The following is a 72,089-nucleotide window of genomic DNA, read 5'->3' as shown; positions in this document are numbered from 1 at the left end:
TGATTGATTTAGTGTCCCTCACACTCCTTTAGAAAGCAGTTACCAGGCAAAGAGGAGTGGGGTTTGGTGTAAGCAGGTCCCACCTCCACTAGGGGCGCTGCACTGACCCCTGAAGGCCCACCGTGCTGGTGAGCGGCCAGTCTCACCTTCCTGGATCTGGTGTCTCAAACCACACAGCTCAGGCAGCCCTCACAGAGTAGCGCAGGCCTCGGCTTGTCCTGCTCCACAGTCCCCCGTGCCTCTTAGGTGCTTGGCTGGGATTCAGTACCTGATGCCTTAAAGGATCCCTCACCTCGAGGACCTGCTTCTGGGGTAGTGCCACTCCGCTTGCAGGTATGGCTGGCACCGACAGGCTTTTGTCCTTGGCAGGGCAATATACCCACTTCCCACAGTGATCAAGGGAGTGGATTGTTGTCGCCCAGTGCATCCTGACATCAGTATCACGCCCCAGGACTGGCTTTCCCGTCAGTTAACCCCCTGCCCTACACATACACGCCACGGCAGCTTAGGTTGGGAGAAAGTCATGCGCTTCTAAAAACTCCGATCTTCAGCTCCTTAGATCTTCTTTCTAAAGTAGAGACTGGCACTCTCCATATTTCTCATTCTCCAGTCTGTGATCCAGAGAGATTTTTCTCCTGTCCTAACACAACACCGTACTTCCAAAGCCTCTCTTTCTCTCCGTTTTGTCCCTCCCCTCTGTGCCCAATTCTCATACCTGCACCTCTGTCCCGCCAAGCTGTCTCTGTCTATTGTGGAGATTTTCCTGTCACTCTGAACACTGATTTCCTAGGCGTTCCAAGTTTTTTGACCTCAGTATAGATGTGTTTGAGGGAGGAGGGAAATTCTGGTCCCCCTATTTCTCCATCATCTTAACTCCTCCCTGTCACCTCCTAAATTCTGAGGGAAGATGTGGTCCAACATTTTTTATATATATATATGTGACCCAATACATTGAGCATGCTTAGTGACTTTTGATAATGGCAACAACCTCATAAGTGGAAGGCACCTATGTTTTATGCATTCTTTGTCATTCTTATAATATTTTATGGCTCAAATAATCTCCAATTAGATTAAAAATAAATCTTCCTTGTTTGATTGAAAGAGCATTAAGTCTTTATTTTTTTCAGCGACTGTGCCTATTAGTGTATTTGAAGTGAAATAAATCTGTGTATTCCTTCCTTTGATATTGTAAAACGTAATCAGATTATTTGCTAAGATATTACCTTTCAGAATTAACTCTCTTCATGGTTATACTTTTTTCCTTTGGCAAGACTTCCCCGATTTAATGCACTTCCAATGCCTTTGGTAACCATATAAGCATGTCATGGCGGGATGAGTCAGTATCACAGGAAAACTGGAAATTATGGGAACAGATATCTGATTTTCTGAAAGTTGAAATTCCAGGAAAATCTTCCTCTTAAATTTTTTTCCTTATTCATATAATGTTACACTTCTGTCATGTGAAGGGGAGTGTCTTTCTGTTAGTTTTCTAAACTGCAAGTAACATGTCATGTGTATGGGGCTGTGACAGAGTAATAGTGGTATATTTTTAGTAAAGATGTATCAGGGAAGCTTGTGTGCTGGGCCTGCCCTGCCTTTGCTGCCACTTGTCCTGGGAAACTGACTAAGCAATATAAAGTTATCCTTACAAACCCCTCAAATTTATATAGATTGTGTGTGTGTGTGTGCATAGCCATTAAAACAAATTACCACTGTGTCTTCCACATGAAGCCTTCTCAACCTGACCACCTTTTGTCCCTCTTTGTCTCCCAAACATATCAAGTCCCTTGAAGAAGCAAAGTGTCATAAATATGAAAGAAAAAGAGTCCCTTTATGTTCCTAAAAAAAACATGTGCTATCCATTTCCGGATACAGTAGCCAAGATGAACCCAGAGCCTACACAACATACCCCAGTTTTGAGATGTTGGTGGAAGTGTGTGGATTGTCCTTGAGAAGCTGATGTTGCAGAAGAGTGTCCAGGAATGAAAATAAATGTAAACTTGGCTTCAGTAGTACAAACCTTATAAAGCTGATAAATGCAAGGGTCTCCTCCTCAGAGCTGGCATCAGTCCTAAAATTAGGATCCACTAATGTCTTCTGTGGATTAACAACTTGCTTTCCAGGGAGACCTGACTATAAAAATATAGGTAGCTTCTTGTACACATTTTTGTCCTGTGCCCATTTCACTCTTTAACTCTTCAAAATAATTCAAAATAAATTATGCTAGCATGTGAGAGATTTTGTGGGTTTGGGTGAGAGTAAGAAGTAAATCTTAGTGTTATTTACCTTCTCACTTTGATACTTTTTTTGACTGCCAAGCAAAGGTGTGGGTGACATTTGAAGTATGGTTAACTGATTTAGAAGAAGAGGTGTTTTTTTTTTTTTTTTTACATAATTCTAGAGGCTTTTAAAAGTATGAGTGGGATTTGCACAGCAGGTGGTGAATGGCAGCTGTTTGGGCAGAATCCGAACAAGAATATCAGACACCTCCACATTATAAAAGTCTCGAAAACAAAATATGCTGGGTCTGATGTTTGACAATGCATATGAAATTACCTATTAATTTTTTCCCTTTTAAAAGAAAGTTCTAGCTATATTTTTTCAGTGGTTTTAATTTAATACAAGACTGAAAGTATTTTATATAAAATTAATTTGAATTTAAAACTCCAAATAAGACCTTTCACCAATGATATAATTATAACTTTAAATGTTTCAATCTTTGTACTTCTTATTTATTGTTTTGATTAGGAAAGTCATAGGGAGGGAAATTGTAATTGGATTTGAGTTGAGATCTGATTTCTAATCCCATTTTAACCACTATCATCTTAAAGCAGTTAAAACAGGGGTGGATATTTAGAAGTTTTTAGTGTAAAGTCTTTAAAAAGTTTGTTTCTGCTTTAAGCCCAGACATTCATTCATTCACTGAAATTTTTTTCAATTTCTACTCTATATGAGACCCTGTATAGAAAACAAAGATGAATAAACCATAAATTAAATTTATATATATGGGGAGGATGAGAAGATGTAATACAAATAACCCTAAATATGGGGCCCCTGAGTGTCTCAGTCAGTTGAGTGTCAGACTTCAGCTCAGGTCATGATCTCTCATTCTTGGGTTCAAGTCCCACATCATGCTATGTGCTGACATTTCAGAGCCTGGAGCCTGCTTCAGATTCTGTGCTGCCCCTCCCCTGCTTGCACTCTCTCTCTCTCTCTCTGTCTCTCAAAAAAATAAAATTAAACATTAAAAAAAGAAATAACCATAAATATGTAGAGAAGATGTTGTATCAGAATGTTGATATAAGACTAGAAAGAATATGAAGCTTCTACCAGTACATGGCAAAAAACAAAATCAAGAGACATTGAGTAGACCATATATATATGTATGATAAACTAAAAAAGCTTCCTTATACTAAGTAAGTAATATGAACCATGAACATAGTGGATATTTAGAAAGTATTAATTGGATAAATACATTATCTCATTCAGCTCTCCAAACAATGAAGGAGGAATAATTATTTTCATTTTATAGATGAGAAAACTTATGAGTAAAAAGCCATTAGCAGCTTGGGCAAATCTATACAACAATTAAGTTTTAGAACAGAGATTTAAAGTCAGCTTCATTATATTACAGTTTCTGCACTTCTTTTTTTTTTTAATATTTTTTATTTTTTTCTAAGAGAGAGAGAGACAGAGTGAGCAGGGGAGGAGAGAGAGAGACAGCGTGAGCAGGGGAGGGTCAGAGACAGACTGAAACAGGTTCCAGGCTCTGAGCTGGCAGTCAGCACAGAGCCTGACGCGGGGCTTGAACCCACAAACCGTGAGATCATGACCTAAGCGAAAGTCGGACGCTTAACCGACTAAGCCACCCAGGAGCCCTTACAGTTTCTGCACTTCTAACCAGTATACATTCCTGTGTACCCTGGGAAGGTAATTCAAATACTATAATACTTATAGGTTCAAAGCTATTCTTGTCACTAAACAACTAGAGTGTAAAGTAGAGAAATCATTTGAGGCCAATGATGTACCAAAGTCATTTTCAGATCTACCACAAGAATGATTTAATGTGGGGTTGGTAATTCACTGACTTGAGGTTGTATTCCACTTGACATTTATAGTTAAGCTCTGGGCTGGGATAGTAAACTGGATAGGTAATTAGAACAGCCAAAATTACTTTTTTTTACCTTAGGTTTTTATTTTATTTTCATTATAGTTAATATAAAGTGTTCTATTAGTTTCAGATGTACAAGATAGTGATACAATAATTCTATACATTACTCATTGCTCATCATGATAAGTGTACTCTTAATTCCCTTCACCTATTTTACCCATCTCACCACCTATCTCCCCTCTGGTAGCTGTCAGTTTGTTCTCTATAGTTAAGAGTCTGGTTTCTCTCTCTCTCTCTTTCTCTCTCCTCCCCTTTGTTCATTTGTTTTTTTTTTCTTAAATTTTATGTGTGAGTGAAATCATATAGTGTTTGTCATTCCTTGGCTATTTCACTTTGCATTATACTATGAAGCCACATTCATGTTGTTGCAAGTGGAAAGATTTCATTATTTTTTATGGCTTAATAATATCTATCATCTATCTATCTAATCTATCTATCTATCTATCATCATCTATCATCTGTCATCTATCTACCATGTCTTCTTTATCCATTTGTCTATTGATGGACCCTTAGGTTGCTTCCATAATCTGGTTACTGTAAATAATGCCACAACAGCCAAAATTGTTATCCAAAAGTTCACAGTATCTTCATTAACTGAGTTAATTTGCATAAAAATAAACATTTGAGTCATTATTCTGTAAAGAGCTCTCCTTGCCTGGTCTGTTCAATCTACCCTTAAATGATGTGTTAGAATCCATCTACTAGGTATAAATCTATTAATTTATCCTGACTCATGTTTCAAAAGACAGTATAAATTTTATTTCACATTTTAAATTTAAAAAACCCTAGATACTGCATGAAATGGTTAAATACATATAAACACATAAATATATACCATACATAAAAGTCATACAAATTATATAAATATTTCCATGAACAAATGTACAGGTATCTCAATATATGCATTCCAAGATACCTCTTATCATCTGGAAATGGTTCATTTTAACTCAGTTACCAATAACTCAGAACAACACGTACATAGTGCGAAGATCTAGTTCAAATATACCATAAGTTAAATAGAAGTATGCATATTTTGTGTTAAATAGGCTACTCAATGACCTGTGTGACTGGAAAAATCTACTTTGAGTTCTAAAAACTCAGCTTACTGTAATCTTTATCAAAATAACACCAGCATTCTTCGCAGAGTTAGAACAAACAATCCTAAAATTTGTATGGATCCAGAAAAGACCCCAAATAGCTAAAGCAATCTTGAAAAAGGAAACTAAAGCTGGAAGCATCAGAATCCCGAACTTCAAGCTGTATTACAAAGCTGTAATTATCAAGACAGTATGATACTGGCACAAAAACAGACTCTCAGATCAATGGAAAAGAACAGAGAACACAGAAATGGACCCACAAACGTATATACAAGAAAATATTACTCAGCGATCAAAAAGAATGAAATCTTGCCATTTGCAACTACATGGATGGAACTGCAGGGTATTATGCTAAGTGAAATTAGTCAGAGAAAGACAAATATCATATGACTTCACTCATATGAGTAATTTAAGATACTAAACAGGTTATCATTAGGGAAGGAAAGCAAAAATAATATAAAAACAGGGAAGGGGACAAAACATACTCTTAAATATACAGAATAAACAGAGGGTTGTTGGAGGGGTTGTGGGAGGGGGCATGGGCTAAACTGGTGATGGGTAAGGGGCATTAGGGAATCTACTCCTGAAATCATTGTCGCACTATATGCTGACTAACTTGGGTGTAAATTAAACAATAAATAAACTAATTTTAAAAATTAAAACATTAAAAAATAAATTTTAAAAAATTAGAAGGGAGGGTCGCCTGGATGGCTCAGTCAATAGAGCGTATGACTTCAGCTCAGGTCACGATCTCATGGTTTGTGGTTTCAGGTCCCTATCGGGCTCTGTGCTGACAGCTTGGAGCCTGGAACCTCCTTCAGATTCTGTGTCTCTGTTTCTCTCTGCCCCTCCCCCATGCTCTCTCTCTCAAAAATAAATAAATATTTTAAAAATAAAAATAAATAAATGAAAATTAAAGGGAAGTACTGTGGCCAGCTTGATGTGATGAATTTGAAAATCCAAATAAAATGCCCAAATTTTTGGGTAAAACCATTGAGATTATTTTCTCAAAGGATAGAAAAATTAGAATGACTAACAAAAAAGCAGATTTGACAACCAGGGTCAAGATCTAACAGGCTCAGAAAGTCCTTTAGGCTGGTTCCAGAGACTTTTCAAGTAGCAGATAAGCCCAGCATTGTTTTATTTATAAAAAAATTGTTTTTAAATGTTTATTTTTTTATTTAAAAATTTTTTTACATTTTTTATTTACTTCTGAGAGAGAAAGATAGAGACAATGTGAGCAGGGCAGGGCCAGAGAGGGAGATACAGAATCTGAAACTGGCTCCATGCTCTGAGCTAGCTGTCAGCACAGAACCCAATGCAGGGATTGAACCCAGGAGCCGTGAGATCATGACCTGAGCTGAAGTCGGACATGTAACCAACTGAGCCACCCAGACGCCCTTAAATGTTTATTTTTTCATTAAAAAATTTATGTTTTTTAGTTAAACATAATTAATTAAATTATTATGAGCATGAGAATGGGGGCAGAGAGAGAGGGAGACAGAAAATTTGAAGCAGACTCCACGCTGACAGTAGAGAACCTGATGTGGGACTCAAACTCACAAACCTTGAAATTATGACCTGAGCCAAAGTCAGACACTCGAATGACTGAGCACCCAGGAGCCCCCCAGCATTGTTTCAAACTCCTGCAGACAATTGTGCATAACTTCGGAAACAAATCACTCTTACAAGGCTAACTTCTCTCTGGCACCAAAATCAGAGCAATACAGTTCCAATATGAAAACTCATTTATAAATAAGAATACAAAAATTGGAACAAATGTCAGCACGTGGTATGTAGCTACTGCCCAGGAGTAAAAAAATAAATTAATAAAAACTGAGCTTACTAAAGAAACACTGAATTACAAAGCACCATATCTTGTTTTGACGCCCCCTCACCCTGCCACCCACATGAGAAAAAACCAACAGTAATTCAGCAAATATTTTTAATTTATAAATAAACACATTCTATGTATTCATTTTTGCAATAAATATTTATTTTTGGTCGGTATCAGTATGAGTCAAGTGCTGTGATAGGTTTTTCATATATATTATATCATTTAATTGTCACCCATTTTAAAATTATAAATTATAAAATTGAAATCTCAGTGTCTCTAAACCACTTGTGACCGTGAAACACAGTTCTGGTCCATCTGGTGAGGTAGAGACCCTTTGGGAGGGGTTCCTTTCTTCACCTTTCTCTTCTCGTTTTTGGACAAGCCGATCTCAGGTCTACAGTTGCTGCAGCATGCTGTGATCATGAGAACAAAAGGCATTAAAAATAATAAAGCAATGAGAGCAATGTAGCTCACGGATGTTGTATTGAGGCAAAAGAGCAGTCCTGGACTTGCTTATTATGTGAGAAAAATGAGGCTGTTATTTTTTTTTAAGCTACTTCTAGTTTCTGACTAATAAAATCACACAGGTGGAAAGTGGAAAGGCTAGGATGAAACATGGGCCTGAACAACTCCAACACCAGTATGTTTTTCTATTTGCCAAACTGTGTTGATATCTTTAAGGAATTTCTAGATTTCATGGGAACACAGGCAAGTTAAAGGTTAGAGTCATTATGGCCCAGATATTACTGTTCTATTATAAGCAGAGTTTCATAAACGCTTTCCCCCCCCCATATAAGATCCTTTTTGACAGCCTCCTGGATCTTGGAGAACTAACCTCAGAATAATTTAGTTGCTCTCCTGTAATCTGTGTAATGTGTGTCCCAGGGAGCGAGATAAAAATTGGTCACAATAGTAAGAGAGAAAATGCTCAGAAAGGGTATAAAAAAACATAGGCCCTTGGGGTGCCTGGGTGGCTCAGTTGGTTTAGTGTCCAACTTCAGCTCAGGTCATGATCACGGTTCGTGGGTTTGAGCTCTGCATCGGGCTCTGTGCTGACAGCTCAGAGCCCGGAGCCTGCTTCAGATTCTGTGTCTACTTCTCTCTCTGCCCCTCCCCTGCTCTAGCTCTGTCTCTGCCTCTCAAAAGTAACTAAATGCAAAAAACAAAACAAAACAAAACAAAACAAAACATAGGCCCTCACATGAAACATAATTAGTTCCTAAATTCATGCTTGGGTTTTTTTTGTAGATTTATTTTCAGAGGTCATAAAATTATTTTAAATGTTAGTAGTTTTTATGAACATTAAAGCATTGTTCAGAAGTTCAATATATAGCATCATGCAAGGTGTTTACAAAATAGTTTTTACTATGTGTCAATCTCCAAACCACAAGTACAATAGATGTTTCAGAAATGTCCACTGCTTTCAGGTTTAGATTCACTCCATGACACCAAGAGTAACTTCTAATTGACATTTTACTATTCTGCTACAATCTAAAGACAGATAAGTATGTACATATGTGGTATGAAATTCAAGCATTTTTGTACCAATTTTTTTTTCAAATTAAATCATAGGTTTCATTGGACTTTTTGAAAAAAAATGCTTGTCTGATTTTCCATAGTGCTCCTTTTTTCCATCTCTTGTTGCAACATGACTGAAACCTTTTGCTTCCTACAGTCTGTAAGTATGGCAGCAGACAACTGAATATTACAATTGTCTCTTTTGGAGGCTGACAGGGATTGGTGCTAAAACAATAATAAAGTGATAGGTTAGACAATATTCTAGTCTGACATTCATCTCACAAATTTTAAATGTGAACACTAATGCTAGGATTAAATATAGGTTGTATTTTAATTTACTATGTGAAAATTAAATTTACTATGTGAAATTATGAAGCCATAATCAACACAGTTCCTGTGGAAATTAAAGTTAAAATTATGCTTATAAAAAAGTAATTTAATATTCATTTCTAGCACTAATCATTGCTTAACATTTTAAAAGATGGAGGAAGACAGGGCACCTGGGTGGCTCAATTGGTTGAGAGTCTGACATTGACTCAGGTCATGATCTCACGGTTGTGAGTTTGAGCCCCATATTGGGCTTGCTGTTGTCAGATCTTCTGTCCCCTCTCTCTGCCTCTCCCCTGCTTGCACTCTCTCCCCCAAAACATAATAGATTTTTTTTAAAGATGGAAGCTATTTGACCTGATGCAATAACCAAAATTTAACTTTGTTCTTAAATAAATAGGACATGATATATCCAAAGTATTTAGATAAGTGTGTCTCTATATGTAAGATCATTAAAATGGCTTTTTTAACAATCATCTTTTGCATTTGCAAAGTTTGCTTCCTTCCAAAGTCTGAAAGTGTATTTTAAATTTCTTCGTACTGCTTCACAGTAACTCTGAGAAAAATGAAACAGATCTCTTTAAAAAATGTCGGTAAAAAGAATTTTCTCTATGGGAATAAATGACCTAACATTGAATAAATAGCCCCTGAAAATCTATTGCTACCTTTGTCTGCCTCAAAGTGTACAGTCAGATCAATGGTCCCACTGAACTTTGCATTGGTCTGAAGTAATCTGATGTATTTGATCAATTTTAGGTCCAATGTTTTAAAAAGGAGTAATTGATACTGTCTAATTTATCAGTGCATGTATCCTAAGCGTCTCTTATATGTTTATGATCTAAAATAGTTGTTCAATAAAACTCAATACCTTCATTCATATCAGATGACTCTGTAAGTGCCATAAAGGGCTTGGAAGTCTAAAGAAATGTATTAGTGTATTTACTGTTGCAGGACAAACTACCACAAACTTAGCCATGGGTGAGGACTCTGGGTAAGGTTCAGCCAGGTATTCTACTTAGGGTCTTACCACACTGAAACCAAGGAATTGGCCAGGATTATGTAACTACGGGAGTGGCTGTCCCATCATAGTTTGCTATGTAATATAAATTAATGAAGGAAGTGTCTGTGACACCATATGCACAGGCTACATCCACATTCAAGTGTAGATGATTATACAAGGTCTATATGCCAGGAAGTGAGAATCTTGAGACTTTTAGGAGCCATCTTAGAATTCTGCCTACCCCAATAAATAAGCATGTTTGCACATACACACATGCACACACACACACACACACACACACACACACACACAGAGGCAAAATCAAAGAGAAACCTCATTTAAATATTGTTGTTATTTCTTCACTGTTATCTCCTTTTATGAATAGAGAGGAGGATAAAAAGACTGGTGTTTTTTTCTACTTGTAATTCAGCTATTTGAAAATTCACTTGTTTCATAGAATAATAGCTACCATGTATTGAGTGCTAATTATGTGCCAGACACATACATTAGCTCATTAGCTCATTTAATCCTCAAGAAATTCTGTAAGAGAGATTACATTATTACCCATCATTTTTTTATAATAGAAAAACAGGCACAAATATATTGTTTGTCAGTCAAAACACTGGTAAGTGGCAATGATAGGTTACTGTTTAACACATAATATATATTCAACAAATGTAGCTATCAACTAGATTAATTTTTAAGGATTTTTAGGAAAGAAAACAGTACAGAAAAACTGAAAGGACACGAATACATACATTAACTTAACTAGTGCTACTGCTGCTTTACGTTAGGACCACTCCAGGATAGGACCTATTCAAAAGGAGTATAAAGTCAGATTGGGAAAGAACTTCTACTTTAGAGTAATTTCTATTTGTCAGTGATTGTTGCAATCCTGCCTAACTTTTCAGTATATCGACCAAGGAAACACAGTGAAAAAAAAGATAAAAGCTTAAAATGACCATAAAAACTAAAAAGAAGCAACCCACCCTCGGGTAGGATCTGCACTAGTTTTAAGAAAAAAGATAGTGAATGAAAAACATTGAATCCAGGTTCCATTTAGTGGCAGAACCTAACTTGAATTTATGGTAAAGAAGCTAACGAAAGTCATGAAAGAAGATGATTTGTTTCTCTCAAAGCTTGATTTTGGCTGTTCCAACAGAAATCCAGGCAATGACCTAACCAGTTCCCCATGGTTGATTGTAGGTAACAACAGTACTGTGTCTTTTCCTCATCTCTTATTACCGTTTACGCTGCCCTCAATGCTTTTTTTCCCCATCTAGGCACAGACTACAAAGCCCAACAAGCAACTAGGAATCAGACTCTATGTCACAGTTGCTCTAGCAGGTGGAGGTGGCTGTGGAAGGAGAAAGGAAATCGTAGGATGCACAGAGGCATTATGAAAAGTTTAATACCCAAGAGCAAAAGGCTACAGGAAGAAACATAGGCACAAGATATGTCATGCAATGTGCTTTTTAAGGCATTAGGTTCAGTCTGATCAACAGAAACACAGGGTCATGTTACTGAATTAATATTTTCAGGACCCTTTATATAATTTCAGGAAAGTCTTTTGCATGCTCAGTAAGGTTCATGAAAATCAGACTTCTTTATCAAGAAATGTAGGGAATTATTAGTTATTCTGATTGAAAGGGAACAGGATAGGAATCAGTTGAGTGGCCCAAAGAAAGACTGTAATTCTATGATACCTTTATTAAAATAATTTGATTTTCAGATAAAGAAGCGACAGATCAACAGACATCTGCCACACTTCTGTGAATAAGAATGCAATTTTAATCTTATTCAAATCGATAAACATGGGACATAGTCAATAAAGACGTGTGTGTTGGTTGCCATAGTCGAAAAAATACTAATATAAGTTTGATGAGAGACAAAGACAGAATCAGCATAAATGTAAAATTGACATAGAATTCTTTGATTAGTAGAATTGCATAGAGAATTATGTTAGTGGTTGACAAAAAGCATTGATAAACATTTTCTGAGGCCTATGAACATATGAAAGACACAATAACAGCAATGGCTAATTCTCAGACTTTGTTTTTATCCTATAGCATTGCCTCTTCGTGTCTCTCAGAATGAAAGTAAGCTAGTTGACATCATCACAAAAAGTTTGTTGTAATTGTTGAGCCATTTCCTATAATAATTGCTTTTTTTAGCCCTGAGGTTGGTTTTTAAAGCTTGAATTATGAATATTTCATATCATATTATTTTCATATTCCATGTGCATACCTCATGCAAATTAACTTTCTTATAGCCTCACACTGACCTTTACCTCATTGAAGGAAATTAAATTGTAAAGTGAATATGCTTAGGAAAATCTTTTTCACAAAAATGTCTCTTGCTCTACATTGTTGAGGTTTAACAGAAGCCTTTAGCCTTCCAAGTCATCAATCCTATTAATATAATGAAATGAATATCTAGATAATTGATAAAAAATTAAAATACTTCACTTTTCTCAAGATGAAAATGAAATAACAATGTTTAAAATACTGGAATTTAGTAGAAAAGAAAAAAAGTAACTGCAACAATTAGCTTTTAATATTTTCAGGATTTGAAGGTGCTTTTCAAACCATATACTGGCATATCTGACACTTTCCTCAAGCTGCTTGAAACGAATACTGAAACAAAGGCATTCAATTCTGGAAATATTGGAAAATCCTCAGTTTATACTTCCAATAATATGTTCATATATTAAGAAATAAAAAATACCTTAAATATCTAGAAACAAGAAAAGATACATTATTTTCTGTAGCGAACGAAATGACACAAAGACAGGACACACACAAAGGACAGACACAGACACAACTCCGGCCGGAGGAACAATTCTACGCAAGCCCCTCTTGCGGTTTATTTTATACCCCGGTAACTGGATACAAACTGAAGTCTACAAGATGCATTCCTTTACCAATTAAGGGCAAGTAGCCAAACACATTTCAAGGACGGGGGGAGCAAAGGGAGGAAGCGACCACAACATGTTTACTAAGAGGCCTGCCCACAACTCCAGCCTTCTTACTTCTAAGGAGGGCATGTTCCCTCGTTTGCGAGCGGACCATTAAACTTGGATATTGTGTGCAGGCCTCCTGGCAGAGCATCCTGTTTGCAGGCATGCTTTGCCCAGGCAGGGAGCCCCGTGTGCAGGCACATCCCCGCGTCCCTAACCACGCTTTCTTGTGGTCACTGCCGGGCTCCCACATCTTTCCATGTTACTACAAATAATAAACTGTTTTCCGTTTTATCTGAGAGTTCTTTCAGGACAGTTTATAATCTCGGGTGATTTCTGAGGAAAATAAAACTACAAGTTGTGTATTTTCTATGCACAAAGTCTCAGCTTCCTCATAGAAGTTGCAAATGTAACCTCATGAGGCCTGGTGGCACTGATATCTTGTATACTAAAGAAGGAGCAAAGCTTTGGGCTTCCTACGCACTATTTATTTTAAATTCACATTGCATCTTGTTTTCAACACTCTGAAATCATATTACATGGACTTTACTTCCTTTATCTAAACATCCTGATTCAATTTTCATATTAAAGTGTTTTTTAATGTAACATCATGCATGGAATCAAAAATAGAAGCGTTGGTGTTTATTTTTGTATTCAGAAAGTTTTGTTTGTAAGCCAGGTTTAGTGGAAACTCACCTATAAAAACAGAGTTTATAAATTTTAGAATAATCACAGTTTTGACTTAGTTTAGGAAGATGAAGCCTGAGAGATAAAATAACCAAATCTAAGAAATCAAGAGACCCAATTTATTTCTCAGGAATTTTAGTTTTAAAAGAAGTAGAAGAAAGAATAGCAACATATGAAGTAGTGAAATTGTCAAGGTTGTTGACTTTAGAGGTTGGGAAGAAAAAATATATATAAATAGATTCTATAATTGTTTAATAATTTCTATGATTCACTTACATATATCAAAACACGTACAAAATTCTTTCCCAGTTGAGAACTTTTTCATAGAGATTAATTCTGTTTCTCCTAGAACTTCCCTTCTCCTCCCTGTCCAATCCTACGTTTCCTTCTATGTGGTCCATTGCTTTACTATGACTTTGCATGCTCCTTTATGAAGCATATATAGAGGTTTTAAAAAGAATATTTAATCAAAAATTTTCAATTATATAATTGTAATTTTACATTTGGTATCTGAACCCTTTATTTTCCTCATTATATCAAGTCTGGTCCGAATTATCACTTACCCTCTGAAGAGTTGAGCACACAACCCATTTTATGTCTTTGTTGAAGACTTAGCTTTATAATATGGAAGAGAAAAATTAACCTCTACGATCAAAACTTACAATTTAAATGTTCACTTTTCATGTATTAATTTTAACTGACATTACTCATTCTAGCATTTAAGAATATGTAATATATATAAGTATGAAAAAAGCAATGAAATTTTTTATATAACAAATAACAAATCAGCAGAGCTCTAATTAAGTTTTATTAAGATTATTCAACCAAATATTTAAAAATTAAGGTAGTTTCTATTTAAAAGTGGATTTAAGAGATTAACTCATTTAATATATAACACACATCCTCAGTATAAGAGCCAAATACCAAACAGCTTAGTATGTTATAACTGAGTAGTTATATAAATTAAAAATACAATTTTAATGTAAAACATAATAGTATATCAGTGGTTCCAAAGGTCAGGAAGTTGGGAATTGTGCATCTATACCTATCTATCTATATCCATCTATATCTATGTCATCTATATCTATATCTATCTGATTAAAATTGTAATACAGTTATGAATTATGACTAATAAAATCAGGTACTATGCCAATAAATGCACAGACATACCTTATTTTATTGCACTTGACTTTATTATGCTTTGCAGATATTACATTTTTTAGAAATTTAAGGTTTGTGACAACCCTGTGTAGAGCAAGTTATCAGCATCATTGTTCCAAGAGTGCTTGCTTACTTTATCTCTGTGTCACATTTTGATAATTCTTGCAATATTTCAAACTCTTTCATTATATTATTATATTTGTTATGGTAATCCATGATCCATGGTTATGACTTGATAAAGGCTCAGATAATTGTTGGCATTTTTTAGCAGTAAAGTATTTTTTAATTAAGATATGTACATTTTTTGTTTAAAACACTACTTCACACTTAGAATACAGTGGTGTGTTAACATAATATTATATGACTGAGAAACCAAAAAATTCACTTGACTTGCTTTATTGTAATATTCTCTTTCTTGGACTAGTCTGGAACTGTACCAGCAATATATTTGAGGTATGCCTGAAATTAATTTACTTCATTTCTTCCATAAAATAAAATTCTGTGAATTTTCATTGCTTTAAAGATTACCATTCAATTTAATTATGGCCTTATAATTTTATAAATAAAAAACTTGATTTAATATAATATGCATTTCCATAAACAATTATATATGTACATGTGTATATTCACTAACATTTACGTATATATTTGTATACTTATATTTACTTATATATTTATATAAATCAGCAAAAATAAGTTTGAAGGGTAGAATCTAGTTTTATTTTTAATTTTGATTAAGATAAGATAACTTTTTTGAAAAATGGTGTATTTGGTATACTCATCTGATATTATTTTTTATATTGGAAGAAAATCTTGATACTTAGTAGGTACTAAGAAATTATTATTTATGAGGTGAATAAATAAATGATATTGGTTGATATCAGAATCACGTTTTCACACAAATTCTTTATTATTGTTCTAATTGTTCTAAAGATGACTTTACTATCCTGACTTATAAAATTTGAAAGTTAACGGACATAATCTCTAAATCTCCTTTCAGCACTAGTGTTAAGTGTTGGAGTAAAATGTAAGAAATCTGCAAATTGTCGAATGCGGTTTCCCTATAATGAAGTGAATTTCCCTTACCAGAACAATGTCATACTTTGAATAGAAATTTTCAAATGTTGGGGTGCCGGGGTCTAAGTTGGTTAAGCGTCTGACTTCAGCTCAGGTCATGACCTTATGGTTTGTGGGTTCCAGCCCTATGTCAAGCTCTGTGCTGACAGCTTGGAGCCTGAAGCCTGCCTCAGATTCTGTGCCTCCCTCTCTTTCTGCTCCTCCCTTACCTACGCTCTGTTTCTCTGTTTCTCTGTCTCTCATAAATAAACATTAAAAAAAAAGAAAATTTCAAATCTTGCCAATTTTTTCTTATTCAAAACATCCCACAACGCCTTCTTTCTTTTTTAAAGATTTTTTTTTAGAGAAAGAGAGAGAGCAAGAGTGCACACACATAAGTGGAGGAGGAGCCGAGACAGAAGATCTGAAGTGGGGTCCGTGTTGCCAGCAGTGGTCCAATGCGAGGCTTGACCTCAGGAACCGTGAGATCATGACCTGAGCCAAAGTCAGAAACTCAAATCGACTGTGCCATCCATGTGCCCTAAGATTTTTTTTTTTTAAAGTAATCTCTACACCTGACTTGGGGCTCGAACTCACAGCCCCGAGATCAAGAACCACATGCTCCGCTGACTGAGCCAGGCAGGTGCCCCTACAAGTGCATAATTTCTAATAAAATATTGACTTTTAAAAGCCATTATTGTATTCCTCGTGCCTATATTTCTGCTTTTGGAGTTTCCTTACTCCTCCCAATCCCTTATCTTCAATCTTCATACTTCATAATCCAATAATTTCTTTCACATACTGTTTTAAGGATTTACCTCAAGTATATTATCACCTGTCATGTTTGAGATTTAGCTATATTTTATTCGTGGCTTTATTGCTCTAGTTCAAATTGATATTATAAATTATATTTTTAGAATAAAGAGAATTTATTCTTTCCAAACATTAATACTATTTTGAGATATTAATTTTTGCAATCAATAAATATAATTTTCTTAATATTTATGTTTATAATCCATTGTTTGAATGATGACAACACTAAATGGATTTTAGAACAGTTAGAAGGAAACATACACATGCTTATTTCTGAATTGAAAGATTAGAGGTCTCTTTTCTTCAATTTATGCTCTTCATATACTATATTTGTCTTTAAATGATATGTAGAATTAAAAATTATTTCTCTTAGATATGTTTATAGTACTTCTTAAAAACCATGCTGTGATATCAAAGATTGTGATTTAGATTATGATAATTTTCAATTTTCCATAATGATTCTTTTTGTCCAGAATAAGTACATTGCTTTTGTTGCCAATGTGTATGTTCTTAAAATTAAGGTACTTTCCCCCCATGTAGCCTTTACTGATGACTTTAAGATCACTTGGACATGTTTCAAATATTTTCTGGAAAATTAGCTGAAAATTATACTTCTTAGCTGAGAATATGTTTTACGATAATTATGTAATCTTTACTTTAGAGATGAATTTTCTGATTCAGTCATTCAAGAAAATGGAGTCCCCAATCTAAGTTATTCCTAAATTTCTAAAGGATTCATAGATTCTGTATGAAAAATGAAGATTAAATTATATCATTTCCTAGAGTTAGAATAGATTCTAATTCTAATTTTCAATTCAAAAGTCTTTGCAAAGTATAAATATTGTCTTATTATATCACCCCAAACATTTGCCTATATGACTTTCTTCAATGATGAAATTGTAATACTATGTGGCAGAGAGAATACAGTTTTTCCAGTAAACTGAAAAATAATGCTAATTATTATTATTTTTTAAAAGTCACGCTGCTGATATATTTATATATATGTATATAGCATCCTGAAATCTTTCACTTACAAATTCTTGGCAAAATAGCCCTCTGGAGGAAAAAAAACTAACAAGAAAATATACTATAAATGGCTAGCAAATAATGTTAATGGACCAAATAGCAAGGTTATTATTTCCTTCATAAACATGTAATTCTTTTAGAGAATATTTTTATTTTATTCCACAATAAATATGCTTATAAATAATATAAACAAGTTGATATTCATTTACCAGAGTTTCAGTACTCTGCTTGTCACTTTCTATCAAAGGTATACTTCCAAAGCCTCTAAGTTAAGTAATTGTTTGTCAATAAAACCTAAATACTTTTCTGAAAGTTCCTACTTAAAGGTAGCCTGTAATGAATCAAATTATAATGTAATGAAGTCCATTTATCTCTCCCATGAGATCTCAGCATTATAGAGATAAGCATTTTAAAGCAGGTTTCAATGGCAAGATAACAATTCAATACCTCACTTCATACTACAAAATATACTCAAACATATTGTGAAGACACAAAGATGTGACTCTGGTGTTTTGCTACATCACGTGAAAGCGTCTTACAATTTTTTAGAGATAAGGACAGCAAGATAAATGTGAATGCTTATATGTCATATTGAAATGACTAGGGCATTAATCAAGAGGTTTGCCTACATAGGAATATCGTTAGGTGAAATATCCTCAACAATATACTCTACACTAAGTTTTTCATTTTTGATTTCATATCATCCAGTACATTGACTGCAACAAAGGTGAATGTAGCCAATGTTTATTGAACAGCAGGGGTTCTATATGACAAAATAAGGATAAATTAGGTATAGAGTATTCAAACTATAGGTTATTAAATAAATGTATTACAGGTATTGTTAATACTGATTTGACATCATTTGAATTCATATTTAAATATTCTAATTTCTCTACAGGTATAATAGTTCAATGTTCAGAAAATAACTGTTGGGTTTCACATGTTGATGACAGTCTTTCCAAATGTTTTTTATCTCCTTCCTTGCTCTAGAAAGGAAAATCTTGATTTTGATTATTATTTATTTTCTGTGTATTGCTAATGATATAAGAAATGGACTGTAAACAGACTACCTGAAAGTTAATACTGTTGTTCTTACTAAATTCATGAAATATTTCCCTTGGTTATTACTTCTAAAAGTTTCATTTCCACTCTACAAAATTCAATTTGAAGCCAAGGTTCCACAAAAAATATGTGTCTTTTCTATGAAATGGTCATACCCTTTAAAAGCCAAGTTAATAATTTTTCATATGCAATATTTTTCTACTTATATTGTTCACTTTTCTCTATTGTTTCTCAAATGATATGATTTTTTAAAATGTTGCTTAATTTTTTTCTTTTTTACTCTACAAAGGACTTTTGTACAATTGGTTTGGACTTTTGTACAAAAGAGTAAAAACAAATGAAATTAAAAGAAGCTCTCAATCTAAAATAAAATGTATTTATAGATGTGCATATACTTTTAATTCTGCTTTTATTTTATAAAAGATGCACGAAATTTGTACAAGTTAGTGGGGCTACTGTGTTTCTCTTAAACAAATGAAGAAATTAGCTACTTAACTTCTGGCTTCAAAAGATAAATGATATCTGCATCATCAGTCATGGATAGATTTACTATCTGGGATAAATATGAAAGAACATCTTGTGTAAAGCATGGGTTTTATCTGAATATTGTATTATGCAAATTTTATCAGAGAACATACCCTGAAGAAAGTTTCTTTATCTCTCCCTTTCATTCTGCTTAATTCACTTCTGAATGTACAGCAGTTAACAGTACCTATCAAGCACAAAGTGTTTAATAAATATTTGTTCATTCATTCAACATGCTAAAGAAGCTGGGTTTGGCTATGTTATCTTTCATTTTCATTATTGAAAAGATTCCAATTAATGTTTATGAACAAATCTGTGGTTAAATTGGCAAGGATCTTTGTTTTTGTTTTCTCTTTTATAGACAGATAATAATTAAAAAGCAAAGAAATGAAACAGGAGACCAGTCAATGTAACACAGTGAAAATAAAATTAATGTGTTTAAATTTTAACTAAGGTTACTGTTAAATCTGTGAGCACTTTGGGAAGTATATATCTTTAATATGCTTTGTCCTTTTTTTACCTCCTAGAGAAGGACTTCATTGTACATAATTAAGAAGTTAAATTTTTTTTTCAGCTTTGTCTTTAGAAGAATATTTAAAGTTATAATTTCCAATATTTTTTACTTGACTTAAATGTCATTATTTACTTTGCAATTTATGGTAAATTTATAAAAGATTAGGTAAGAGCAAGAGCTGTTCCCTTCCCCCATATTTTACTCAAGAATATCTCATTATTCTCAAAGGACTGATATTTGATTTTAACATAAACATTAGGAAAATTTATATCATCACTAAAATGTGATACATAAATATTGAGAATAATTCCCATATTTTTGTTTACACACTAAGTCAATCAGTCTGTATCTGACAATTTATAAATACTTTAAAATTTAATCATCTTAAGATTGCTGTAAATATTTATTTCAATATTACAAATGAGAAATTGAAGTTCAAAATATTTAGATAACTTCCCCAACATACTACACTTGATGAGTGGCAGAGCCAGGATTCAAATAAAATATGCCACATTCAAATAAAAGTATGTCTTTACTCTTTGCTGAAATGTGAATTTTTTTCATAATTCTTCCTTTTGCTTCCATTTGATGCCATAGTCACGTATCGAGTTTCTGTTATATACATAATATGATACCATAGGTATTGACGTTTGTCTATGAACTTCAAGATACTCTAAATTATCTTATTCAATCCATTTAAAGGCATTGTGTTTTATACATATGACCAGTCAAAAAAAATGTAAGCTACATTTCTTGTGGTTTCTTCCCCTTCATATATTTCTAAGTTTTCTATAAAATTATTCCTTACTATTAGACCAATATCTCATATTAATTTTTATTCTGAAGTTTTCCTTCATTAACTATACATGTTTGCCTCTTTTCCTTCCTTGGGCATTAATCAAGAGGTGCTTTGGAGACTATCAGGTGATGTACTTAGAATCAGTAAATGTAGGGGACATAAAGAAGATTAGAATTAGAAATGCTGAATCCTTTTATTTAAAAAAAATGGGTAAGATAGATGCTTTTAGAAGTTCAATGAATTTCTGAGGCTTACTCATCTGTTTAGGGAGCCCAAGCACTGAAGTTCTCAAGTTCGTAGGCTTATATTATATATCACTACAATTCCTTCAACCAGTGCTCAGCACTGTCACACAATTTTACTTGACTTCTTTCACTTCTTCAATTGCTTTTTTTTTTTTTTTCTGTTTGTGGCCACATTGTCCTTGGTATGGTTTTGAAGGGTCTTACTGAATACTTTAAACAAAATATTGGACACATCTGTGTATTATGTAGTTTACAAATAAAAAACAACATAATATGTATTTGTAATCCTGGGACAATGTTGTTAAAATCAGCCCATGATTTTGTAATGAGATCAGAAAGCTCGTAGGGATGCCTGGGTGGCTCAGTCGATTAAGCAACTGACTCTTGATTTCTGCTCAGGTCATGGTCTCATGGTTCGTGGGATTGACTCCCGTGTCTGGCTCTGCGCTGACAATGCAGAGCCAGCCTAGGATTCTCTTTTTTTCCCTCTGTCTTTCTCCCCACAAAATCCCACATATGTGCTGTTACTCTCTCAAAGTCAATAAATACACATTAAAAAAAGACACCTTGGATCAAGTCTTAACTGTGCATGAGGCAATCAGATAAAAAAGAAAATACAAATCAGCCAAAAAGATTAAAAATCACTTTCTTAGTTGATTTTTGAAATGCATGATACCTTGTTTTCACATCTATAACAATATAAAGAATTGAATTAGCATTTATATCGGTGACAAAATATTTTAATTATTTCTATTCCAATATCATTCTAAAATAAGGAAATATGTAAATGATGACAGAAAGGATAATCAATAATCAGCAAAAACACTTAGTGGTCAAATAAACATTAACTGTACATATGAAGAAATTAAAAATATTTATTACTATAGGTGATACACAGGTTTTATATTTTACATTTCAACTAAAATAACATTTACCAAAGCCATATGTATGACATCTTTAATTATAGGCATTTACATGCAACACACATCGAAAATTAAATATTTCACTAAAGTAGAGACATATATATTTATTAGCATAACCTTATTTTGAATAATATAGAATTCAATTAAATGATTTGATGAGTCTTGAAATAAGAACATGATCAATGGGGAACACTTTATTTATATGAGCCAATGTAGCAGGTGCATGAGTCTCCAAAGCCTTTGACTCCTTGCTTTTTTATGTCCTCTCATTTCTAACTTTCATCCCAATCCTAAAAGTCTAAGCATGAAACCTAACTACTGCTTGGGGTAAACTTCCTCTGGGCATCAACCAAACCATTGACTGTCACTATTTTAGTGATAGTTTATGACAGCAGGTGAGAAGATGCTCCTAATCCCAACCTGGAGCTATGTATGATCTGGCCATGTTTCTGTGACCATCAGAAATGTGCTCCACCAACTGGATAAGCCTGTGTCCACTTAGGAATGAGACCAAATGTGGATCTTAACCTCAGTTATCAATATGGATTATGTTGAACTTGGAAGTTCAATAGATGTGAATGTGTCTTCCCAAAGTTCCTGTTTCTGGTTTATAGCTAGAAGTGATACATTGCTTATTCTTGAACCAGTGTTAGTAACACAAGAACAAATGATTGTTCTCTCCTATTGTAAGAACCAGGTCACTTCTACACTCTCTATGACTGAGAGAGAAAGAAAGAGACTTATCAGTATGGAAAATGTGTTCTGAATATAAATTGTTTACATCTAGAAAAAAAGTCCAAAGTAGATATTGGGTCTAACCATTGACAATTTTGCAAAGGCTTAACTTTAACTCAACTTTACAGTGTCATAAAATATTGTTATTTCTTCTTTACTTCTTTTTAATTAAGTAATAAGTTTTTCTGATTATGAATGGAATGAAGTCAACTGGAAGGCTTTACAGAATATATTGGCAGATATAGTGTCTGTGTTGTTAGAATGTAAGTTTTTATTTACATTTTAAAAATCCTTTGACATGGTGTATTTTATTTTAAAAGATGTAACCATTTGTAAAAAGTAAATATTCTGTATCTTAAAAGCAGATTGTAAGTTTTCCATCAAAACGAAAAAATTAATTTTCTTTATAACCAAATGGCAACATCTGACTTTACATCCTGGAACTCAGCACAGGTGAATGAACGTGATCGTCTTCTAAGATTTGTTGGTCTCTGAGGTCTTCCTTCTATCAATTCTAAATAGATGTCAGATTTCAGAAAACGTGTATAACTGTCTTGTTCCATAAGCTGATACACTCTGCTTTGTGCAGCATCAAAACTGTGTAGGGTGGGTTTGGTGATGCTCTTAGTAATAACTTCTTTGGTGTGAAAATCAAGGTTAACCTGGATGATGATAATAACAAAAAAGTATGATTATGGTCAATCTACTTTTGAAAAACAAACAGTACAGGTCTGATCCAGTGTTGGAGTGGGCATAATGTACTTCAATGCTTGGGTGATTTTCTTTGTTATAGGTCTAGGAATCCAATGATTTACTCTGGGCTGGCATTTCATCAGGGTCTTCTCTTCCTATGCTCCTGATCCTTCTCACTTCTGCTAACTTAAAATAAGGAAACAGTAAATATCATAAAGACCATTAGGTTAATTCATTTTCAAAGTGGAAACTAAGCTTCATAGAAATCAATTTTTTTGAATGAGGACAGTGGAGTTTGGGACATACCTGGGATTTCAATGTGGGTTTTTTTTTAATCATCATGCTCTTTTCATTTTATTATGATGCTATCTTACAAGCATATATGTGCTGAAATGGATATCTTTTAAAGACATAAAATCTTTTAATGATTTTTATCAAATCACTATTGCTATATCTGATTCTGGTAGAGGTGAATTTTCAGGTAGGGATCCTTCCTTTTCCTTTAGAGGTAATACCATAAATCTAGCTGCTTTTAAAAAATTCATGTATAAGGTCAGCCATGGGGAAAACAGAATAATGCACTGAAATGCAGAACCAAGTGAAACATGTTGAAACAAGAAAAAGATTAATTATTCCATGTAAAATGATATCCACATAGACAATGGTACCTCATGGACAATAGTAATTTATGGTAAAATGGAACTCTTAACAGTGATAGGCTACCAGTTCTACGCTTTCAGTGAAGAAGGACTATTTTTTGAACACATAAAAATATAGAAACTCTATTTAAATTACTTTTGAGGATAGTCAGGTAATATTGGCTAGTTTTATAGCTTTATTGCTATAGTTTTAGGAGTTGTATCACACAATTATCTCACACTGAGCTTATGGTCAAAGAAAATCACAACTGTTTTTTCACTTGAACCGTTGCCAAATTAGGTTTCCTTCTGCTATTTATTATGAAATTTTCTTTTAGTCTATCTTAAAATGGAGGAATAATTATTTTGGGTCAATCAAAACTTTGCATTGGTAGATGAGCTCACACTAAAATGGTACATTATACAAACTTCTTAATTTCTCTTGCCTTTCCCACTTACAGAAATCATTAGTTTTAATGAGACATTGCTTATGTTTAGGTTATTAATATGGATAAGTGAATGAATCTAAATGTTGCAAGTAATTGCATTGACTCTTAGTCTAGAATAAAGATAACCCTGAGGAATGATTTAAATTATAATTTTATTTCCATGGCAAAATCTTACAATGAATTTTGTTTGTATGTGAGAATTTATATTAATACCCATTTTTGCTTCAGTGAGATCTTGACTTTTCTGGTAGAATGTACGAGGATATAATTTGATGAAGGCCAATTGTCTCAAAAAATTTTTAAACAGTTTAAAATTTTTACAATCATCTTTACTATACCTCTTGTGGAGCATCATTCTGTATAAATTTCTCATATATTGCTTTTGCTTTAAGGATAATTTGTTGAGGGTCTTCAATTTTTTTGAAATCTTCACAGGCTATCCAAAATTCAATGTTTTCCTCACTGAATTCAGTTTTAAGAAATCTGGTAAAAGTTTCCAGTCCAGCTACCAAGAAAAGAAACGATATATTTTAACCATAAAATATTAATGGAATGCTGAGAAATTATATTACATGATATTATTTTTCCTCCAAATATTTATTTAAATTCCAGTTAGTTTACATGCAGTGTAATATTGGTTTCTGGTGTGGAATTTAGTTATTCATCACTTACATATAATACTTAGTGCTCATCACAAGTGTCCTCCTTAATATCCATCACCTATGGAACTCATCCCCTATCCAACTCCCCTCCAGTAATGTACTACTGGATATTAAAGTCTAACTGCAAATATTAACAGAATAGCTACGTCTTCCCTCTAATCCAGTGAAGTAACACATATCTTGCAGAATATAATGAGGGACATCATGTAAATAAGCTGTAACCTTCACAATTATGAAAGGTAAGTATCATTCTTGTTGAAATGACTCTGGTATCACACTTAGACCTGAGTAAGAGGGATAAACCCCTATTCTGGTCCTTGCCTTGGGTCTCTTTCAGGTTCCTCAGTGCCTCTTTCAGGGATGTGGGGGTGATTCTACAGAGCCAAGAAACCATTCTACTTGGAGCCTATCCCCCCACTTCTAGACTATGCTTTAGTATTCAGGACCATGGAATTCCCTATCTAAAAGCTCTGTTACCAGGGTTTGCATGGTCTTTTTCTCTAAATTCATCCACTAAAGACACACTGACTCAATGGTATGCATATCCTTAGGACAGCACTTGGATCTGCAGGCTGGTGTGTTCAACCAAATGTGCAAAAAACTTCACAGTGTGGAACCAAACCATGAGTGGAGAGAGAAGAAAGGCAGGGTATGTTGATAGAGTAGAACTGTAGAGAGTCTGAGAATTTTAAATTCAAACCTAATGCATACACAACATATTTGTCAAAATAGAAAAATGAAATATATATATATTTAACAGTTTGTTAGCTTGATTTATGGCTCTTAACCATTTAGACATTTAGTATGGGGTCTCCATTTTTACTTTTTTCCTGAGCTCCATCAACGTTAGGCATTGGTATCAAATCTTTTGGAAGCCAGAGTTCAAATTCATGTTCAGCTAATTACTATATGGTCCTGAGTGAAATACTTTTTTTTCTGTGCTTCATTTTCTCAATATTTAAAATTAAGATAATTATGATACTACCTGATAGGGCTCTTTAGATAATTAAAAGCATTGATTTCAGGGGAAGATGGAGTGGGAGGACCCTAAGTTCATTTTGTCCCATAGATAGCACCCACGTCAGTGTAAATAACCAAGAGAATGATCTCAGGACTGGCAGAACAGACACTCCACAGCTAAATGTAGGGTATGTAGAAAAGAGGCAACATTGAAGTGGGTAGGAAGGAAAGAGACATAGAAGCTAAATAGACCCATATGATTGTCTGTAAGAAGGGATGCTGCAGGCCCTAAGAGGGGAAAGAAATGGACCTTCATGTCACACATCTCAGGCTCAGCCACAATAGTATAACACACATAACACACATAGGAGAAAGCCCTAATGCTCCAGGTTCTGCTGAACAGGAAACACTGCACTGCAGGGCACCACAGGACTAATTTATAAGGTCACTACTTTCAAGAGCAGATCTAGCTGGCTTTCCTAACACATAGAAACAGATACAGAGAGCTAGACAAAATGAGGAGACGGGGGCTATGTCCCAAGTGAAACAGCAGAATGAAATAGAAAAGAGACTTGGGGAGTTCAGCAACACCATTTTTTATTATTTGAATTTCAGAAGAAAAAGAGAGAGAAAAGGTGAAGAAATTTTATTTGAAGAAATAATAGCTGAAAAAATCCCACTCTTAGGAAGAAAACAGAAATCCAGATTCAGGAGGGATGGAGAGCCTCCAACAAAATCAACCCAAGGAGGTCCACACCAAGACACATTGAAATTAAAATGGTAAAAATTAGAGATAAAAAGAGAATTTTAAAAGCATCAAGAGAAAGAAAACAGTTACACACAAGGGAAACCACAGAAGTCTATCAGTTGATTTTTCAGCAGAAACTTTGGAGGTCAGAATGGAGTGACATGATATATTCAAAGTGCTAAAAGACAAAAACCTTTAACCAAGAATACTCTATGTAGCAAGGCTATCATTCAGAATAGAAGAAGAGATAAAGAGATTTCCAGACAAACAAAATTTCAAGGAATTCATGACCATTAAACCATCCCTAAAAGAAATGTTAAAAGGAACTCTTTGAATGAAAAAGAAAGACCATAAGTAGAAGTTAGGAAGTAGAAAGCAAAAAAAAAAAACCCAGTAAAATTAAGTACATCTATTTAAAAAAACAGGTCAAAGGATTCACAAAATAAAAGGATGCAAAGTATGACACAAGGTACCCAAAACATGGAGGGGGTAAGGTGGAGGATAGGAGTAAAGATTGGTTTCAAATGTAAGCAACCAGCAACTTAAAATAGACTGTTATAGGCATAAGATATTAGATGAAAACCTAATGGTAACCATAAATCAAAAACCAGTAATAGATATGAAAAAATAAAGAGAAAAGAATCCAAGTATATCACCAAAGTACGTGAGCAAACCATGAGAGAAGAAAGCAAGAGAAGTGAGAATTAAAAGTGTTAAAATGGCAAAGTGCTTAAATCAGTGACAGGCACTCAGTATGTATACTGTATGGGTTTTAGTGATGGTGGTGGTGGTGATGGTGATGTTGATAAGTCTTCATGACTATTATTTATTTAGTTCAGTCAGGTTAAGTTTACATAGCTAGAATGTACCAGACTTAGAATTCATCTCTAAGACAAACTGACTTTAAAACTAGGGCTCATTCAACTTTTTATGATATTCTACTTTTAAAAGACTTTTTTAGGATTGTTTATTTATTTAGTGGTCTGCACCATCAGCAGAGAGCTTGATGTGGGGCTTGAACCCACAAACCGTGAGATCATGACCTGAGCTGTAATCAGGAGTCAGATGCTTAACTGACTGAGCCATCCAGATGTCCCTGATAGTCTACTTTTTTTGGCTTATATACATTTTTAAAAATTAAATTTCCTTATTTTGAGAAAATTATAAATTTACATGTTGTAGGAGAATAGAGATCTCATGCATGCTTTATCAAGTTTCCACCAATGTAATATCTTTCAAAACTATACAGTTGTTGTTGAATAATGCAAAGGTTAGGGATGCCAATACCCCCACTCCATCCAATCAAAAAGCCACTTGTAACTTTTGACTCTTCAAAAACACTACTGCTAATAGTTTACGGCTGACCAGTAGCCTTACAGATAATATAACCTGTTGATTAACACACATTTGTATGTACGTGTGTTACATACTGAATTCTTACTGAATGTATTGAATAAAGTAAGCTAGAGAAAAGAAACTATTATTAAGAAAATCATAAGGAAGAGAAAATACATTTATAGTATTGCACTGTGTTGATCCAAAAAATCCAAGAGTAAGTACACCTGCATTCAAACCCATGTTGTTCGAGTCAAGTGTATACAATATCACAAGTAAGATAATAATATGCCACCATTTGTTTAGCTATTTGCCTATTGAGAAACATAAAGAAGCGGTTGTGTTTTTTTTACTTATAAAAATTATTTTTCACATGGATTATTATAACAACCTTCTAGTTAGTGACCCTGACTCCAGGATTCCCTTATTTCTTCCCACAACTTCTTAGTTTATTATCCACATTCTGGACAGTATGATCTTTCTAGTAAAGACTTCATCATGTTTCTTCACCGTTGAAAATTTTCCAGTAGTGCCCTTCATCTTTTTCCACTATCTTTTTCACATTTTAAGATCCAAGAATGTAGAACATTGTACTACAGTTACTTGCTTGCTTTTGTTTCTCACTCTACTTTATAAGATTTATGAGATGCAGACCCTTGTCTAATTTGCTACCAAATGTCCAACATGAAGAAACTATTCACTACTTGCTGAAAGAAATGATCTACAAATAATTAAATACATGAGAAAAGTTTCATTAAAAATAGAAAATTTTAGAAAATCTTTTGTGTTTTCATAAAACATCAATTCTATAATAATTAGGAGACAAATTGTTAGAGCCAGTAATCATAAAAAGGCAATAAACAAAGAAACAAGACACAAAAAATCTTGTCATATTATAAATATGGATGCACAAGATATTAAATTAACAATATACTCATTTAAAAGTCAAAACTTATCTTAGCCTTATGTTATTAAATATTTAATTAACATTCTAATTTCAAGCTTGACAAGCAAACTTTTTATTATAATTTTACTTCTTCGAGCAAACAGAAAGGGAGAGAAATAGGAACAGGTGAGTTTTATTTCGGCCTCATGAGTTTTGCCAATATAAGCCTTTTACTGAGAACTGAGTTTTTGGTGTGCTAACAAGATGACATTAATATTCAAGAACTTCAAGGTTAGAGTTTGTGGTAAATGCCTTCCTATGTAATTTCAGACAAGTTGACATAATTTGCTAGAGGTACGGTGCTCACTTTTGGATATCACTGTCAGTGATTTAAGTATATTCCTAATTCTATATTGTATTCCTAACTTCAGTCAACTATCTTATTAAATAAGTTTGTTTTCATTCCAAATTCTCCAGTGAGCAACATATTAATTTATTTAAAACCTATTTATTGAGTGCTAATTATATCCCAGACACTGTTCTGGGTACTGAAGAATCCAGCTAAACAAGACAAAGTTCTTGATTTAATCTACAGAGTCCTATGTTAATTAGAAAGACATATTTATTATTTAACTATAATTTATAGTTTATAAGAGGGCCATTACAGAGTAGCAGGAACCAAACTTTCCCTCTGACCATACATACCCGTAAAACTGGACCCAATATCACGGCAGCAGTTTTCAAGCGTAATACAACTGTCAATAGGGACTGGAAACAGTGTGAGAAGAGAAACATAAGAAGTGAGCCCTAGGTTTGGACTGGCTTTTTACCAGCAGGCACATAGAGGAATGATACTCATGGAGATGGAGCCTAAGGAAAATTGAAAAAAAAAAAAATCTTGTTAAGTTGAAGAGTCAGAGAGAAGAGATTGGGAATCATGATATGTTTATAAGAGAAACATGCAGGCGGGCCTGGAAGTCTGTGCAGGTCTGTGTCTCAGAGCCTTGACATGTGCGAGCAAATTATGTGAAGCCCTGAAGAGTAGAGCTGCTGTAGGCTGAGAAGGAAATAATATGAAGCTTTCTAGGTCAGGAAGACTTTGGAGTTGTAGCTCAATAAAGTACACATTTTTGGGCATAAACTTTTCACCTAAGAGCAAGGGACTTATTCTAGTACTGAGACAAATCAGAAAGAGATTGATTTTAAAGGATCAAACTGGTCACAAAAAAATAAAGAGGATTCATGAGTAACATAACTGATTGTCAGAAAAATAATCCAACACTCTTTAAAGGAATACAACATAGTCTAGACTCCCTTATCTTCTTCCATGCCCACATACAATAAAATTTGTAGGCACTCAGAGACATGTCTAATGTGGCCCATTATCAATAACAAAAGCAGTGAATAGAAAATGACCATGAGGGTGAGGGGGATGCTTGGGTGGCTCAGTTGGTTGAGCCTCCGACTCTTTGTTTCAGCTCAGGTCATGATCCCAGGGTTTGTGAGTTTGACAGTATGGACTCTGCTTGGGATTCTGTCTTTCCCTCTCTCTGTGTACTTCCCCCCCACTCTCTCTCTCTGTATCTCTCACAAAATAAATTAAAAAATTAAAAAACAAAGAAACTGACTAGGAAGTATCCAAAATATTAGAAATAGCATCCAAGGACAGTAAAAAAGCTATTATTAATTTGTTGAAGAACAGAACAGTTAAGGCATAATGAGTAAATAAATGCAAAACCTCAGCATAGAAATTGAATATACAGAAGAAATGGAAATTCTGGAGATGAATAGATAAAATATCTGGAGCAAAAAAAAATATTGAATCAACATGACAACAAATTAAAGAATGAAGGGTGAGTAAATTAGAACAGAGTTGAATACAAATTATTTAATCTAAGGAAAAGGAAAGGAGGAAAAGAGTAGTGACTACAAAATATTATGGAGCAACCAGGAAATAAGATGTTAGCTATAGATTCCATCTATATAAATGATGACATTACATTTAAATGGAGTAAACATTCTAATTAAGAGTCAGAAAGTATCAGATTTCATTAAAAATGAAAACTTGACTACATATAGGCTATAATAGACACATGTTAAAAATAAAATACCAGGAAGGCAAAATAAAAAGATGAAAATGTTATAAAAAGTTTTAGCATAAGAAATCTGTATAAAAACAATTTGATGTGGCTCTCTCAAGCAGAGTGGGAGGGAAGGAGAAAACAAACAAACAAACAAATAAAAACAAAAAGCCCCACAACTTGATGTGGCCTGACAAAGTGACTTCAAAATGGAATATTTCCATTTTGTAATTGTAAATTAGTCAACTATTACTTAAGTTATATATATATAATAATATATAATATATAATATATAATATAATATGATATAGTATAATATAAAATAATATATAATAATATATAATTATAATTATAGTTTTAGATTTTAATTGTATTCACTTATACATGTATAGAACACGTAGACAGAATATTGATAAAGTACCGTAAAACTTCACAATATGAACTAAATAGACATAATTGATAATTATAAAATACTCATAAAATACAAGAAAAGATTATCCAAGACAGACCACATGCTAGATAGGACATAAAATAAATCTAAACAAACTTCAAAAGACTGATATCTTACAGAGTATGTCCTTTGCCCACAAAGGTTTTCATAACAAATTAATACTAGTAACATAGTTATAATTGTCTCTACACACTTGAAAATAAAATACACACAAATTCATAGGTCAAATATGGAATCACATGAGAAATTAAGATATATTTACAATTGTATTATAATGAAAGTAGACACATCAGGATTTGTGGGGTAGAGTTTAAACAGTATTTAGAGGAAAATTCATTACATATAAAGCTATGCTAATAAAAAAGTGTAAAAAAATCAAGATTTAAGTTTCTACCTTAAAAGCTTGACAATAAGAACAATTTCAAACCACAGTAAATAGAAGGGAAAAATAATAAAAACAGAGCAGAAATCTATATTGAGGAAAACAAAATAGAGAAAATTAACAAAAGCCAAAATTTGGTTCTTTAAAAATGTTAATAAAATAGAACCCTTAGTAAGCCTGCTTCACAGGGAAGCAAATCAGGGATATTACCACATATCTGACAGATACTAAAAAGACAGTAAATATGAACAACTTCACACCAAAAAATGTAATTTAAATAAAATGGGAAAATTGTTTAAAAAAAAACCTACCCAAAAAGGCAATGAGGAAGTGAAAATTCTGATTGCCCTAATTCAATTAATAAACAGATTTTTAATAAAAATATTCTCTTCTCCCCCTAAAAAATTTTGGGCCCAGATTTGGTGAATTTTTATGAAACATTTAAGAAAAAGTGTTCTGGTGACACCTGGATGGATCAGGTGGTTGAGCATCTGACTCTCTATTTTGGTTTAGGTCATGATCCCAAGGTCATGGGATAGAGCCCTGAGTCAGGCTTTGAGCTAAGAGTTAAGAGTGGAGCCTGCTTAAGATTCTCTCTCCCTCCTTTCCTCCGTCTCTCTCTCTGTCTCTTTTTCTCTGCTCCTCTCCCTGCTCACATGTGTGCACAATCTCTCTCTCTCTCTCTCTCTCTCTCTTTCTCTCTCTTTCTCTAAAAAAAAGAGGAAGTATTCTAAGACAGTGCAGGGATTAATACTTTCCCCCTCATTTTATGAAGCTAGGATAAGTCTCACCAAAACCTGCCTCCCCAGAAATAAACAAAATAAATATTTAAAAAGAAAGCAAAAAGAAAATTACAGACCTAGATCCCTCATGATCAGAGATGCAAAGATTCTGAAAAAACATTGAAGACTTAAATTTAGCAATATATTAAAAGAAGCAAGCATTCTAGTATTATGGTGAAAAAAATATTGTGAAATAAAGTGATAGCTTTTTTCCCCCTCAATTCATTTTCACTTATATTACTTTCTTATATTCACTTCTGTCTAGGACTATTCCTTATGGTCAGTGATGAGTTTCTAATATAAAAAGTTTCGAGGCACCTAGGTGGTTCAGTCGGTTAAGTGTCCGACTTCGGCTCAGGTCACTATATCATGGTTTGTGTGTCTGAGCCCCACATTGGTCTCTGTGCTGGCAGCTCAGAGCCTGGAGCCTGCTTCAGATTCTGTGTCTCCTTTTCTCTGCCCCTCCCCTGCTGGTACTCTGTGTGTGTCTCTCTCTCAAAAATAAATAAATATTTAAGAATTCTTTTTAATTAAAAAAAAAGTTCCGTATTGAGTGAAACAAGAATAATGAACCTCTATAGATAGAATGAAGGCAATTAAGAGATTTTGCATTTGTAACACATTAGAGGTTCTGAGGGCTAAGTGCTGCTTATATGCAGTACCACATTTAACCTTTACAACAGTTGCTTGGAATATGTCTTATATTCATTCTCATAGATGAGGAAACTGAGTTTCAGATAAGTTCAATTTCCCCAATTTCTCATTTTCAAACAAACAAAACAAAACAAATTGTAGAAGTTATCTTTCTTAGGAAGGGAACACTTCCTTTGGTAGGCAGAGTAACAGCCCTCCAAAGGTGTCCATCTCCTAATCCCCAAAACCTGTGAATGTATTACCCTACATGGAAAAAGTGGGCATGGTTAGGGACCATGAGATGGGAAGAGTATCCTGGATTATGGTGGATAATCAAATCGAATCTAAGCGCATAAATCCTTAAAAGCACAAGAAGGCAGAAGAGTGGGTCAGAGAGATACAACACAAGGACTGTTACTGACTTTGAAGATGACAGAAGATGGTCATAAGCCAGAAAATGTGATGGCTTCTAGAAGGTGGGAATGGCCATCAGTTTAGAGCCAGCAAGAACTTGTCCTTTGTCATGAAGCATTATTTTTTTAATGTTGTAAGCAATTAAAAAATATATTAGAGATACAGGAACAGAAAAGACAACCTAAAAACATTTCCAAACTACTGAGTATGGGATCATTCTAACCATAACCATGACAAAAGAATCATGTCTCTACCCACTGCTCCTCCCACTGGCATTTTTACTGAGATAAAGGGGGAGATTTCTGCCATTTTTCTTTCTCAGTAAATTAATCCTGAGTACCAGATGTTAGTGGTTAAGTGTTTGTGGAAAAACTAGGAAGACAAGCAAAGATTAGGCTTACAAGATTTGAGAAGCTATCAGTTAAGACTGACAAGCAACTCAGAACTTGTCTACAGTCACTAGATGCTGGTAAGATAATTCCTGGTTAAACAGAACTTTCTTAAAAAGGTCTTAGTGCTAAGCAGTTCCTGAATGAGTCAACAAATTCTTATCACTAGAGTAGCAAGAATGATCAATATAGGTGATATTTAACCACTTTCTTAATTTCTTTAGCTCACTTTGTGTTTCATTTTCAAGATTCATTTCTCATGTTGAGTGGTGTGCTTTTCTCAGGAGGTGGAAGGGAAATATAAATGGGTAATGATTCTTTGAAGGATTTTGATACACAGAAGCTTTTCCTCAAACACCTGAAGTGTATATATTTCAGAGCAAAAATAAAATGACTGTTATCTTGCAATGAAACAATAATCAGTTCCAGGTTAAACTTAGTTTGGAAAGAGGAAACAAATTATAAACTTTATTGGGTTTGTGAACAAAGCTACATTGATCCCAGTGAAGGAAATTTCAATTTATTCTGTCCACATGACATGTATAAACATGATTGATCAATTTTTAAATGCCAAATCATTCCTTAAGTGAGTTAATAAATGTCATAATTTGGGGAGACTATGACCATTAATTTTCTTATTAATAGATCTCAATTATAATAAAGTGTTTTACACTAACATCCAAAAGGGATCATACATATGCCAAGCAACTGAAATTGTTACATATTAAAAATAACTTTCTTCATCTATTTTATTTATAAAACACCTAGTATGAGCCTGAGAACTGTATTATATACTGAAAATGCAATAATACTAGTTATAATAGAAGTTTTGAGTGTTTGCTAAGGCCTTGGCACATTGCTATATGCCTTTTATTGGTGCAGGTCCATTTAATTTTCATGTCAACCCTGTGGAATAAGTCCTTTTATACCCATTTTTACAACTGAGGAAGTTGAGGCTCAAAGAGTTAAGTTGCCATAAATTAATAGCTGGTAAAATATAGAGCAGAAGTCTGAACTCTAGTGTATTTTGTTCAAAGTTATAAGTGGCCATAAAACAACAAAATCCCTACTGTTGAGTATATGAAGGTTAATGGGAACACAGGCACTTATATACCAAGGACTAAAGGGCATTTGTGGGGTGACTTGTTTTATTTGGAGCAGCCAGGAAAATCAGCTTGTATGGAATTCAAATGAAAGCCTGCAGAAAATAGCATAAATGTTTCTTAAAATATAGTCCTTTAGTAATTCACAAAATAAGAGATTGACTATGTGCCAGCTATAATGCTCTGGAATATCATTCAAAAGTTCTTTGCTATCGCGATTAGTCTTGAGTTTGATACAGACATTCAGAGTAAAGTCATAACACTATTAGGAAAAGTGCTATGTGCTAAAAGTGCTAAGTGGGAAAATCAAAGCGAATGGATTTTGTTGGCATAATATGCATATAATAAAGAAGAAGAAATACTGATTCAGGAAATGAGTTAATAATGAATGAGGGACATTTGATTGGCTCAGTCAGTTGGGCCTCTGACTTTGGCTCAGGTCATGATCTCACAGTTCATGAGTTGGAGACCCGCATCAGGCTCTGTGCTGACTGCTCAGAGCCCGGAGCCTCCTTTGGATTCTGTGTCTCCCTCTATCTCTGACCCTCCCTGGCTCACACTCTTTTGCTCTCTCTCTCTCAAAAATAAATAAAAATTAAAATGTTTTTTAAATGAATGAGAAAGTAATTTTAAAAGTTTAAGTATAGAATTAAGTAACTAGAATTGAAATAAAAACTTAAAAAAACACAACAGTAAAAGGCAATGCTGTGCAAGATTATCCCAGCACATGAGTTACTTCCTGTTTCTCTTACTCTGGGCAGCTGCATTGTCTGGTCACCATGGAACCATTGCTCACACGGAAGGAGTAACTTACCCAACAGTCCTTTAGAAGGCAGCAGTGGTGAATGCAGCTGCCAAAAGTGCTTGATGCAACCTATCGGGATTAGAATTCACACTGGAAGAAGCTGGCTCAATGTGTCATACAAATATGAAACACTTGTGATTGCATGTTTCTAAATTGAAACACCGGCATCTGCTGGAGTATTTTTCTGATGCCAAGAAACCAAATGAAACAAAAAGTCAAGAAACTCTGAAGTTGGAAATTCAAGTATTACTAGGTTGTACTGTTTCCCCTTGAATATTGGGGCTGCAGAGCTCTTGACCCTACACAGTTGTGGTTACTTTTGCAATAATGATTTACTTATGTAATCCATTCCTAATTTTGGCTTGATTTTACTTATTTTCATCCTTAAACAGATTAAGAAATTGAGTGTGTATTATGGGTCAGCTTGATTCAGAAATTAAGCTTTGCAAAACACTGGAATCCCTTATCTTGCAGAAAATCAGTAACTGAAAATTGGGAAGGGTAAGTTGAAAAGCCACAAGGTAAAAAGTGTAAGGAGAAGTACTCATTTCCTTCCCCAAAAGTGAAATACTCATTTCCTTGCAGCCTTTAGTCAGTCAGTAATAAGTATTTTCCACAGTATAATCAGTTTATATTTTTAAATCAAGGGGGGGTGCAATGAACTACATATTCTACTTCTCTAATCTATTATGAATTATTCTCAGGATTAAGTTTACTTGAACCACAATTCAGAGTGCAAAAAGTCAAGCAAATACTCATTAAAGAAAAAGTCAAAAATATTGGAATTATTTGTAATGACTGGAAAAAAATGCACAGGAAAATATACAGTTATGCAGCAGTTGAAAGATTTTCTTATTGATAGAGACTCCCCACAGAAAATAACATCCTCTTTCACATCTTCAATTATTAATTACGTGAGATGGTTAGAAAATCTCTATTTATAATCGATTACTCTTCCACATTCTAGGTGTGTGCCTATAAAACCCTGCAAAACTTCTGATGTAGTTTACTAGCAACTAAATAAGTTCAAACTCTGACCTGTTATCTTCTCACAAATCTTGCTCTTCCACTTCTTTTTCTCATCTTTGAAAGGCACTGTCATCTTTCTATTAATGTTGAATAAAATCTAGGTATCTTTGGTTCATCCTTTTTCTTTATCTCATATCTCTTCACCATCTCAGTTTACAATACACATACACATTCAATCAATCACCAAGCTTATCCATTTTCTTGCCAAAATGGCCCTTAACTTGAGGTTAGCTGCTTTTATATTTGTAACAACCTTGTAGGTAGTCCGTGTTACATGTATAGAATTCTACCTTTATGTCCATCAGAGTTTTCTAACAAACTCTTCCAAAATTTGTCCCCAACTTGATTTTCCAATGTGTTTCTCACTACTCTGCCTCAGTGAAAAATAACTGGTTGCTTTTGCAAGTTACAACAAAATCTCTAGCACTTTTCCTGCCTTTTTTCTCAGCTCAGAAATTATTTTTTCTTCTGCCTGTTAAAATCTTGTACCCATGTATATAATCTCTTTTAAAAATTTTTGAGGGGCGCCTGGGTGGCTTAGTCGGTTGGGCGTCCGACTTTCGCTTGGGTCATGATCTCACAGTTCCTGGGTTCGAGCCCCGCGTCGGGCTCTGTGCTGACTGCCAGTTCAGAGCCTGGAGCCTGTTTCAGTCTGTGACTCCCTCTCTCTCTGACCCTCCCCTGCTCATGCTGTCTCTCTCTCTCTCTCCTAAAAATAAATAAAACATTTAAAAAAAAAATTTTTTTTGAAAGGCTACATGATACATTGCAAGTTATATAGCATTTATATAACTAGCTAATTATTTTCAAACATATTGTTCAACAGCATTTTACTTTCAAAGATGTCTTAACATGGAACATACCTATATGTATACAAAACACACATGTATGGGTAAGTATAATATATATATAATTTTATTAGAATTAATTGATTTGCTAACTTCATGTTGATAACATTTACTTTTATAAAGTCAATCAATTAGGAGACATAACTAAATATTAAATTGATGATTATGAATCGGCTATAATCTGACATTGTTTTTTTATTTTTTCATAAGTTTTATTTCTATTAAAAGCATTTGGAAATTATTGATTTTGGGGGGGCACCTGGGTGGCTCAATCTGTCGGGTGTCCAACTTTGGCTCAGGTCATGATTTCGCCATTCATGAGTTTGAGCCCCACATCGGCCTCTGTGCTAACAGCTCAGAGCCTGGAGCCTGCTTCAGATTCTGTGTCTTTCTCCCTTTCTGCCCCTCTCTTGTTCGTGCTCTGTCTCTGGCTCTGGCTCTCTCTCAAAAATGAACATTAAATATTTTTTTAAATTATTGATTTTTATATGCATAGCTAAATTATAGACTTTTATGATTTATTTCACAATTTTAGACAAATTTGTCAGTAAGCAGGGATGGTGGGAAAAATGTACCCTAACATCTGTATAGAAACAAATGAAAAATATTTTATTTTAGAATAGATTTAAATTACAGAAAACTTATGAAGATATCGGTTTTCTTATACCCCACAACCAGTTCCTGCCTATTATTAACATGTCACATTGGTAAGGTACATATATGATAATTAACAAACAAATATTGAAACTTTTTATTAACTGGTCTATACTTTGTTTAGATTTACTTGGATTTTATCTTCTGTTTTTTTTTTTAATTTTTAAAGGAGCTAAACTACATTTTAAAAATTAAATTTGAATAAAATAGTGTAATTATTAAAATACTCCCTGGATTCTGTCGCTTCTATGGGAGATATAGTAAAAATCATGCTTTTTCTGTTTTAGTCTCATCTGTCTATTGTGTGTCATCCTAAGCTACAGTTCCTTTTCCAAATTATGTTTCTCAACAAAGAATTAGTTTCTTTTCAGTTCTCTAAATTAAATTGATTAATGCCCCATGCCTATAATGATTCTCTACTTGGATGTTCTCTCTTCTTGTCCAGCTATTGAATTTTGATTAATCCCCTAAAATCTAGTGTAAGAACTATCTACTCTGTGGTTCCATTTCTAAAGATACTAATAATCTGTATAAAGTGCTTTTAATATCAGTCATTTTTGTCAAACTAAATACTCAAATTTCCATTGTATTTTGATTTTGTATTTTGTTTGATATATCACTCCATTTCCCATTTGATTAAATTTAATATGATTTCTATTTCCTTTACATAGACATGACATATAGATTTGAGAAACTTATTCATTTAACCAAAGGGGAGTTCTATAACATTTGATAGAGTAAAGTCTTTCTTTAAGTGTGTGCGTGTGTGTGTGTGTGTGTATACTAATGAGTATAAGATCTTTCCTTTTTTTTTTGCCTGGAGTCAAGTCAGTAGACTTGAGCTGAATTTAACCATTGCAACCAAAAGACTTTTTTAGCTGATTATTTTAAGCTTTATTATGTAATATTACAATAAGTTTTGCAATTAAAAATAATTGGATTTTTGGGAATTAATTAAACGAATACTAGTAACATAATTTTTTTGTGAATGCTGTATAATTTAATTAGCACTTTGATCATGAGTCACGATAATAATGTCCAAGTAGGTCAGTGCTGACTTTTGTTATCATGTTGAACTCCCTTGATTCAAATTGCTGCTATTTTACAGCTCTTTAATATTTCCACCAGCAGAGAAAAGAGAGAGCAGCAGATTCAATTTTTTCCATTCAGTTTTGTCTACTTGTGAAACAGAATGATTACAGAATTCCAGGAAAGAATTTTCTGTAGGTCTATTTACCCTTGCTAAATCTTTCTTCTCTCTGAATGGGTCATGAGAGTATGATGAAATTATTATGTACTAATTTATTAAGCTCAATAAATAAATAGAGCTTATATATTTCTTTTAATTGAAATTTAACACTGTAAGTGATTTTACTTATTTGGGAATGGACTGGAAAATAGAAAAAAGATTATTAAATTTATTGCTGATAACTCTTTTTTTTCAATAATAGCAGTAATAATTCATATTTGTGGAGTGTCAGTTACTGGTTTCTTATTCATCATTTCATTTAATCCTGAGAGAAACCCATTCCTATTGGAGCTAAAGAAACTGTTATCTCCATTTACAGTCGAAGAAGCTGAAAGAGACATTAGGAAGCTTAACTAAGATTATGCAACCATTATGTAGCTGAAGAGAACCAGAATTCCAGTGTCAAAGGAACTGTGGCCGCTTTCTTAGCAACAAATTTGGTTATATTATTTAAGAACTTAATATTTATGGACTAGGCTGAGCCTCCACAGATGAAAAGACATCTGCTTCCTTGTAATAAACTGTCAAGTTTTTATAGAAAAAAGAATCCCGTTCCTTTTTTTCCTTTGCTGTGACTAGTGAAGAGAATAAAGGGCTGGGATGTGGAAATACTAAATAGTTAGAAAAGAAACAAATTTGGGGAGCATGAATGATGGAGGAAACTTTCATATAGGTTGTTATAATTAGTCTTAAGAACTGATAAATACCTGAATCAAGACAACGGCAATGGAGTTAGTGAGAATGGGACATATTTGACATACATTGGGCAAGAATTTGAATAACAGTTAAGAAATTACTAGATATTGGGGATGAAGAAAAGTGAGAAGTTGAGGAAAGCTGTTTAAATTACTCTTCTTCAAAACAGGGACTCATACAGTATTGAGGTGAAATAAAGAGAAAGAAGTAACAAGTTACATTTTTTTTTAGCATCCACTTCTTTCTTAGGTCATTTTCATTGATTATGTTCTTGCCTAACTGTAAGCCTTGGTTTTTCTACCTATATTTTTCTTTCTCCCAGTCCATATTACAATTCAGAGGTAAAATATATTTTTATTGGAAGAGGGAAAGTATTCAGGGATGGTGTACAGAAATAGAATTCTTATGTCGGTAAATTCAGGGAAGCATTGACAGGGCCACAGACCTTTCAGTGAGATGGACAGCTTGGAAGGAGAAAAATACAGAGAATGAAGACAGACAAGAAAAGTTGGTGTTTCATCAAACAGAGCACAGTCCTCGAGGCTGAATTACAAGTAGTGTACTCTTAGCTGTCCTAGCAACAGGAATCTCTTCTTCCAACAGTAACCTTAGAATTTGAACTCGACTAGCAATACTAGCAACAGTAGAGTAACAGTAGTTAGAGTAGTTTGGCTAGCCTCATCTTGGATTGGTCTGGGCAAGAGCAAAGAAAGGTTTGGTTTCAGATGAAGAATGAGGTAAGGAACCAGGGAAATTTTGAGATATAAATAAAGCCAGTGGGGTTGAGGAAGTGTATAATGATAAAAGTGTTTCTGAAGCAGCTCTGCTTGATTGTGGAAAATGATCAACCCTGTGGTTCATAGCCCCATCATTTACTCAGTTAAATTAGTCAGTTTTACTTCCTGAAAGGAATCATGGACTCAATAAAGACAAAAAATGTTCACATCCCACCCCTACTGTTTTATGTAAATTGACCCTAAAGAGTAACAATCTAGGCAGCCTGTCTTCTGACTCATGCTTTATCATAGTGTTGAATAGTCAAACATGGACTCAGTATTTGTCCTCACCTTCCACCTCACCTACAAAACTCATCTTAAAGAGATTATTGATATGAAGAGTGAAATATTTATAAAATTTGGAAACATAAGTATTTTCATGAGAGTTTCCTGAATTTCCAATAAAAGAATTGCTTTAAATTTTAGATCACTTAACAATAAAAATAACATGGATAATCGAGAATTAAAAAAAAAAATAAGGATTGGGGCACCTGGGTGACTCAGCTGGTTAAGCAACTGACTTTGGCTCAGGTCATGATCTTGTAGTTCATGAGTTTGAGCCCAGTGTCAGGCTCTGTGCTGACAGCTTGGAGCCTGGAACCTGCTTCAGATTCTGTGTCTCTGTCTCTCTCTGTCCCTCCCCCATTCTTGCTCTCTCTCTTTCTCAAAAATAAACATTAGAAAAAAACTTTTAATTAAAAGAAAAAAGAAAAACAAGGATCTTAGGGCCCCTGGGTGGCTCAGTCACTTAAACATCTGACCCTTGATCTTGACTCAGGTCATGATCTCATGGTTTGTGAGTTTAAGCACTGCATCATGCTATGCGCTGTCAGTGCAGAGCCTGCTTGGGATTCTTTCTCTCCCTCTCTTTCTGTCCTTCACCTGCTCTCTCTCTCTCTCTCTCTCTCTCTCACACACACACACACACACACAAAATAAATAATAAATGAACTTTAAAAAATTTAAAAAAACAAGGATCTCATTACAAAATCAATAAATTAAAAAGTTGAAACTGTTCATCATGGCACAAAGAGGTAATATTTCAAACACAAGAAGTATTTCTTAGTAGAATCACAATATTGAAGAAATAGTTTCCATTTGTTGACTACTCTGGTATTTAGTTATTTCTCTTGATCAGAAACTCAGATTGCTGTAAATTACCAAGCAGACTACATTTTTATTGCAGCCTGCTTTGTATAGTTGCGTGCATATTTTGTGTAGTTTTCCATTAAGATGGAAACCATTTGGGAAGAATACCACTAACCTTTATGGGAAAGTAGTTTGTCAAATGATTCACCCCATATCAATGCTTCTTCAGGGGAGATTCTGTTCAAGAGACAAAATGTTGATAATGGAGTATGAGGAAAGTCTGTTTATGGATCTGTTCTTATATATGCTATTATACTGCACTTTTCAATCATATTTCATGGAGTTTCTTTTTATTATTATTCAATGAAAGTTGTATTTACATTGGAAACTTCAAAAACGTTGGTCAAGTTTAATATATGTTAAATAACATCCGTTATTTTCTCATGAGTGTACAAATTATTTTATTTAAAATTAATCATGTGTTAAGAACAAAGAAAAAGAAATCAGGCCAATTATCTTTTTTATTTTTTTGAGAAAACAACTTATTCATTTCTACATATCCAGCTTAAGTCAACAATTAGAAGAGCTTAAACTGAAAGTATCTTTTAGTCAAACTTTTTAACTGTAACTTCCTTAAAGCTCTTACCACAATATGCAGCAATTTAAAAAAAAAACAAATACAGGAAGTTTGGTTAATAAAGTTCTAAAGGGATAAGAAATATATTTAAAAAGCTGCAATACAACAATTATTTTGAGTTATAATTTACAGAGTAGAATATATTTGTCTTGGATCTTTCATTGGTTATATTCCATTTTTGGAAGAATTTGTATGATACTAATAGATAAGGCTGTTTCATTTTCTGTTTGAATTAAAGAAATGGCCGAAAGTGACAAAACATCCCTTTTGGTGCTTTCTTGCTTTTATACCTAGAGGAATTTTTGTTTTCAAACTATTAAGAGAAGAGATGAATAGCTCTCCTCTATGATAATATTACGTTGTGAAAAACTCTTAAATTAATGACTATTTCATCAGTTTATAAGGAGTAAAATATATCATTTAAAATTGACAGGTATATAATTTTAAAAGAGCACCTTTAAATTTTTATAAGGTTATTTAATTTGAGCTGTAAAGTGGTTTAGTTTTATGGAATATTCCTACTTTTTTTGAAATGAGATCTCTAACCTTCCTTATATTACGGTGTAATTTCCAATAAAATATAAATCCCTAATTTCCTCTTTCTTAAACCTTTAATGGTAGAATCAGCAAAATCTTCCTTGAAATAATTAAAAGTTATTCACCTTGTTTCTTTGGCCAAGTGCCCAGATCTGCTGGAGAGGGGTTCTTCATGAAACTCAGGTTTCTGTACAAGAAGACTTAGCCTATTTCTTTTTTCCTTAGCTCTGTAATGAAAACACATCAGGTTCAGGACTATTTGGATGACAATTTAAATCTTTCCTTCTCACTGTCAAACAAATTTGGAATTGGTAATCACCTGAACACCCCTTCTCATCCACCATCCACTCTCCACACACTCACAGTGGTTTTCCTAATGAATTTCATTCAATTTGTGAAAGAATTAGGAGAGCATATGTGAAATGTATTTGTTTTTCCCCTCATTGACTATGAAGTATTTGAGACTATATTTCAATTCAGATTATTATTACTTCTTTTGTGCGGTTAAAATTGTTGCATTAAAAAAAATAAAAGCACTTTGGATTTGACATTTGTTTACTCCTAACAAAGAGACCCTTTCCCCTCCAGTTTTAACAGTACAATCAATATATTTTCAACCAGATCTTTTAAAAACAACTGCTAACAAATATTCAACATCAATCATGATTTTAGAAGTATAAAACTGATTTTACCTGATTTTGGCTTCTTTGCTGGTTTCTTCTTTTCCTGAACCATGTATTAACTTGAAAAAAGCTTTTTCCTTTGATTCACACATATTTAATTGAGAAAAGAAAACCAATGATGTTTCCATCTTCTTTCTCTAAAATGAAGAGATGTCTAATTTATTACATCCTTCACTTGTTAATGCCATTTCATAGTTATACATGGTACAATAAAAAGTATCTCAATGCAGTCAGCAGTGCCAAAAAAAAAAAAAAAGTCAAGAGCTGTGCTTCTGCCTCTACAAAAAAGAACTGAGGAACTGAAGTACAGTTTGGTCCTGAGTTGTTTAGGGAAATGATACCACAAATTTGCAAAATGACTCTTGGTCTCTAAGATAAAGACTAGTATTACCACAGTGGAACTTCTTTTTCTAGTTTGTGCAACCAGAATGATGCTTTAATAGACCCAAATGACACTGTCATTTCCCACAGGAACTTTTTAAAACATTTTAAAATGTGTATAGTGTGTATTAAAATATGTTGTGGTGAAGTACTTCATCAAACATTAGGAGATATTTTCCCTTGTTCTTAATTTTTTTTTAACCTATTTTAATTACAAAGCATTAAGTAAATTTTATTTAATTGACATAATGCCATGTAATGTAAATTGCCTTTGCTTAACATATTGTATCAAAGTAAGAATATAGATCATGGAGTTTTATAGTTGAAAGAAACATTAGAAAGTATTTAATTCAATAATTTTAAAGCACAGGTTTATGGAATGATTTTAGACATTTAAGAAATTTTTATCAGTCCGTGGTAAAATGGGCATAAAAAGATACTATGTAAATTTTTTCTTAAACTACATATATATTAATATGAAGGATTTCCTTATTTTGAAGTTGCTCTTCTACCTTTTCATTGTTAAAATATTCTTTTTGATGAAATATTTTAACTAGAGATGGTAGGTTGTGTGTTGGTTTATTTTATGCTCTTATTAAAAAGAAATGACAACTCCAAGTAGGTTCAGCATCCACTTTTTCTCCTGTTTCAAAACATCTAAATATCTAAGAAATACTGATGTAGTTCAGAACTTAGATTTTGTATCAAAGGAAACCAAGATGCTAGATATTAAGTGATTTATTCTTGCAAAGTCCAGAGGTCAGTGGAAGAAAAGATCTGGAATTATCAGAGTCTTTGATCATCAGGAGCATGTGATTTAGTCTTTCTAAAAGTCTTTGATCTCCAGTAGTGGATGCTTTAATTCCTCTAAAATTGTGTCTATTAATAAAACAAATTAACAAATGTAGAAGAAACCTGTTTTATTTTTAGTCTTTTCAAATTATTGATTTCAAGAAAATAGTTGACAGGGATGCCACCTAGGAGCTCAAAACATTTACAGAATTGAAATTAAAGAACATTTAGTATATATTTATACCCACACTCTCCTGATTCAATAACTTTTACTTTGAACATATTTTTAGAATTTTTTTAAAGTTTATTATTTATTTTGAGAGAAAGAGAGAGCCAGGTAGGGGCAAAGAGAGAGGGAGAGAGAAAGAATTCCAAGCAGGCTCTCACCGTCAGCACAGAGCCTGATGTGGGGCTTGAAAACATGAATGGTGAGATCATGACCTGAGCTGAAACCAAGAGTCGGTCATTTGAACAACTGAGCCACTTTGGTGCTCCTTAACACATTTTTAAATTCATCCTGACTGTTTGTTGACTGTAAAAAGACTATCTTTGAAGTGCTATATCCAGAGGAGAGACAGAAACTTACCGGTGTTTTTCATAAGATATGTTGAAATTGTATGCAAGCTGATAGAACTAAGGAAAGAGAGATTGTGAAAATGTGGACACAAGGAGACTACATTAAGGACCTGTGTAAAGGTCTGAAAGAGAATTAGGAGATGCATGGATTTAGTCTTTGTGTATGCAGTCAGAAGCAGGAGAGGAAGAAAAGGGTGGATGTGCATGGCAGCCAGCTAAGAATCACTCGGGCACAATAATCTCTTAAATATATATTTTAAATGAGAACAGCCTTTTATATTTCCCTACAGGTTTACCATTTGCAGGTCTCTTCACTTTTTGGGGCAGAAGTGCACAAGTCCCTTAGCCTGAAGATTTTCAACATTTCTTGCCATGAAGTTCTGCTGAAAAATTTTCTCAACTCTTGATATTCTGAAAATGTCTCTTAAAATTTTTTTTTTCCTCCTCAGTTTGAGGGATATCTTTACAGGATAGAATTTAGGTTGAAAGTTGCTTTTTCTTCCTTCAGCAACTTTAAAGATGTTGTATTTTGTCTTCCTGCCTCCATTATTCCTGTTAAGAAGCCACTGATAATTTGTTTAACAGTTCCTACGTCCTAATGTAAGAGTGTGACCACTTTTCAGATTTCTTCTTTATCTCTGGCTTTTAAAGACTTGATTAAGATATGAAAGATGTTCGTTTTACTTGGGATTCATTGAGGTTTTTGGATTTGTGGGTTTATTATAGTTTTTGTCAAAGTCAGAAACTTTTAAGTACTAGCTCTCCATTTTTTGTTTCCCTTTCTCACAGCTTCAGAGACTCAAATTACAGGTATGTTTGACTTCTTGACATTGTCTCATTAGTCACTTAGGAAATACTCAATTTTTGCCTCTTTTCTCTCTGTTTCACAGATATTTTTCATTGCTATGTCTTCGCAACAATGTTCACTGATCTTTTTTGCCACAATGCCTTATTTGTTGTTAACCTTATCCAATAATGTTCTTATTTCAGCTCCAGAGATGTGACTTTTTATAATTTGAATATTTTATCTTCATCATGTTTTTTACTGTTCTTGAACATATTTAAAATATCTATATTGAACTTTTTTTTTTTCTGAAAATTCATCTCTGTGATCTGGGTCTGCTTTTATATTTGTTTTCTTCCTGATGATGTGGCATATTTTCCCAATCCATCAGGTGCCCAATACTTATTGGATGCTGGACATTTGAATTTTATGATGTTAAATATCAGAATTTTGTTAGTCCTCATTAATGATGATAGAGATAACATTGACCAGCAGTTATTTAAGTATCAGCTTTGTCTTTAAAGACTTCTATTGAAAGTTTAGTATGATGGGTGCAGATTAGCCTTAATTACTGAGGTATGATGATACCTAAATTTATAATGAATTCCCAGGGTGTTCAGTAAAGCTTTCCAATAATGGATGTTAAGAAATTGAATGTCCCTCAGCTCTGTGTGAACTCTGAAAATTATTAACTTATATCTTATGGTAAGTATTCTTTGCCAATACTCATGGAGTTTAACCTGCATGTGATCTGCTTGGTATTAAGCCAGACTCAAAGGTAACCTTGCACAAATTTCTTGAACTCTTTCTTACATTTTGTCTTGAAAATTTCAGACCTTTACTCTTGCTATTTCCTCAACTTAAAATTGTATTTTTCCCCTCTATTTAAGGACTACCCCTGTAAACTTTCTAAATGAGACTGATATTTCTTCCCCACACTAAAGTCTTTTAAGAAAGTGGTTGATGTTATATGGCTCACTTCATCTGTCCCTCATCTGTTAAGGATCACAGATTCCTCAGTGTTTAGAAACAGTCATAGTGCATTTCTTTTTTCAATCTTCTAGTTTTTTTGGTAAAAAGTAATGTGTTTATTAGTTAGCTCATCATGATCATGGCCATCTTTTATCTGAGATATATATGTATAATTACCTTACTGAATTCTATTATTGTTCATAGAATTACTCAGATTTTTTTCCAATTAGATTTCTTAAATTTATCAATAAATAGATTCTTTATAAATATTATTAGTTTCAACAACTCTTTTAAAATTGATATATTCTAATTTATTTTTCAATCTAATATTATTGGTTTATCACTTCAGTGTAGTAAGTTGATTCTTGGAATCCTTGCCTTCTTTTCCTTTGCATTAGGAAAAATAATGTCCATTAAAATGAGGCTGGGTTTCATACTTACCTTTTGTGAACTTACACAATGTATACAATTATGTTCCTTATTCTCCTTATTATAACTTTGTTTGGACTTTGAATTTGATATATTTCTGTTGTTATTTTCTTTTGATACGTTTTTGTTGTGAAATTAGTTTTTTTGTACTTTTAGAAAGAATCATGATTCAAGGAAGCCTTTCTGTCTTTATTAAATTTCAGTAATTAGAGCAGAGGTAGTATTCGTATTATTCTGAGAATAATTTTTAAAATGAATAATTAGTGGATGTTCTAATTTATCATTCCCTGTGCCACTAAGAAACTGAATTCTTAGGGTGAAATAAGGGTAATAGAAAACAGTTTAATTAAAATCTTCTTAGTCTTGAAATTTGATTGCAAGAATCAGTATAAACTTTGCAAATTGATACTTGGTTGGTCATAGTTTCTAGACTTTTATATTGGACAAAGGATATATATTTTTCCTACCTGTAATATTTCCTACTTCTTTCTACTATAAAGACCTATATGTAATTACTAATGCATTAGCAGTACGACCCAGATTGTGGTCGTGAAATGTCACTCCCCACTAAAAGCAACCTAGGTTTAGTAGAGATATTGCTGACATCTGAGACAGGAAATGAACATGCTGAGCCTGGCCAATCTTGTCATATCAGTTAGCAAGTAACTTCCAAAGACAAATAGAATCAATATAAAAGATAATCAAAGGCTGACACTGCAACAAGGCTTTCACTAAACAAAATGAGACCACTTGAATTTCAAGACTTCTAGTAATTAGAATGAACTGAACAGATCAAACTTATTTATATCTGTGGGGTACATAATGTTATTTAAAAATAATTGTCTACCTTCAGAAGATTATAGAAATTAACCTATTATCATGAAAACTGGCTAATAAAGGGATGAATTAAGAAATAAGCAGTTTTCCTGCCTTTCTTATTAATTCTACAATGAGTAATCAAACAGTAGATAAGAAGTATTTCTTTTAAAATTATTCTAACCAGCAAAGTAAAGTGAAATAGTAGCATCAAAATTTCAACTTTTTAAACCAACAAATATTTAGATATAGGCACTAAGCTTCAATGGTTGTTAAGATCACAAAAAGAGACATACATTCTGGTCTCCTCTAGCCTTGCCATACCCTGGCAGTTTTCCAAAGAGATCAGATCAGAGTATGATTCAGTCTATGGACCAGCTGCCAATTAGCAAGAATGAGAGAAGACAGAGGAACATGTTGAACTGCACCATAAATGTGCAATCAGTGAGATACAGACTGGGGGAAACTATAGCTCACTTCAACAGGTAAATTGTAGGAAAAGGAGATTGAAATAAGGGGGAAATAGAATTGTATCTATGGGCTGATGCAGAAATATTAATCTATAAGCCAAATATGTATTATCAAATAAAGAAATAATTGCTTCGTTAATTCTACCTGAAAGTCTATTTCATTTTTATCTAGAAAACACCCATGTTCTACCACTAATCAAGTGGTCAAAACTGACATACTATTTTACTAGCCATTTTAAGAGTAATGGCATAAACATGACGGGGTAAGGAAATTCTACAAGAACTTACTTACTAGAAAATGAATCAAGTCTCCCTTTCCATAATTATCCCCAACTTCTCTCAATAAAATTTTGTAATTTTTCAACACAGTAGCTCAGGATGAATACTGGAACACACTAGTTCTTCTAATACTCTTATGATTATACTAATTCAAAAATCATGAAATTTCTACTACTAGCAATAGCAATAAAAAAATCAAACAGAAAACAAATTCATTGATTACCTCTAATGCAAAAGGGGAAAAGATTCCTACATCCTCATTGCAAATGTTATATATTATGTTTTATTGGGGAAGCTCATAGGTGGAGAAACAGCAAAGTGCACAGTATCTCCCACAGCAGCACTGCTCCACTAAAAAGCATGTCTGACATGGGCATAGCTGCACTTGACAACTTTATGGGAGAGCTTCAAGACAGAAACTTTACCTTAGTCATCAAAATATTTATAAGGAAAGGAGGACAGATAGCATCTGTGTATCAGTGGGAGTGCATTGGTTGAGGAATACCCTTTTTAAATTTTTTTATAATGTTCTTTTTCTTTTTTAATTTCTGAAAGAGAGAGACAGTGTGAGCAGAGGAGGATCAGAGAGAGAGGGAGATACAGAATCTGAAGGTGGCTTCAGACTCTCAGCTAGCTGTCAGCACAGAGCCTGACCTGGGGCTCGAACCCACCAACTGTGAGATCATGACCTGAGCCAGAGTCAGACGCTTAACCGACTGAGCCAGGAATGACCTTATTAGAAAGGAAAAATCTCCAGAGTCTACTACACTCTTGTACTGAACTAACACACAACTGCTATGCTAAGTGATTCCTAACCTACAGAAAAAGAAGAGGAGATGACAAGCAGGGCCATTCAGATTTGTCTCTACCTCTTCCCCAGTGCCAAACAAAATAAAAGGCATCACTTAGCTTCATGATATGGGCCCCGCCATCTTTCCAGCCTCATTTCTCACCCCATCCATATTGGCATTTTTACGATGGATCATTCTGTTTTCCAATATCTAGTGTTTATATTGTCAGGAATAATAGTCAAAGACTTTAAAATAGAGAAAAGGTTACTGAGTATCCTGCCCAGTTCACTCTTCAGAATTATCTTCCCTTTTCATTGTCTTTGAACTATATTACAGTATACTTATAAGTAATATACTTTGAAGTATATTACAATTCTATACATACTGAGCAAGGAGAGTAATGCCTATGATTACTGTTCACATAAATGAAGATTCGCCCTATGGAGTTGCATTTGATTATTGTCCTACAGATACTGAGGAATTTTGCATCTATTTGTAAATTCATTTAGGCATTCTTGATGACCAGTATATGTGTGAATGTTTTGAATTCTCTTTGGATCCCCCATAATGTCTTACTGATTCCCTCATTAACTAGTGAGTTAAATAAAATCTTAGATCTATGTTTATTTTGCATTTGTATAAGAATCATGATTTTATCTTTTTAAAAATATCTTTTAACAATAATCAACTCCCTCTTTCTAGATGGCTCCATCCTCTTGTTCATTAATGAAGTGATTAATCTTTGAATATTAAGCTTAAGCATTCATTTTCTCTTCTTCAAAGCATTCATACGTAAGCTAGACAAAACTGAATACCCCATCCATGGGGCTCCACTGTATCCAATATATAATTTTATAAAGAGAATTCCAAGATTCTTTTTCTCATCAAAAGAATGAGATGATTCTTTTGCTCATTCTATCACCTTTTTTTTTCCTACTTGATTCTAGCCTCTGATAGTAGGAAAAGTTTCTTACTCATTTTTGTGAATGTAGCACACAGCACTTTGCTAGTGACACATGAACATTTTATCACACATAGTAATACACACAAAAAATGCTGAAAACCACACAAAACAAATGCACACTATAAAAATTATTTAAATGTTAACACCCTTGTAATCATTATTCAGGTAAAAATAAAACAGTACTTGGCCAGCCACCCAGAAGCCCCATCCACATGCCGCACCACAATTACCAACCCTCCATCTTCTCATGGGTAACTATTATCCTGAATTTCAAAAAGATCATTTATTTTTAATTTTATAACCCAGATATGTTTCCTTTGATATTATATTTATCCTCTCCCTTTTCCAACTTACTATGACTTTTAAGTCTCTTTTAATAGGTCCCTCATCAATTCCCTTCTTTTCCTTACAATTTATCTGTTGAAAAACTGAGCTATAATTTTCCCCACTATCTGAATCTTGCTGATTGCACATTCATGGTGCAGTTCAACATATTCTTCTGCTTATGAATGATATTTTCAGGTATTATTATAGCAAGCATGATGAATACTTCAGGAATTAAAAGCATGACTATCTATGGTCAAACCTGCCTATGTTGTAGTTGTATGATAAATTACCATGGACCATGTCCAAGGACTTGCCAGAATGAGAATTTAAACCTTTATATATTCACCAAAACTTTTTTCCTTTTTATATTGCAATATATTTTAATTTTTATACCATTGTCAAATATAAACTTCATTTAACATATCCAAAGCGGTTAAAAAACTTGCCTTTGTAAATTCATAAAATGAAAGCTATGGATGGATTTCAACCCATAGTTGAGAGAACCAAGATGAGAAAAATGTAATGACTCGCTCGCTGTCAGCACATTACTGGCAGAGTCGAAACTGGAATAAGATTTTTATAACTCCTGGGCCTTCCCTGAGCTCATCTGAAAGTGACTAAAAGCTTTTGGCTTGGAAAATGCTCTACTCATGTCCCATGTCTAGCATTCCTCTTTGCTTGTGACTTTAGTAGCCTCTTACAAGTTTCCTTTTTCCTTCCACTGGGGCTTTAATCTGCAAATGGATTTAAAAAAAAAAAGAGCTACATTAAAAAAGAGCTACCAGGGCACCTGGGTGGCTCGGTCAGTTAAGTGTCAGACTGCAGCTCAGGTCATCATCTCACAGTTCATGAGTTTGAGCCCTGCCTTGGGCTCTTGCACTGGTGGTGCAGAGCCTGCTTGGGATTCTCTCTCTCTCTCTCTGCCCCTCCCTTACTTGTGCACTCTCTCTCTTGTTCTCTCAAAATAAGTAAATACACTTAAAAAAAAAAAGAGTTACCATTATTCTGCCTCTCTTCTTGTCTCTAGTCCCCCCACAATTCTCCCACTTTATATGCTTTACTATTACATCATAGTTCCCCACCTGCATACCTGTAACAGATTTATTTTCTGATTCTTTATTGCTAATTTTGCTAGGACTCAATATATTGCAAGTTTTTAATTTGATTAGAAATTTTTATTTTTAATAAACATTTTAGTTTGAAAGAATCCAATATATAGAAATGTTGCAAAGATAGTGTAGGAGTTCCCCATATATTCTTTCCTCAGTTTCCACCATTGTTAACATCTTACATAACCATAGTATATTTGTGAAAACTAAGAAATAACTATTGGTTCCTAGATGATGAACTAAATTGACTTTATTTGGATTTCACTTTTTTCCACTAATGTCATTTTTCTGTTCCAAGATCTAATCAAGAATTCTCGATTGCACTTATTTAATTTTTTCCACATTGTATTTACTAGTCATGCCTGATTAGTTGCCTCTATCCATGATAGTGTCTCAGTCTTTCCTTGTGTTTCATGACCTTGGCAGTTTTGAGGAACATTGGTGAGGTATTTTGTAAAGTATCTCTTACTTTGGGTTTGTCTGATGCTTTTACCATGATTACACTGGATGAATTTAGGGAAAGAATACCAAAGAAATGGAATGTCTTTTTATCACGACGTCTCAGTGGGTATATACTAGCAAAATGACTTACATTGGTGATGCTAACCTTGATCATCTGGGTGTGGTAGTGATTGCCAGGCTTTTCTAATGAAACGTTATTTTTCCAAACTTTATATGCTTTATTCTTAGGAAGCAAGTCACTATGTTCAGTCTGCTCTCAAGTGGGAGGGGCAGAATTGAGTCCACACGTTATTATTTCTAATTCTTTTGTAAGAAAAATTTATCTCTTCTCTTACATTTATGTATTCAATAATTTATTAGAGACTCATGTGTATTTACATTTTTAGTTACAATCTAACAACCACAATATTTATTTTGATACCCAATAGTTCCAGCTTTTGTCATTGGTAACTCATTCAAATTAGTTCCTTGTTGCAAGCTTTTTAAGTAATAAAATGCACTTAATTTCTTAACTGTTACTATGGGAAGCAAAAAATTGTTAGATATCAATTAATCTTGAAATAATTTTTAAGTGCTGTGATAGATTTTGCTGAGAAAAAAATATTTTGAGAAAACCATACAACGTTCGCTATAGTTTGGAATTAGAATATTGTAATTCTTCACACGCTTTAATGCTCAGTTTCAAAACTAGCAATGGAAACCCAGGGCCACAGCACTGCAGCCCGCGAGCACGCCAAGGGGAAGGACGTCCCTGCCCAAAAGTGCAAGCCATCATGACTTCTACCCTGTGGAAGAAGATCATTGTTTCACTTGCTTTTAAGACCTGAGAAAATGGGCTGGTTTGAAGACGGAACTAGCCCTGGACTGCAGTGTGGAGCCCAATCTGTAGAGCAGCTCACACCCTCCCCACCTGCTGTGACTGTTCTGTTCCACTTGACTTTTTGAGCTGATAGAGTGACAAGCTGAGTTTTTCTTTTTTCCCTAAAAAAAAAGTGAACAGCCTAGAAGCAAAAAAAATTAAAAATAAAATAAAATAAAACTAGCAATGTGTTCCCACACTTTATCCTTTATGTCCTTTTATTTATTTATTGGTTTGTTTGTTTATTTGTTTATTTATTTATTATTTTAGAGAGAGCATAAGCAGGAGAGTGAGGCAGAGGGAGAGAGAGAGAGAATTCATGTAAGTTCCATGTTCGGTGTAGAGCCTGATGTAGGACTTGATCTCATGACCCTGGGATCATGACCTGAGCTGAAATCAAGAGTCGGATGCTCAACTGACTGAGCCACCCAGGAACTCAGACCTTATATTTTAAATATTCAATTCATTTTTGAGGTATAATATTTAGATATGCATTACCATTGCAATAAAATTTCTGACATTCTCACTTATTGATAATTTGCAGGAAAAACATTTTAAATTTTTATTTTCCCCCTTTTGAAATATAACCAAAAATGAGCAAAATGCATCTGGGGCAAATTTTAAAACACTCCTGAAATACAAATAAAGACTTTACTTTTAATTTAAAAAATGGACACAATCTTAATAAAATCTCAGAAAGATCCAAACAGTGCCCCTGCCCCCAACCCAGTGATAGACAGATTAATTTAAAAATTACACAGAAAAAACAAATAAATATTAATGTACAAGAAAGTCATATAACAAACACAAGAAGGCTATACTTAACAAATTTTAAAGTTTCCACAATTTAAAAACTGCTTGCTTCATTTTTTGATAGACCAATAGGAAAAAATCTAAAGTTTGGAAATAGACTTAAATATTAGAGAAAATTAATATCTAATAATAGTACCTCTTTTATCAATGGGGAAAGATTGGCATTTTAACAATTATGGTGAGACAAATGTATAACCATTAAAAAAAAAGATAAGTGTAGATCTTTAACTTATTATTTGTAAGATGATAAGTTCCAAATGCCCCAAAGACTTAAACATTAAAAATGAAATTCCACAACCCTTTACAAGGTTAACAGAAGGCATGGGTAGATTTAATTAAAATCTGGGAGAGAATAGAATTCTTCTTAAATATAATTCAAAATCCAGAAGTGTTTTAGTTTTTTAAATATTTAATAAATTTGAGTATATTAAAATAAAAACAATTTTATTAGAACATCAACAGAAAAACCATTAAAAAAGCCAAAAAACAAACTGTGGGACAAATAAAATATAGAATGCACAGAAAGGGCTAATATCCCTAATATTTAAAGAGCTTCTAAAAACAAAAAAGATCAAAACTGAAGGGAAGAATGGCAGAGACTATAAAAAAAAGAGTTTACAGAAAAATAAATGCCACTAGGATTTAAATATATGAAACTATGTTCAGCTTTAGTCATTGGACAAGGGAAAATTAAATAAGAATTTAGTGGTTTTATGGAATTATTCGGAAAATCTGAGTGAAGTTTATAATTTAGTTAATTATATTGTACCTCCACAGAGTACAAATTTTCAGTTATACAAGATGAATGAGTTCTGGAGATCTAATGAACAGCATGGTGATGATAGTTGATAATACTGAATTGTATGCTTTATTTTTTTTTTTTTTTTTTTTATTAATAGTTTATTGTCAAATTAGTTTCCACATAACACTCAGTGCTCATCCCCAAAGTGTATGCTTTAAATATGCTAAGAGGATAGATCTTAAATCTTCTGAACACAAACACACACACAATGGTAACTATATGGAGGGGTAGATAAGTGTTTTAGCTTGATTGTGGTGATTTTTTCACATTTAGTAGAGATGAGTGTCTTAGTCAGAGGAGATCAGTATATATTGTAGTTGTAAGCATCTCTGTTGGAAATTTACACATAATTTTGTTATTTTTAATTTCATGAACATTTCACACAGAGTCCTTGTGTGTTTTTATAATGAAATTCCCTTCCAGCTCCACATGCACGTATTTACTCATACACCACTCTTTTTTTTTTCTTTTTCTTTTTTTTTTTTTTAGGGTAGAAATGGCTGCTGTTTGGGTGATGTTTCTACATTTCCTTTGTGGTCTTGATTGGACGTGCTGACATTTATCAGTGATTACCTATGGTTCTAAGTTTCCTTCTGTGATGAGTATGTTGTCATTCTTAGGAAGTGTGTGAAAGAAATGACCTCTGAGAAACAGTTTTAATGAAAACTTTCTTTGGTCTTAGTTTTACTCTGCTTTTAGAACCTGGTAACTTTCATATGCATATTCTCTAAGCATTAGCCAAAAAAGTTTTGCTTGTTTGTTTGGTTTATTTTTTAAATACTAGAATATAAATGGCTAAAATAAAATATCTAGCATATGGAGCGGATGTCAAAATTGAGAAGGATACTGATAATAATCAAAGTACGTATGTATCCAGGGGAAAGAATGAGAGAGAATGAAAAAAGATAGAGACAGACAATCTTTAGAAATCCAACTTAAAATATTGTTTATATAATTGAATTCCTAATGAAGACAGGAGACTCTCAAATTCCAGGTGACCAGGTTTTATTCTTAGGACAGAGATAAAACTAAAAATAAAATGTAACAAACTGTATTTTTGTGTTTTAAGCCATTTGCATAACTTTGTGTTTAAATATGGTCCATATAAATTCATAAAAGTGATTCTGTTGTTGGGTGGACAGGGGAGACCTATACTCTGAGGCCTCAACCCAGTCCATCCAAAAGATGTTGCTGAAGTCTCCTGGTCTTGTCACAAGAAAGAATTAAAAGACAGACACAACACAGTGGATGGGCAGTAAAAGCAGGAAAATTTATTAAAGTGAAAATATATTCTCAAGATATGAGAGCAGACAAGCTCAAGGGAGAGCTGGATACTGGGTTTGGGTTTCTATCTTTATAGACAGTTGTTAACAAAGGGGTGGAATATTCATTACTATAGGTGGGGATTTCTTTGAAGCAGGATGGTCTCTTCCAAGAATGTGGGTTATGTGCCTTTTCTTCCTTGTTTATTCAGGGGCTTCCAGCCTACTTTGTCAGCCATTTGGGGCCTGTCTGGTTTCACCTGGTTTCTTGTGGCTTTGTTTTAGAATGCTTCTAGGACAGACCTCTGACCTTCCCATAGGTAGTCATGACTTCCTCCTTGCTGGCCTCCAGGCACCCTGTTAGAACCTAACTAACTGCATACTCCAATAATTTAAATACTAAAATTTGACATTTTCTTTCCAGGTCAGGGTAAGTCCAAGAAACCAAGAGAAATATTGTATTATTTCAAGTGACATTAGTGTTTGGCTCACTAGAAAGTTAAGTTTTTGAGCAAGGATAGTTCACCATGCTTTTTCATGACCAGATAAAATATTCTTTCAGGACATCTAATTCTTTTGCTTGCATTCTCTGTCCGTCAAGCAAACAGAAGCTTTCAAGTACCTGGTTGCCTTGGCACTGTAAGGAAGTGCTCTTGATAGAACACAGAGGGAAGAAGTGCTCTGGTTTTGAACACATAAATTACATTCCTGGTTTATTACTTGTATTTTTTTCCTCCTTAATTAATCCATTAAGAGAGACATGCTCAAATATAAGTCAAATGACTACCTCTTCATACCCTTGAATATGTAAATCTTTTAAATAATAAAATTATAGTTACTTAGAGCTTCTTCTACCTTTTCCAGAATAAAGTCATTATTTCCTTTCTAACTTTACCTGCCCCCACTGAGGGATTTCTTCTCCCACAGAAAGTCCCATAACCTACTGTGAACTACTACACTTGCCTATGAATCCCGTAATTTCATTAAGTTGTTCTGCCTATTTCTGTGCAGAATCAGTGCTGTGATGATCAAGTCAAAGACCAGGTGGTCCTGGAATGGGCATGATTGAACAATCTTGGCCCAGTGCTTTGTTCACCCCCATCAACCTGATGCACCTATCCAGATTTTTGCCTCATTCTATGAGCTCAAACATTCTTTTTTTTTTTAATTTTTTTACATTTATTTTTGAGAGACAGAAGGAGACAGTGCATGAGTGGGGGAGGGGCAGAGAGAGAAGGAGACACAGAATTCGAAGCAGGCTCCAGGTTCTGAGCAGCTCTCAGCACAGAGCCCAACATGGGGCTTGAACTCAAAAGCCGTGAGATCATGACCTGAGCTGAAGTTGGACGCTCAACTGACTGAGTCAACCAGGGGCCCCTCAAACATTCTTTTCTGAGGAGAAGCAGGGCATCTTTTCTCATTATATCAAAAAGTCATTATGTTTAAGCAATTATGTTGGAAGAGGGCTAACCTAATTCATTATTATTTCACTTGAATTCTTTCTATGTTCATGAAAATTTATATATTTATCAAATGCATACACCTTAGCATACTCTATCAGTATCCTATTGCTGTTGTACAAAATTACTAAACTAGGTGACTTAAAACAACAGAGAATTTTTTCTTTTATAGTTCTGGAGGTCAGAAATCCAAAATGTGTCTGACTGGTTTAAGATCAAAGTGTCAGCAGGGTCATATTTCTTTCTGGAGGCTCTGGAGTACATCCATTGTCTTGCCTTTTCCAGCTTCTAGAGGTGCTCACAGTCCTGTTCCAAAGACTGCAATGTTGAGGGGCGCCTGGGTGGCTCAGTCGGTTAAGCGTCCCACTGCGGCTCAGGTGGTTTGTGGGTTTGAGCCCCATGTCGGGCTCTGTGCTGACAGCTCAGAGCCTGGAGCCTGCTTCGGATTCTGTGTCTCCCTCTTTCTCTGACCCTCCCCTGCTTACTCTCTCTCTCTCTCTCTCAGAAATAAGTAAAATATTAAAAAAATTTTAAAAACAAAGACTGCAATGTCCAGTTGACTCTTTTTTTCTTTTTTTAATGTTTATTTATTTTTAGAGAGAGAGGAACAGAGAGGAAGAGAATCCCAAGCAGGCGCCATGGTGTCAACACAGAACCTGACAGAGACTCCATTTCACAAATGGTGAGATCATGACCTGAACTAAAAGCAGGAGTCAGGTACTTAACCTACTAAAGCACCCAGGTGCCCCAAGTCTTTTTTTTTTTTTCTTGGCATCACTTTAACAATGACTTTTCTGCCTCCCTCATCCACATTTAAATACCAGTTACACTGGTACCACTGGGATAATGCATGCTAATTTCTCTATTTTAAGATCAACTGATTAGCAATCTTAGTTGCGTCTATTGTCTTAATTCCCCTTGACCATGAAACACGTCAACAAGCTCTGGGGAATAGGGCTTGGACATTTTTGGAAGGGCATTAGTCTACTACATATACATTCATAACAAGAAAAGCCCATAAAACAGGATAAGGGTAAAATTAAATTATCCTTGTATTTGAGAGTTTGGTTTAATGACAATATATACTTTTGAAAGTAAGAGTGATTTTCAATTTGCATATATTGCATTGTTCAAATAGTTTTTTTCTTCTATGGTCTCTTTGATTGATGCCTAAATATTACAGTTCAGATCTCTAGTAAAACTATTAAAGGAGAATGAAGAGGAATTTTTTGTCTTTACAATCCATTCATGTGCTTCATCTCCTCACTCCTAATAGGAAGTGGTTTTTTTACTACAATGACATATTGAAGTTATTCTCTACATCAACTAATATGAACAGTAAATACTCTGAAATTGAACATATAAATAATTTTCTCCTTGGCAGCAAGTGTTCTCCTTGGTGGAAAGCTTCCCAAGTATTTTGAATATGAAGATTTTTTTTATAATATCAATGCAATTTTATACCGTTAGTTGTGACACTTACAGTTGATTGAGAAATATATCATAATAAAAAAATACTATGATTTAATAATGGCTTTAAGTAAGTATATACATTCCTTATCATGACATATGCATATGTTTTAGGCAATGGAACATGAAATGTGTGATGTTATCTATGTATTCATTTTATGCAGCTTTGTACACATAGATACAGAACTTACAAGGGTTCACAGGTCCTTTGTAGTTAACTCTAGAAATCCATGGTAAATGCAAATTGCAAACCACTTCCTAGAAGTCTAAAACCTCTCAAGTATATCTTCCTAATCTCTATCAACAACACAATTTTTGTTCAAATATTTCAGAACATTGCAAATACTATTGCCTCATTTTGGACACTTCAAAAGAAGCAAGGACCTGGAAATTTACAAGGAAAATGTGTTGATAATTCTGAAATAGAAATGTGCAAATAAATTGATTCATTTATCTCCATCTAGTAGTTGTCTAGTATAACATAAAATAATAATTTAAAAATCATTTATTTTACAGAATTAAGATATACTCATTAAATGCTACTTTATAATTACCCCACAACTTCTCAGAGCAAATTATTGAAACCGTTAAGCCAACTTTGTCTTCAAATTTCATCCCTGATTTAAGCCTTCAAGAAATAGTATGCCCACTTTTGATAAACCCCAATTCCATACAAATGAATAAAGACATTTATAATACTTATAAAATTTCTACCTGAAACCTAAAGTGCATTGTTTCATTGAGTAGTTCTCTATGCTGGAGAAATTACCATGTTTTATGGGAAACATAATTGAAAATAACTTTTAGAAAAATAAAAATAATGCATTTGGTGAGATATATAAACTCAACTGTCAATGAGTAAATATCCTACTCCACATATGGTCATAACCTTTCATTTAATTTTCCTTTTTCTTCTCCTCTGTACTTTTTGGTAAAGTATTACTAGGATATTTGTTAGAAAAAATAAGAGAGCCTGAAATTTTAAGTAATCATCAATTTAAAAAATTCTCTTTGCTTATTAAGATTTACTTAGAAAGGAAGGACGTGTTGAATAAATCACATACCTAAAATAATGGCTTATATGAGATTATAGAAAATTTAGGTTAGGAAAAAAGTAAAGGTCAATGTTAAATTATATGATTTGGCTAAAAAAATAAATTTCTTCACTTTTTTTCTATTCATTTAGATAACGCTTTTAGAAGTTTCATCTCTCAGTGGAGATTTAGTCAAGGACTCCTAAATTTTTAAATTGTTCTTCAAGTTTACTTAGATGATGCATTTAAAGTTGTTTTTCTGATTAGATGACTATGGTATAATTTAAGTTTAACTCTTTATCTGGATGTAAGATTATTAGGAAACTCCTAATGCAGAAATGACTTTAACAATTTATAATTCCATGATAGATAAAATTGCCTCAAATCTGATAAAGACAGGGTATTGTATAAGAAAAAGATACTGGCATATTTCCATTGCTAAAGGCTAAGGACACAGAACATTTGCAGACTAAATAGTGTGTAAATTTTAGTTTATGTGCCCATTATAGCCACTGTCGACAGGAAACAGGATGCACACAGTGTGAAACAGGACTTGCAGTGTCACTGGAGGCTTGTTCTCTGAAATTTACCAAGTCTACAGCCATTAACAGCATCTGTGGCAGGAACCTAACATTTTGGTTTTATTTACATAGCTAAACATTGAGAATTGATCATTTGTCATTCACTTTTCAGAAATAATCATTAAATTTGTTCTCAAAAGAACAAAAGAGTAGAGACTTCTAAAACCAATAATACCTAGACAGAGCATCTTATTTGTCATAGAATGTTAAATATTTTTAAGTAAATTTCTGGTACACAAGAAAATGTACTACGATTACTTACAAATCATATGATGTTTAGGAATGTTGCATTTCAAATATTTTCTCACTAGTGCTTTTGTAAATAATATTGTGTAATTTGAGAGGATTTTAGCTTCTTTTGATAACTAGGTAGAGACAGAATAAGGGTTATCTCAGATGAGATACAGAGATCTCTAAAAAATGATAGGAAACTGTGTTTTATATTGGTTAGGTGTTATGGTTTGATATTTAATTCAAGAGAAGCAATGACAGGGAGTTGTGAATAACATAGCTTTCAGCCTCAGTCTGTCCTTGGCTCATAAATTGCAAGCTATGTGACCTGCAAGTCACTTGGCCTCACTCTGCCTCAGCTTTTTCATTTTTAAATGGTGATAGTAACAGTACATACTTCAAGAGGCTGTCATGAGGATTAAATGAGTTAATATAGGAGAGCACTTAAAGCATTGTCTGACATCTAAGTGCTTTTTGTGGAAAATAAAAAGATATTAACTCATTTAGTATTATAGGTACCGAGTTCATACCAGGCACTGTGCTATCCTGGAGTCTCAAAGGTGAGTAAACTGTGGCCCCTGTTCTCAAAGAACTTACACAGTTCATCTCAGTAAAACGTGGTAAGGATTAAAGTATGAAATCCATGCCTGTTTCTATGGAAGAAGCTTGGCTCTGGGTTTCTCAGAATATCTGAACTGCTTCTTGAAGATAAGACATTACCTGAGTGAAAGCTGAGGAAGGACATTTCATTCAGAAAATAGCACAAAAAACACAGACACATAAAATAAAATGATATATGCAGGGAACTTCTAGCAATTCGGTATCAGAAAGCTTAATCACAGGGACTTAAACCTCTGAAGACCCTCTCGTCCCCATCTTGGTTTGTTTAAAAGAAATCAAATGCTTTGAGATTGGTCATTGATTCTTCAGATGAACACAATGCTTACCATTCCTTTTAAGTTAAATTAATCAAACCTGGGAACAAGGACTTGGGAATAGGTACTTGACTTGAGCAATGATCCCAGGAAGCACAAATGAAAGAGCTGAGAAAGAAACAGAAAGAAAAGCAAATAGGTGTGTGCTAATAAGTGGGTTTCCATTTTAGGCAATTGGAGCTCAAAATGGAGACCCTCTCAGAAACCACATAGAACATCCTTCTGAATTGCTGCCCAAGAAGATGAAGAGACTTGCATTTATTCACCAATTTTCACCTGTCCACATACACCACTGGGTGAAGGTTTACCCTTGAAGCAATCATTCTCAAGAATTTCAGTTGTATCTGTCCTTAGCAAGCTTTCAGTGGGTTAGAGTTACCCTCATGTGGTGAAGGAGAGAGACGCAGTGTTTAGAGTGAAATGCTATCAACATGCCAAGAACTGTTTTCTACAGCTACACGTGAACTCAGAGGTGGGATTAAAATCGGAAGAGGGAACAACTGTGGGCACACATTTAGGTAAGCTGTCAAACTTCCGAAGACTTTTGTTTCTGATGTGAAGAGTGAAGCAGGGGCTAACTGGAGACTTGAGATAAGAATAGAGAAATAGGGACAGGAGAAATCATTGAACATCTCACAGACCATGTTAAAGCTTGCAATTTATTTTGTATTATTTTAAAGAAAGTACTTCAGAATGGTTTTAATATAATAGCATGTAAAATTTTCAATTCACAGTTTGGATAATTGTTTTAGGTTGCAAACATCATCCTTAACTGAAAAATAACATAAATTTAGCTATTTTATTGAACGTGATTTAAAAATGGGTCTTGGCTCACACATGGAAATCTGGGATTTGGCAAAGGGAAAAAGAATTAGATTCTGTATTATAATTTAATTCAAACTAAACTTACATTTGGATATATTTTAAATTTCTGAGAGACTGAGTAAATCACAGTATTTTTTATAGCATAGAGTAAAATTTACATATTTTTACATTTTATGAAATTGTATCAGTCTATCATGATGTCACATGGTGAATAAGAATGCAAAGATGTACCACCTACATTAACGAATGAGTGCTTTTAGGGCCACGTGTTATGCATAACAGCTGATGAGTACAAGCAATCTATCTTGTAAATTTTATTATAATCATATGCTACTTTATTTTTCCAGACTTATTGAGATATAATTAACATATTGCATTATGTAGGTGTAAGGTGTACATGTTGATTTGTTACACTTATATATTGTAAAATGATTACCACCATAGCATTAAGTAACACCTTTATTACCTCACAAAAGTTTCATTTCTTTTTGTGATAAGAACATTTAAAATCTTCTTTCCTAGCAAATTTCAAGTACAAGCACAGTATTATTAACTATAATCTCCATGCTGTATATTAGATTCCCACAACTTACTTGTCATATAACTGAAAGTTTTTACCCTTTCACCAACATTTTCCCATTTCTTCCAATACTTTGCCCTTGGTAACCTCCATTCTACTCTGTTTCTATAAGTTGAACTTGTTAGATTCCACATATAGCTGATACCATATGGTATTTGTCTAGGATAAGACAGTTTCATAATAATATTCTAGGTGTACATATTCTTATTTGTCCCCAGTCAGTGGTAACACTATATAGAAATGAGTAGGAGGAAGAAAACTAAATTACTTATTTCTAGAGTATAGCATCAGTTACAGGATTTAATATTGATTTATACCAACGATTTTATAAAATCAATGAATGAGTAATGGCTTGAAAAATATTTTTAAAACAGAGGTATGATTTTTAAAGACTGTGACCAATTGTTTAGTATTTTGAACTTCAGTTGATAATCCCTTTAATAACACTATTTTCTATTTTATAGAAATTTGTTTATTGCTTTCTCATCTTAAATACAAGTCTTTTGACAGAGGAAAAGACTATTTTCTCTGTATTTCCCATAAGCATTTTTAAGGTGCATATTAACCACACTGAATAATTCCTTAGAATAGATATAATTTATGTGAGGAATTCATACATTAATCAGTTACAATAAGGCTGAACATGTGTACTGAAACATATTTAGCTCTATCAGATCACTTGCATATTTGATTATATTTAATATCTAAAATAGCTGTTGTTGTTTTCCTTAAAAAGTGTTATTTCACTTATTTGTGTGAGTGTGTGTATACGTATGTGCCTTGGAATATTTGTTAATGTGTATATTATGTGTACCTATGGAGAGGTACACACCATTATTATTTTGGAAGATATTTCACTTTCCGGATATCTTTCATAGCTTTTTAAAATTTGAAGCTGATATTATTTTCATTGATTAATTATTGAGAGCCATCTAAATACTAGACTTTAACTGTGAAAGACATCTCTTTTCTAATTTCCCATGATGTGGAGGAAGAAGCTGTTATCTAAACCTGCCAACTTAGAGGCATTACACGCTGCTTAGATAGAATAGAGAGCTTCCCAAACATATGGACTTATGTAGCTTAGCACAGTCCCAGGTACAGTGTTTATGAGAAAGAAAGGGATCTTCCTTTATAAAGATTCTTCCTTCAGAAATATCAGGGCAATTAACCACATAGACAAAGTTCAAACATAGTTTCTCTGTATAAAGTAGATATAAAGTAATGTAAAGTCCTTTGTCATACAAATCACACACCAACACAAGTACAGACAGCAATGTCAATGCATTGTGTGACATTTAAAAAAATTAATCTTACTAAACTATAGCATTTCTCAGGCCTGTAGTTTATGATCTAAACTGTGCTGTCCTAATGACAAACAAAAGCATACTGAGGTATTCCTACCTTAAATTGTTTGGGGCGCCTGGGTGGCTCAGTCTGTTAAGCCTTGGACTTTGGCTCAGGGCATGATCTCATGGTTCCTGAGTTCAAGCCCTACGTTGGGCTCTGTGCTGACAGCTCAGAGCCTGGAGCCTGCTTCAGAGTCTGTGTCTTCCTCTCCCTCTGCACCCTCACTCCCTCACTTGCACTCTGTCTCTCTCTCAGAAATAAACAAAAAAAAATTTTTAAACGCAAAAAACTGTTCAAGTAACTTTTTAAAACAATATAACTGCCTGTCTTGTCTTTGTCACGTTTAGCCAAATTAAAATTTCTTATGGAGTAGTTATTTTTACTATATTCCTTAGTGTTTACACTCTTAAATTCAAAGAGGAAAACTACTACACAATTATTCTTTTCCGCTGCAGTTTTTTTTTTTTTTTTTACTAATTCAGGCTTTCTTAATCATTTTTGTAAGAAGCCTTACTCCCTTTAGTCTGATATCCTAATGTAAATAATTTGTAATTTTTCTGGGAATTTTGGACCCTATGAAGATTTAAATAGTGTGGAGTCTGTACTCACACTATTGTCTCAGTGATTCCACTGAGATCAATATTTATAGAGCTCACTTTTCTTTGTTCATCTTCCTGCAGTAAAACTATCCAACCCCCTCAGAATTGTTCATTTATCCATTAAATATTCAAAGATGTATCTCACTTACCAACTAATTGATTATATAAAATACCTTCTATCTGTACACTTTTCTCTAGATACTTATTTTCTAGAATTTCTGACTTCCAGGATTATCCCTTTCTCAGTGCAAGGTACCACCATACTACTTCCTAGCCACTCCCTAATCAATCTAGGAGAGCAGAAGGGAGCCTTTCAGATTGTTGGAAAAGAAAAACAGGGACTCTTTTTAGCATATTAACAAAGTTAATATTATGTGGCAGACAATCTTAGGTGTGGTAAGATATATTTGCCTGCTAACTGTTTCATTTTAAAGTTGGATTGGGGAAAAAATATATCTTTTTTCCTTCCACTCCCACCTGGGATTGCTAAAGCACTTCATACCCTTCCAGTACCTGGTGGGACTAATTGACATAGGCCAGAGGCTGAGAAAAAGAACAAGTCAGATCTTGGGGAAGGTTGGAAGAGTAAAGAGGAGAGTTGAGAGGGGAGAGAGATGTACCTTGGGTTCTCTTTTATGCCCACAGAATAGATAGACAATAAACTGATTGCCAAATATGTATACAAGTGGCATATGAATATATTATTTTATTAAATAAAAATGGAGATCAAGAAGTTGCATCTTTTGTACATCAATATGCCAATTATTTTGCATATATTTTTACATCCAATCTCAAAATAACATAGGAGGAAAAAGCATTATAATCAGATAAACAGTGTGCTCTTGAGAGAGGTTATGTCACATACCCTAAGTCAGCTAGTAACTAAAGGAGTGAGAATTTTTACAACAGTCTCTCCAGCTCAAATAATTGCTTCGATTAAAACTCCTTAAAAAAAATTTTTTTTGGTAGATAAACTTAAAGTTATTAAAATTTTCTTATGTCATAAAAGTGTTATTTCCTAAAGGCAATAATTTTAATTTTCTTTCTTTTCCCCAAATCCCACTCCATTCAGATCTATTTCATTTGTACCAATGAAATTACCAATATGATTTTGCTAGGCTAGCATGTTTAAATGCAAGTTAAATGACTTGGAATTAAAAGATATTCATGAACATTTCCTGAGGTATTTTAAAATTGCATAAACTTTCAGTTCTTTATGGGTTTGTGAGAAGGTATCATATTCACCAAGCTGTGCTCTCTTTTTATTAGAAAAACAAAATCTCTTCTCTCTCACCTTCTTCTCACATTAAAAAAAAATGTTCTCCTTCAAGACTGCCATTGTCTGCTATGCCCTGCCTTTCCAAAGAGTTTGTAAAAAATGCTTTAGCAACAGGGACAAAACTTGGGTAAATTCTATAGGAAATGAATAAATATAAATTTGTTCACTTGCTTCTTACCACGCACAAGATCCAGAGACTACCTGTAATTGCCAGCTTCTGATGGTCACAAGTCCTGACATAGACAAATTCATGCTCAAGTAATCCATGTAATTCTAGAAATTCTACTTTATTTCCTGACTTTGTTACCTTAAATCCTTTGCAAAAGAGTTCTTTTATATCAGGAAATAGTTAAAGCAATTTCAAAACACAGTTAATCATAAATGCATGCACAGCTGTGATGTCCAGCTGCATACAAGTGTTAAGCAATTATCTTTATGCAATTATCAAGTTTTAAAACTAAATTTCCCAATGTCTTCCAAACTAATATTCCCTTTGGTCAATGCCCAAATAGACACTTGACTATTTGTAATACCTGTATATTCCATGTCCAATGAATTAATCTTTTGTGTGTGATGGTGTGAGTTTTCCCATCTCATCTCAGAGCAATGCAGATCACAAGTTATAACATACTGTAGGCAGAATCAGCTATATAATTTGTGTAGCTCAGAGGAAAATAAAATTAAGTGCTTCTTATGAAAAAATTATTAAGAATTTCAATATAGCAACATTAGAGCATTAAATCAAATGTGGATACCCTCTGAGCACTGGCCACTGCAAAGGTCACATGTCCAAGGAACAAATCCTGTTTTTAAAATTTCAGTTCCTTGACTTGTCACTACACTCTTCCCTTGTAATTGCCTATATTACAGTCATCCTGTAAATAGTCCTATTGAAAAAAAAAGGTAGATACACTAATTCTATCTACAAATGAAAATTAAATTAATAAAAACATAATTCTAATGTATATTTTTATAGATTTTGAAGGTATTCTTGAAACATACCTCCCAGTAAGTAAACTCTCAGAATTGGTAGTACAAAGAACTAAAACAAACATTCTGCTCTATCAAACTTATTTTTAGATTTAATACTTATAAAATGGGCAGTGAATGCCTTTATGAAAATGCCTTTTTTGTTGTTGTTATTATACTAGTAAGTCTTTCTAGAGTTCTGTGCCTGTTATTTCTTATATTTCAGACTCCCACATGGATATTATTTTCTATCAGAGTATACATAATGCATACAATGAAGATTATAACTCTTGATCTTGGTTTGTCCTTCTCATCTGCTGTCTCAATGTATATTTTTCATATGCCAGGATGCATAGGGACCATTTGAATAATTTATTCCAAACTAGTGATTCTCCATTATTTCTTATTACATAATTAACATATTCACTATAAAACGAAATATGTTATTCAGACATAAAAAATAAATTTCCCATATTTTTTAACTCTAAGTTATTAAGTTTTAATATTGGGCTATGACCTTTCATTGTTTTTTAAAAAGGAGAGTATATTATACAGATTTCTTATGTGTGTGTGTGTGTATGGTTAGTGAAATATTTAATACAAACCATTTCATTTAGTTCTCACATCAACCCTGAGAAGTAAGCATTTTTGTGATGGGGAAACAGAAGCCCTGAGATATTATGTGGCTTTCCTAGGTTGTTCAGCCAGTAACTGCTGAAGCTTGGCTTCAACTAGAGAGTTTTGAGTGCTGTTTTCACTGTACTTGACTGGCTTTGCCTAATCCGCTGCACTCTGAACTGCATACTGCCAGTCTGATTTTCTTATAATTGCTTGTTTTCTTAGTAGTTTTAAAATGTTTGTAAAAATTTATTATTATTATTATTATTACTTTTAAAATTTAAGTTAGTGGGGGAGCTGGGTGGCTCAGTCAGTTAAGAGTCTGACTCTTGGTTTCAGCTCAGGTCATGATCTCACAGTTTCGTGGGTTTGAGCCCCACGTGGGCTCTGCACTCACAGTACAGAGCTTGCTTGGGATTCTCTCTCCCTTTCTCTCTGCCCCTCCTCTCTCTCAAAAAAAACCCAAAAACTTAAAAATAAAGTAAAATAAAATAAAATAAAATAAATTCAACTTAGTTAACATACAATGTGGTCTTGGCTTCAGGAATAGAACCAAGTGATTCATCTCTTACATATGATACCCTGTGTTCATCCCATCAGGTGCCCTCCTTCATGCCCATCACCAATTTAACCCATCCCCCCAACCACCACCCCTCCAGCAACTCTCAGTTTGCTCTCTATATTTAAGAGTCCCTTATGGCTTGACTCCCTCACTGTTTTTATCTTATTTTTCCTACCTTCCCCTAGGTTCATCTATTTTGTTTCTCAAATTCCACATGTGAGTAAAATCATCTGATATCTGTCTCTCTCTGACTAACTTAAATTGCTTAGCATAATACCCTCTAGTTCCACCCACGTTGTTGTAAATGGCAAGATTTCATTCTTTTTCTATAAACTTTTTTCATTAAAAATATATCAGGGACATTTTTCTAGATCAATAAATATGGTTATATATATTTTAACATTTGTATTTTGGCCCATTATATAGTTGAAGAGGAATTCACACAACTCGTCTCTGTTGCTGGAGAGTAAGGACCTTGGTCAACTATGTTTTCCAGGCTTTTCTTTCTCAACCTCTTTCTGACAAAGGTGTTATTATGTCTTATCTTTCAGTTCCAGCATTGCCTATTCAACTACTGTTTACTTTGAAAGAAAGCTGTTGCATTATCTTTTAACTTCAGGGTGGTTTTTTGTTTGTTTTGTTTTTGTTTTTGTTTTTGTGTTTGTATATAATGCCAATTCTCTCTTTCGGCTTTTGGTCATGCTTCACTCAACTGTAACTCCAGCCTGCTCAGACTCCTGTTTTTTTGTTTGTTTTTTTTTTTTGCATATTCATCTTTGTTTATTTATTTANTTTGGGGATGTGTCAAGTAAGAAGTTGCTGCGGTGGAGGTCAAGGAGGCTGTTTCCTGCTTTCTCCTCTAGGGTGTTGATAGTTTCCTGTCTCACGTTCAGGTCCTTTATCCATTTTGAGTTTATTTTTGTGCATGGTACGAGAAAATGATCTAGATTCATTCTTCTGCATGTTGCTGTCCAGTTCTCCCAAAACCATCTGTTAAAGAGGCTGTCTTTCTTGCATTGGATATTGTTTCCTGCTTTGTCAAAGATTAGTTGGCTGTATCCTTTTGGGTCCACTTCTGAGTTCTCAATTCTGTTCCATTGGTCTATGTGTCTGTTTTTGTGCCAATACCATGCTGTCTTGATGATGACAGCTTTGTAGTAGAGGCTAAAGCCTGGGATGGTGATACCTCCCGTTTTGGTTTTATTTTTCAGTATTACTTTGGCTATTCGGGGTCTTTTGTGGTTCCTACAAAAAGGAAAATCCNATCTGGGAGTTTTCCTTCGATTTCTATTTTTTGGAATAGCTTGAGAAGAATTGGGATTAATTCTGTTTTAAATGTCTGGTAGAATTCCCCAGGGAAGCCGTCAGGTCCTGGGCTCTTATTTGTTGGGAGATTTTTCTTAACTGAATCTGTGGGCAGGTCCCAGGAAGATATTAGTCATGAACATATGTGTAGAAAAGCTCACATGCAGACGGAACAGTAAGTGCAAAAGCTCAATGAATGTGTCAGATCATCAGCTGAGAGTAAGATACAGGAAGGAAGTAATGTGACATTTTAATAAGGAATGAAAAGAAACTTAAGAAATAAACTTTTTCTATGAATCAAGATGGGGATGTGGATGATTGGGTGAGATCAGGAAGAAACTGAGATCTTTAGGGTTTATAAGACTAAGAAATTGAGAAGTCATAATATTGTGCAAATAATTTTCAATGGGTACTGAAGTCTCTAAGAATGATGCCAAGAACATTGAATGGTAGAGGGGTATCAGAATTATATTTGGCTGTTAAACAAGACTCCCCGGCTTCTACTTATATCTCACGGGCAAAATGTAGTTATGTTCTACACTGTAGAATAAAAGAGTTCTCATACGGAGAAGGAAAGGGAGAGTAGAGGTAAGATAACTCCTTGTCTCTCTCTTACTATTAAAAACTATGAAACTTTTTTACTGTGAAACTTCAGCAGACTCTTCTACATATTTATCTTTAAGTTTAATGAAACAAATTTGAAGTGCTGGTTTGTATCTTAATATTGTTTTATCTCTACTTCAAAGCTATTGCCTGAAATGTGGTAGATGATGAATACTTGTTTGTTGAGTGAATCAATGAAAAAATGACTATTATTGTTCATCAACCATAAAAATTCTCTAGTTCAAATTTCTAGCACTCTGGAAATTCACAGAACAGTGTTCCTACACCATCCGCATACATAGAAAATAGCTTGGACAGTGGACAGAGCATAGACAAACTAGGTTAAATGGTAGCTCTATTACTAACGCCCAGAATGATCAAAACCAAGTTCTTTAACCTCATTTAGGTTGTTTCTTTCTCTTCCATATTCCAGATCTGTGCTCTACACCCAGACTAATATGTAAGATTAAAAAACAAAAACCAAAAAACAAGTCTATAATGTTGCTTTCTCATATCACTGGTTTTGGGTCTGTGTTATTGATATATCAAAGATTTAGTGGATAGTTAGTGATTTCTACACATTTTTCCATCTGCAGGTTATAGTGGAATCATTGATCAATGACTTAATATTTTTAGAAATACGATAGGGTTGATTTTATGGCCTCTTATGTTTCACTGGAGATATGAGGCTAGTTCTAGACAATGGGTTGTGAGCAGAAGACAACTATGCTCTGGG

The 72,089-nt window shown here is 33.8% G+C and overlaps 1 protein-coding gene across 1 annotated transcript; it reads right to left on the bottom strand.

Annotated features, from left to right (window-relative positions):
- Positions 1–21,665: 21,665 nt before the first annotated feature.
- Positions 21,666–44,319, bottom strand: RGS18 (regulator of G protein signaling 18). Its single transcript, XM_077760074.1, has 5 exons — positions 44,074–44,319; positions 43,507–43,608; positions 42,383–42,444; positions 24,574–24,740; positions 21,666–23,117 (listed from the first exon to the last, which is right to left on the bottom strand). Exons 1-5 carry the CDS (start codon positions 44,190–44,192, stop codon positions 22,860–22,862), a joined length of 708 nt encoding a protein of 235 aa, XP_077616200.1. The 5' UTR covers positions 44,193–44,319; the 3' UTR covers positions 21,666–22,859.
- Between the last annotated feature and the right edge of the window lie 27,770 nt (positions 44,320–72,089).

The sequence above is a fragment of the Crocuta crocuta genome, unplaced genomic scaffold (assembly GCF_008692635.1).
Source record: "Crocuta crocuta isolate KB4526 unplaced genomic scaffold, BGI_CrCroc_1.0 scaffold462, whole genome shotgun sequence".
NCBI classification, from domain to species: Eukaryota; Metazoa; Chordata; class Mammalia; order Carnivora; family Hyaenidae; genus Crocuta; species Crocuta crocuta.
Note: the sequence above shows the minus strand (reverse complement) of the source record. Positions and strands in the feature narration are given on the sequence as shown.

Coding starts and splice junctions, on each gene's coding strand:
- RGS18 (XM_077760074.1), bottom strand. CDS start 44,192: ATGGAAACATCATTGGTTTTCTTTTCTCAATTAAATATGTGTGAATCA. Junction 43,609..44,073: donor AGCAAAGAAGCCAAAATCAG/GTAAAATCAGTT, acceptor TTTTCATTACAG/AGCTAAGGAAAAAAGAAATA. Junction 23,118..24,573: donor AGAATGATGCTCCACAAGAG/GTATAGTAAAGA, acceptor ATCATCATCCAG/GTTAACCTTGATTTTCACAC.